Source organism: Macaca mulatta, chromosome 5 (assembly GCF_049350105.2).
Source record: "Macaca mulatta isolate MMU2019108-1 chromosome 5, T2T-MMU8v2.0, whole genome shotgun sequence".
In the NCBI taxonomy this organism is placed as follows: domain Eukaryota; kingdom Metazoa; phylum Chordata; class Mammalia; order Primates; family Cercopithecidae; genus Macaca; species Macaca mulatta.
In genome coordinates this window covers 125,459,940-125,532,028 of record NC_133410.1, presented here as the reverse complement: position 1 = coordinate 125,532,028, position 72,089 = coordinate 125,459,940, and positions in this window count along the sequence as shown.

Here is a 72,089-nt window from a genome sequence, read left to right as displayed (position 1 = left end):
TCATATGGTACATCTAGTTCTAGATCCTTGAGGAATCGCCATACTGTTTTCCATAATGGTTGAACTAGTTTACAATCCCACCAACAGTGTAAAAGTGTTCCTATTTCTCCACATCCTCTCCAGCACCTGTTGTTTCCTGACTTTTTAATGATCGCCATTCTAACTGGTGTGAGATGGTATCTCATTGTGGTTTTGATTTGCATTTCTCTGATGGCCAGTGATGATGAGCATTTTTTCATGTGTCTGTTGGCTGTATGAATGTCTTCTTTTGAGAAATGTCTGTTCATATCCTTTGCCCACTTTTGGATGGGGTTGTTTGTTTTTTTCTTGTAAATTTGTTTGAGTTCTTTTTAGGTTCTGGATATTAGCCCTTTGTCAGATGAGTAGATTGCAAAACTTTTCTCCCATTCTGTAGGTTGCCTGTTCACTCTGATGGTAGTTTCTTTTGCTGTGCAGAAGCTCTTTAGTTTAATGAGATCCCATTTGTCAATTTTGGCTTTTGCTGCCGTTGCTTTTGGTGTTTTAGACATGAAGTCTTTGCCCATGCCTATGTCCTGAATGGTACTACCTAGGTTTTCCTCTAGGATTTTTATGGTATTAGGTCTAACATTTAAGTCTCTAATCCATCTTGAATTAATTTTCGTATAAGGAGTAAGGAAAGGATCCAGTTTCAGCTTTCTACTTATGGCTAGTCAATTTTCCCAGCACCATTTATTAAATAGGGAATCCTTTCCCCATTTCTTGTTTCTCTCAGGTTTGTCAAAGATCAGATGGCTGTAGATGTGTGGCATTATTTCTGAGGACTCTGTTCTGTTCCATTGGTCTATATCTCTGTTTTGGTACCAGTACCATGCTGTTTTGGTTACTGTAGCCTTGTAGTATAGTTTGAAGTCAGGTAGCGTGATGCCTCCAGCTTTGTTCTTTTGACTTAGGATTGTGTTGGAGATGCGGGCTCTTTTTTGGTTCCATATGAACTTTAAAGCAGTTTTTTCCAATTCTGTGAAGAAACTCATTGGTAGCTTGATGGGGATGGCATTGAATCTATAAATAACCTTGGGCAGTATGGCCATTTTCACGATATTGATTCTTCCTATCCATGAGCATGGTATGTTCTTCCATTTGTTTGTGTCCTCTTTGATTTCACTGAGCAGTTGTTTGTAGTTCTCCTTGAAGAGGTCCTTTACATCCCTTGTAAGTTGGATTCCTAGGTATTTGATTCTCTTTGAAGCAATTGTGAATGGAAGTTCATTCCTGATTTGGCTCTCTGTTTGTCTGTTACTGGTGTATAAGAATGCTTGTGATTTTTGCACATTAATTTTGTATCCTGAGACTTTGCTGAAGTTGCTTATCAGCTTAAGGAGATTTTGGGCTGAGACAATGGGGTTTTCTAAATATACAATCATGTCATTTTGGACTATATTTCAAGACTCTCATTGCATGATTGACTAACTACTCTCCTTAAATTAGATCTGTGGTTGTCTGTTTCAGCACTTGTTTACCAACTTATTCTGCTAGGATGGTAAAATTTAACAAGGAGAAGACATGGCAAATGTTTTACATCTGTCACCTATAATAATATTCTACTCAATAGAAGGTAACCAAGAACAGGGAAAAAAATCTAGTAATCTTTTACACCTGTTTAAATCCATAACTTCCCTTGTGGCACTTCTTTTTCTAAGTGTGTAAAACATTCATTTGTTATAGTAAGACTTCAGTAACCAGGTATCACAAGGAACCACTTAATATCATTCAAACTGATTACTGCTGACAGCACCTCTTTTAATGTTACCACACAAAGCAAGTTTAGCACTAATAAAAAAAAAATAGTTAAGGATACTTTCTGGAATGTTAAATATTTAATTAGATTTAACAACTAAGTGGAAGAGTAATCACACTTTGAAAAATTGTTTTGGGTAATGTATTTTGAAATGATATTTGGAAAATATTTGTGTTGAGGCTGCTATAACAAGATACCATAGACTGGATAAATTTAAACAACCAAAATTTATTTCTCATAAATCTGAAGACTGGGATGTCCAAGATCAAGGTGCCAGTAGGTTCTGAGTTTGGTGAGGGCCTGCTTTCTGATTGTGCTCTCCTATGATGGTGTGAGACAGAGGGAGAGAAAGCAAGGTCTATGGCCTGTCTCTTAGAAGGGTACTAATCTAATTATGAGTTACACCCTCATGACCTAACTACCTCCCAAAACCCCATGTTACTATCCCACTGGGGGTTAGTGTTTTAACACATGAATGTACCGCAATTCATATGTTAAAACACAAATAAGCAGTTCATTATGGTCCTACTCAGTTTGGAATGCTCTAACAAGGTACCATAAACTCGGTTGCTTATACACAACAGCAACTTATTTCTCAGAGTTCTGGTGGCTGGAAATCTAAGATCAGGGTGCTAGCATGCTTGGTTTTTGGTGATGACCCCCCTCCAGGTTGCAGACTGCCTCCTTCTTGTTGTACCTTCATATATCAGAAAACGGGTGAGAGAGCTCTGTAGGGTTTCTTTTAAAAGGGCACTAATCCCATGCATGAGGGCTCCACTCTCATGACCTAATTTTTTCCCAAAAGCCCCACCTTCTAATAATATTATATTCGGAGTTGGGATTTCAACATATGAATTTGGGGGAGGGGGAGACAAAAATATTCACTTCATTGCAAGGACAAAGTGATAATATAAAATATTTGAAATGTGAAAATTTTGTCATATAGTTTACTCAAATTCAGCAAAGGTAACAAATCAGTGTCAGTGTTATATATTAGATATAAAACGACCAAAATTCTACAGTAAACATAGTACAACTTACTTTATATCTGAAAGTACACTTTAAATTTGGAGATAAATAGGGAAAGTTTTAATTGTTAAATAATGATGTAAATTTTTCATTACTTAACGCAAAACCAGGTATGATGATGAATAATTTATCTACTCAGCTGTTATATTAAGTACTGTAAATATTGACAGGAAAATAAAATATAAAATGTAACAATGTTAGCCTAACTCAGACTATTATTTAATAAAATTATCCCAAAATATGTTGTAAATTGAGATACCTTTTCCAAATTATTTATATCAGAGGTTTTTTCTTTTTGCGTTCTTTTAACTATTAAATATCTCCTTTATTACTTTTAAACTGGGTCCTGTCACACTGGCCAAGAATGAGCAGCTGAACAGTGTTATGTATTAAATACAAAATTGCATTTGCACATATGAAAAATTAAATGTAAATATTCTGGAGACTTAAGAATAAGTTTTATTTATATAGTTCAGATAATTGCTTTATGTGGTCATTAAACTAAAATTAAAAATTAAGATGCTCAATATGGTTGGTTTTGAATGGTTGGAAGCAATTTTTATAACTACAAGAGTATGTTTTGTGTTTTTCATTTTTGAAAGCCTGATGATAATTATTTTATTCATAGAGAAGTTTTATACACTTCAGCATATAATTTATAAATATATTTGCTTATTCTTCACAATTTATTAATTTATTCTAATTTATTTTGGTTTCCTGTTTAATCCTTTGATCCCCTCTCCATATCTCTTCTTCCACTCCTCTGGAGAAAACCAACACTCTGAACACCTTTGGGTTTTTTATTATCCAAATTTTAATGTACAAAATATTTAAATTGCAGCTTCTCATCTGAAACCACAGACATTTTTCTTTCTATCTCAGCTACTCAAATCCATTAACCACCATTTTTTGTCTTTTTCAAGTCTCCTGTCCATTGAATACTCAAGTTTCTATTTGTATCTTCTATTATTTATTTTCCAATTAGACAGAGTCATTGACCATAAGGAAAACCAGTCCTTTGGAAACACTTTAAACTTTGCTCATTTCCTCCGTTTCTTTACCTGGCAACATCTGATGGACAGAAACTGGGGTATAATAATTTCTGCTCCTTGAGCTAACTCTGAGTCATGTCCTGTACTATCTGCCCGAGATCCCTAACAAAACACCCCATTTCTCTTAGTGCTAACATGCTCATTAAAATACATTGAATTTCTCTTAATTTCCCTTTTTCATTTCTCCATCCCCTCTCTGGTGATTCTTTTAGTTAACTCTCAAATAGATTATTTGCATTTGAATCTTTAGCCTTAGAGTATGTGTTTGGGGAAACTAAGACTAATGCACTTGGTACTTAAAATGCTCCTAAGAAGAGACCTTTAGAATGGGAACAGGCAATGGGTCACTTGCAGGCCAGATGTCAGCAACTTTATTGAGACTAAGTGGAGAATGTCACTGCCTAGCCTGGCATATTGTAGCACCAAAATTATTAAATGATGGATTGGTATTGACTAGAGATGGAAGAGGTTATACTGGCCTAAGTAGTAGCTTATGTGCTTGAAAAATATGAAAGCAATGATAATTTTCATGCTTGTGGATTTAGTTGACTGTTATTAACTGCCAGAGAAGTGCCAAAGTATGAAAATATCAGACTCAATTCAGTTGGCTAACAATTTAGTATACAAAGTGAATGCCACAAATATTTTAAAGCATTATTTAAAATAACTTATCTCATGCAGTGAGAGAGCTGACTCTATTGTAAATTAAATGGACCAAGAAATGATTATGAGTATGACAGTGTTATAATTGAAACCAAGTCCACAGTCCCTGCAAGTTTCCTACACTAAAGTAAGTCGAATAGAAGTAGATTCTGAAGCAATGCATCGAGACATTTTTCTGTATGAATTTGAGAACTTTCATCCCCCAGATGCCCTTGAACCTTTGGGTTGAAAGGCGCCGACCCCTGATAACCTCCAGAAGAGAACATCCTCCCAATATCTAGAGAACATCCATTATTTTACTTGAGGAAGTCACTTTGCAGGATAATAACTTTCTACTGGCTCCTCTCCATTTCCCCACTTATTGCCTCTAGAACAATAACTAGTTCAAATTTCAGAATAATTTCAGTGACCATAATCCAACTAGAAGAAAAAATGTGACATTTATCAAAAAATTTATAAGATCTAGCTAACATTCCAGGAAGAACCATGAGGACACGCTTGTGAATAAAATACTACGTCACTGAATGTGGACAATAAGGCTGGGTAAGTGAAATTTTGTTGATACCAGGATATTTTTGATTCAAGGAATATGCTTTTATATAATTTTTATTTGCCGTTATCATGACTGTTTAAAACTTGGAAATAATAATGGCCTTTATTAAAAGAAATTAAGAGAGAACTGTTAGCAGAATGTAACCATCAAAAACAAGGCAAGCAGAATTACTGCGCGGATCAGTAAACTGGCATTGCAATTAGAGATCCTTGACTCACAAGGATTTATAGTGATGGCTGATAGACTATGGTGTTCCTAGGGATGAGAGAGATGTGCAACCGTTTTGGTTTTTTTGTGTGCATATGTTTGTTTTCACTTATTACAGCCATAACATACCAATAGTGGGTGAGTCAATGTCTAATATTTATTGCTATAATAGAAAACTCATAATATCAAACTCAATCTCCTCATCTGAGCCAAATCTCAGATCCAGAGTCAGTTGATTGAATAAAAGACTTACCCACATATCTTTTTGAACAAAGAACCTGAAATTCTGCAGAGTGTATTTGGTGGCTTTTCCCCCAAAGGAGTAATGTATATTGGGGACAGCAGATGAAACAGAAATGTCTATGAGTAACCAAGCTGAATGTAATACCAGATGAACCAAAATGAAATCAGTGTCTCCCATTAGAACAGGAGTATATGGATACAAGGTGATAAACGCACACCTGGCCCAGGTCTATCTAAAATGTCCAAAGATTCTGGAAACCCATCTTGCAGTTATTTCTTCAGTTTCTATGTGAATAATTTGCATGCATTTACTTAACAGATGGTCGAATATTGCATTGGTTCTCTTTCATGTGCAGCAATGAAAGATTATGTTAGGAGAAGTCAAGTGGAAGCCTTTGAAACTTGTTTTACAGCCAACATAGTAAATCAGAAACAGTGCCACATCCCAAGTAGAATGGCATAGATTAATGCCACACCTAAAAGCTTAAGGAATGCAGAGAACCACACTTAATTCAATGACTTTGATCATATAAATGAGAGGAGATCATGAGAGATGATTGTATAGTCCCAACTGCAGCTGCTTCTCATTTTTCTACTTATCTCCACCACAGATTCTTGCAAGTTGAGGATTTCTATTTGCTTTTTGAACTTTGCTGATAATCCCAGAAATTCTGCTTGCCTTATTTCTGGTGAATAGGTGTTGCCAACAGTTCTTTCTTCTTTTATTGCAGACCATCATTGTTCTACAGTTTCAAGGACATAATGTAGAATCTTTTATACATATTCTGACATGGTTTTCTTTGATCTAGTGAATATATTTCTTTTAAGTTTCATCAAAATTGAAGATAAAGTAGTTTGCAGTCACCCAAGGCCTTTCCCCAGGGCAAAGTAAGCCCTTTTGTTCTCTATCAACATATAAAAGAAAGGGGATTTAACCATCTTGACATAATAATGAAAAATGCACTGGTCTATTCTGATGATGGAATTCAGTTAATTGGGCTTGAGAGTAAGAAGCAAATACTTTGGATGTCCTTTCCTGATGAGATGCATATAAACAAGACAGTGAGAGATCATCTGTACAAATTTTCATAGATCTGCCACATCGAAAGTTTTAAGGGGTCAATTTTTCTTGCATATGCTTGGACATGTCTGCCCTCCAGTTTGAATTGAAAGTTAATATATACTGTACTTCTTATCAAAACAAAGGAGCATAGAACTTGATACGCAGCTTTAGAATGTGGAAACACCATATGTCACATTTAAAGTACTGCCTGGATTTTGGAAGGTCGGGAGTTTTAAGTGGAACCAATAGAAAGAGAAGATAATGCTCTAGGTTTGGCCTGAAGTTCAATTAGCTCTAACTTGTGGGTCATGTGACCTGGTCGAAGCCACATGGTATTATCTATGTCATAAGGATGATGCATGGAGTCTCCGACAATCCTCAATAAAGAAGTCATAGCATAAAACTCTAGGTTATGCTATATTCAATAGAAAACTTTATAATCTAAAAAGCGGCTTCCAGAATGCTGCTGATACCTCATGGAGATTGAATGCCTGACTGTAAGATGTCAGGTGACTTATTCTGTTGAAGCTGCTTAACATGAGTTGAGTGTTGTCAGATCCACCAAACCCAAATGTTGGATGAGTATAGTTCAAATACTTTTTTTACATGATGGAGATGACATATTCAGAGTTGGTTCTGAGCAGGCCCAAAAAGAGCAAGTAAAAGAAGTAGCAGGAGATGGTGGTGTGGAATTGGCATCCCTCGTGTCAATAGGGACAGACAGTATTGTTGAGTTAATTGTCATTTACCTTCCTTGCTTCAGTTCCTCTCTTCCTGTTTGTATCAGTGGAATCTGAGTGATTTTCTCTGATGAGCTGATAGTGAAGGATGTGCTAGATGTACTGCTGCCTGTAATTATTAATATTTTGTCAACTTGACAATACAATAGTACCCAGATATCTCGTCAAACATTATTCTGATGCTTCTATGAAGGTGTTTTCTGGTTGAGATTAACACTTAAATTGGTGGACTTTGAGTAAAGTTGATTACCCTCTATAATGAGGGTGAGCCGCATCTGATCAGTTGAAAGTCTTAATAGAACAGACTGGCCTCCCCTGTGAAAAAGGAAATTCTCCCAGCAGATTATTTTCAGACTTGAACTGCAACTCTTCCCAGGATCTCCAGCCTGCCAGCCTACCTTGAAAATTTTGGATTTACCAAGCCTCCACAATCGTGTTGCTAGTTTCTGAAATAATAATCTCTCTCTCTCTCTCTCTTTCTCTCTCTGTCTCTCTTTTTTTCCTTTCTCCCTCTTTCTGTTCTGTTGCTCTGGAGAACTCTGATCAATATAGTACCTTGCTACAGCTCCTTCTAGGGTAGTCCTAAAAGGCAGTGATGAAGAGATATATTACCATGACCTGAACTTAAAACGGTCAACCTGTGCCATAAATTTAGATATAGAAAGAGTTTTTTCTTATAATAGCACATAATTTGGACTGATGATGAGGGGCATGGAAAATGCAAGACTGGATAACTGGAAACAAAAAATCTGGAGGAAAGGTAGGCAGATGGATAGATGGACTCTGGGGAACACTATGCGTTCACAGCTCTCTCTCTCTCTCCTTTTTTTTTTTTTTTTTTTTTTTTAAGACAAAGTCTCACTCTGTCACCCAGGCTGGAGTGCAGTGGCATGATCTTGCCTCCCTGCAGCCTCCGCCTCCCAGGCACAAGTGATTCTCTTGCTTCAGCCTCCTAGTAGCTGGGATTACAGGTGCCTACAATCACGTGCAGCTAATTTTTGTATTTTTAGTAGAGATGGGGTCTCACCATGTTGGCCAGGCAACCTCTGCCTCCTGGATTCAAGCAATTCTACTGCCTCAGCATCCTGAGTAGCTGGGATTACAGGTGCCCACCACAATGCCCAGCAAGTTTTTGTATTTTTAGTAGAGATGGGGTTTCACTATGTCTGCCAGGCTGGTCTTGAACTCCTGACCTCAGGTGATCTGCGTCGGCCTCCCAAAGTGCTGAGATTACAGGCATGAGCCACCAGGCCCACAGCTTTATTTCCTACATCACTGTCCACCAAGCAGCATCTATTGCAGAGGAAGCACTGAACCAATAATCACAGACAGAGCCCAGTCGAGTAATCAGTTGTTTAAACATCTTAATTGTATACATATAGCTTGAGACACCAGACAAGCAAACTAGATGAACACAAATCCTGGCCAAATGTAAAGCAAATCTAGAATAAGTGTTGAGGAAGGTGATGATAAATACCGATTTTGGTTTGGAGGTGAGCTATTTCAGTGAGAACCGTAGCTTATCTAACTATTCTTCATTATTTTTTTCCCTTTATAAGGTTATTTTAGAAATTATAACCAGCCATCACCTGCAAGCATCAGTGTACTTAAAGTCAACATGAAGTATCACCAGTAGATCTTAGTGGTTCAAGGGGTAGATTGTAGCAGACATTATCAGTGCCTTATCTACACTACTTTGTACCTATTTTTTTCAACCGTATTATGGGCTTCTTACTGCAAACACCAGTGACTATTAGCCGGTGGGTTTTGCTCAGCCCATGTATGAGATAGGTCTGGAGTATCAGAGTATTAATATCCTCAGAAGAAGCCCTCAATAATGAACCCCAGCCTCTTCATGCTTAAGGTGGGGAAACTCACAGGGTTTGTCTAATCAGTCCCAGATGTCCCTGGCATGAGTAAACCTTACTTGACATAATGGTAACCTGCTCTTCCATGCTTCCTGTCTTAGCATTCCTCCCTGCCCTATCTTACTTCTAGACTCTACTTGTAGATCTTCAAAAGATCACTTTCAAAGTAAACTACTTTTATTTAAATATGATTTTAGGACATGTTTCTGGGAGACCTCCTCTAATAATGGAAATTTTTTGATATCTATCTAAGAGAATGGGGTAAATTTTGAAAGACAGCTTACACTTTCAGTACTCCATATGTTAATATAAAATTTAAATTTTAAAATGTATCTGTATTTAAATAGCAAAATTTCCACTGATTACATTGCAGTGGTACAGGTTATTTATACAATTAATTATATTCAATGTAAGAAAATGCACTTTGAAAAATATAACCAGTAGATTCATGTCATTTTCTGTCTAAAGATTATCTATAATTTTTTTCCAGTTTAGTTGAAATCCCACTACCTGGGATTTTCTTATAAATCTACAACATTTTATGTGTATTCTATAGAGTATGCATCACCACCTCAATTGTAGCTATGAGTATCATAAAAAATCATAACTAACGCATAATACTAAAAGTATAACTGTTGATCAGTGAAATTGATAAGCCTTGAGCCCTGCTAACCAAAAAAAAAAAAAAAAAAAAGGGTAAAGACCCAAATTACTGGTATCAGAATTGAAGAAAGGGCTAACAAAACTGATTCTTATGGACATTAAAGGGTAATAAAGAAATATTATAAACAACTCTATGCCTTATAATTTGATAGCTTGGGTGAGATAAGTTTTTGAAAGACAAAATCTACCAAAACTCACACAGTGACATTGAGATTCTCTGAATAAACAAACCTATATATATATATTTTAAAGAAACTGAATCATTAATTGATAACCTTTTAAAACAGAAAGTACCAGTCCTAGGATTGTTCACTTGGGAGTTCTATCAATCATTAATAAAAGAAATGATAATAATTTTCTACAATCTTCTCCATAGAATAAAAGCAGAGACAACACTTCTTAATTATTTCTATAAGGCCAGTATTACTATAATTTCAAACCCAGACAAAGACATTACAAGAATAGAAAACTACGCAACATATTTCTCAAGAACGTAAGTGCAAAAATCTTCAGAAATTTATTAGCAAATCAAAGTTATTAATGTATAAAAGATTATACCCTAAGACCAAATGAGATTTATCCCAGAGATGCAAAACTTGTTCAACATTTGAAAATCAATTAATGTAATCCATCATATCAACAGGCTAAGAGGAAAAAATCATATGATTGTACCAATAGATGCAGAAAAATCATTTCACTCATCCATGGTAAGTGCTATCAGTAAAATAGGATTAGAGGAAGTATTCCTCAAATTGATGAATAATATCATCTACCAAAGAAGTAGAGCTAACAGCATACAGCTGTTCAGCATTGTACTGAAGTTCTGCCTAATGCAATAAGAAAAGAGTTAAAAAGTTTAGTATTTTATACAGCTTAGGAAAGAAAAATAAAGCTGGCTTTGCTTGCAGATGACATGACAGTCTATGTAAAAATTCCCAAGGAATACACAACAACAAAACTGCTTGAACTAATAAGAAATTATAGCAAGGTTATAAGATCCAAGGTTAATATACAAAGTCAGTTGCCTTCTTACATTTTAGTAATGATCAATTAAAATTTTCTTAAGACATTTTTTTTTTCCAAGTGGTGTTAGACTTACAGAAAAAATGAGAAGGAAGTGCAGAGATTTCCCATATAGCCCTGTCTCTACACATGCGTAGCTTAGTCTGTTGTCATTATCCCACCAGAATGGTACCTCTTCTACAAGTGATGTACCTACATTGGCACATCATAATCACCCCATGTCCATTGTTGAATTTAGAGTTTACTCTTGGTTTTATACATTCTATAGGTGTGGATACCAGCATTTGGTGGTGTTAGTGTTCTAGGTTTTGGCACCTACCATTCTAATGGATGTGTAGTGTTATCTCAAAGTTGTTTAAATTTTCATTTTCTGATGACATAGGGTATAAAGCATGTTTTTATAAGCTTACGAATCATCTGTATGTCTTTTTGGGTGAGGTGTCTCTTAAGATCTTTGGACCAGTTTTAATCAGGTAGCTTTTCTTATTTTTGAGTTAAGAGTTCATTGTATGTGAATATCTTACCAGATATGTGTTTTGCAAATATTTTCTTCCAGTCTGTGACTTGTCTTCTTATTCTCATGACATGGTCATTCACAGAGCATACATTTCAGATGTTTAAAGTAAAGTACAGCTTATAAATTATTTTTTTCATAGATTGTGCTTCTGGTGTTGTATCTAGAAATTTATCACCATACTAAGGGTCATCTAAATTTTCTCTTACGTTAGCTTCTAGGATTTTTATACTTTTGCATTTTGCATTTAGTTTGTAATCCATTTTGAGTTAATTTTGTAACGCGTATAATGTCTATGTCTAGATTAATTTTGTGTAGCATATGGATATCCAGTTGCTCCAGCATTATTTGTTGAAAATATTATATTTGTTTTATTGTACTGCCTTTGCTCTTTTGTTATAGATCAGTTAGTCTATTTCTGCGCTTTCTATTCTGTTTTGAGAATCTATCTATTAATTTGTCAATATCACACTGTCTTCATGACTGCAGATTTATAATAAGTTTGATGCTGAGTAATGTCAATCTTCCAACTTTGTTCTTCTCCTTCAATGTTGTGTTGTCTATTCTGAGTATTTTGCCCCTCAATAAACTTTAGAATTAATTTATCGACATCCACAAAATAACATTTTGGGGTGTTGATTGAGATTACATTGAATCTATAGATGAAGATGGGAAGAACTGATGTCTTGACAATTTGAGTCTTTTTATCCAGGAACGTAGTATATATTTTTAAATATTTAGTTTGTGTTTGATTACACTCATCAGAGTTAGTAGTTATCTTCATATATATTTTATACATATTTTGTTAGATTTATACCTAAGTATTTTATTTTGGGGGCTGCTAATTTTAAATAGTATTGTGTGTGTAATTCAAATTCTACTTATATATTGCCAGTATATATAAAAGTGATTGACTTTTTAATTTTAACCTTTTATCCTGAAATCATACTATAATTATTATTTCTAGGAGAATTTTTTGTTGATTCTTTAGGATTTTGTACATAGACAGCTATGTTATCTGTGGACAAAGATGTTTTACTTCTTCCTTTCTACTCTGTACACCATATGTTTTTCTTTTCCTGTCTTATTGTAATAGTTAGAAATTTCAATGATCTTTTAAAAAAGTGGCTAGGGGGACTTTTTTTTCGTATCTAATCTTAGTGAGAAAACATTTAGTTTCTTATTATCTTGGTCCATTCAGGCTTCTAGAACAAAATGCCATAAAATTCTATAACAAAATGCCATAACAGGTAGCTAATGAACAACAGAAATTTATTTCCCACAGTTCTGGAAGTGGTAAGTCTAAGATCAAAACATCAGCAGATTTTCTGTTTGGTGATGGTACACTTCCTAATTCAAAGATGGTACCTTCTCACTGTGTCCTCACATGGTAGAAGGAGCGAGAGGACTCCCTTGGACTTCTTTTATAAGGGAACTAATCCGATTTATGAAAACTCAACCCTCATGACCTAATCACTTTCCAAAGGCCCTACCTCCCAATATCGTTATCTTGGGAATTAGGATTCCAACATACAAATTTTTGGAGGTCACAAGCATTTGGTCCATCATACTCAGCATAAAGTACGATGTTAGTTGTAGAATTATTTTTGGAGATATTCTTTGTCAAGTTTTCAAACTTCCCCTCTATTTCTAGTTTCCTGAGTGTTTTCACCATAAATGATTGTCATATTTTGTGAAATACTTTTTCTGTATCTATTGACATGGTCAGATTAATGGAAATTTGAAATTTAAACATAACACCACTTACATTAGCACCGACACATAGTATAATAGGTATAAGTCTAACAAAATGTGTACCAGTTTTCTATGAGGAAAACTACAAAACTCTGATGAAAAAATCAAAGAATACCTAAATTAATAAAAAGATATTGCATGCATATAGATAGTAAGATTCAGTATTGTTAATGAGTTAGTTACTTCCAACCTCACCCACAAATTCCAGGAATCCCTACTCACAATTCCAGCACATTACTTTGTAGATATTGATAAACTGATCCTACAGTTTATATGGAAGCAAAAGTCTAAAAGTAGCCAAGATGATAGTGAAGAAGAACAAAGTTTGAGGACTAAAACTACTGTACTTCAGTTTTGGTATAAAACTGTTGTAATTAAGACTGTGTTGTATTGGCAAAAATAATAATAATAATAATAAGTAAACAAATAGATCAATAGAATAGAAGAGAGTCACAAAACAAACCCAAATAAATATAGTCAACCAATCTTTGACAAAGAAGCAAAAGCAATCAATAACGAAAAACTAATCTTTTCATCAAATGATGCTGAAACAACTGGACATCCCCATGCAAAACAACAACAACAACAAAAAAAAAAAAACAAAAAAAACCAAATGAATCTAAACGCTGACCTTACAACTTTCATTACAATTAACTCAAAGTAGGCTGGGCGTGGTGGCTCACGCCTGTAATCCCAGCACTTTGGGAGGCTGAGGTGGGAGGATCGCCTGAGGTCAGGAGTTCGAGACCAGCCTGGCCAACATGGTGAAACCCCGTCTCTACTAAAAGTTCAAAAATGTGCTGGGCATTGTGGTGTGCACCTGTAATCCCAGCTACTCAGGAGCTGAGGCAGTAGAATTGCTTGAATCCAGGAGGCAGAGGTTGCAGTGAACTGAGACTGTGCCATTGCACTCCAGCCTGAGCGATAAGAGCGAAACTCCATCTCAAATAATAATAATAATAATAATAATAATAATAATGTATCTAATTTGACTCAATAATTGTAACAAATACACAATACTCAAACTTCTCAAAAATGGTATATTAATTTAAAAATATGATAAAAAACTTTTTGGGACTGATGACTATGCCAGTTTTCATGATTGTGTTAATGGTTTCGCAGGTCTATACCTCTATCAAAATTTAGTGGCAAAAAGAAATGAGCCATCAAGCCACAAAAATACACAAAGTAACCATAAGTTCATATTAATAAGTGAAAGAAGCCAGTCTGAGAAGGTACTTAGTGTTCCACTCCAAGGCTACCTAATGTGTGACATTCTGGGAAAGGTGAAGTTATAGACAATAAAAATATCCATAGTTGCCAGGGTTTGAGAGGGTGAGAGAGAAGGATGAATAGATTAAGTCAGGGAGTTTTAAGAGCAATAACACTCTATGTACTGTGTATAACACTGTAATAAAAATTTGAATTTTTAATGATTCTGTTATGGTAGCTATGTGATATTATGCATTTGGCAAAACCCATAGATGTGTTACAACACAAAAACTGAACCATAATGGAGACTATAAATATTAGTTATAATATCTATAGTGTCCTTTTTTTTTTTTTTTTTTTTGAGCCGCAGTCTGGCTCTGTCGCCCAGGCTGGAGTGCAGTGACATGATCTCGGCTCACTGCAACTTCTGCCTCCCGGTTGAAGCAATTCTCCTGCCTCAGCCTCCCAAGTAGTTGGGACTACAGGTATGCACCACCACACCCAGCTAATTTTTGTATTTTTAGTAGAGACAGGATTTCACAATGTTGGTCAGGCTTGTCTTGAACTCCTGACCTCAGGTGATCCGCCCACCTCGGCCTCCCAAAGAGCTGAGATTACAGGCGTGAGCTACCGCGCCCGTCCACTATTATTTCAATTGTAACAAATGTGTCATACCAATGCAGGATATCAATGATAGGGAAAACTAAGGACAGTAGGAGAGAAAGTATACGGAACTCTTTCTACTTTCTGCTCAGTTTTTCTGTAAACCTGAAACTGATCTGAAAAAAAAAAAAAAAAAGTTTATTGATTTTTGTTTAAGAAAAGTAGAAATGAAAGAGTAATCAAGTCGGGCGCGGTGGCTCACGCCTGTAATCCCAGCACTTTGGGAGGCCGAGGCGGGCGGATCACAAGGTCAGGAGATCGAGACCACGGTGAAACCCCGTTTCTACTAAAAATACAAAAAATTAGCCGGGCGCGGTGGCGGGCGCCTGTAGTCCCAGCTACTCAGGAGGCTGAGGCAGGAGAATGGCGTGAACCCGGGAGGCGGAGCTTGCAGTGAGCCGAGATTGCGCCACTGCACTCCAGCCTGGGCGACAGAGCGAGACTCTGTCTCAAAAAAAAAAAAAAAAAAGAGTAATCAAAACTAACCTTAGTTTTTTTTGTTTTTTTTGTTTGTTTGTTTGTTTTTCCTTGTTCTTTTTTGAAGGGGTCAAAAACAGGCATTTTGTTTTTTCATTATAAACCACAAAATTTATTATTTCCATAACTTATTTTGTCAAGCTGGCCATAGAACCCTTCATTTCAAACACTGAGGAAAAAAATAAACTTTGTTCAGAAATACTGTTTATTATTTCATTTTTAAGTTAGTAAAATGAAATAATATGTTAGGGTGTGCTCTTGGCAAATTACTGCAATGGACAGATGGTTTTTCATTATCTATTACACAGAACTACAAAGACAGTGACAGTGTGTTTTGTGGGGATGCTTATTCATCTGTGATAGAGTAATTTTTGAGCTCCTTGGCCAGAGCACATCCTAAATCTTCCTCTCTTCCCCTGCCTCTGCAAAAATACCTGCCTAAAACAACGTGTGTGTGTGTGTGTGTGTGTGTGTGTGTGTGTGTGTGTGTGTAGCTAGGAAGATACTTTCCATCTTGTATCTTCCCAAAGGCAAAATCATATGAGTGTAAAATGGGCTATTTAAAATGACTTTGAGGGTTATTTTTAAAGCATATTCCTCTTTTTGCTTAAAATGTAATATCTCATTTGGCACTTATTTTGCTTTGCTAGCATATGTTTCTAACGATTTACTTAGAAAAAGTAATTTCTCTTTGAAATAGATTCTAAGTGGTAACAGTTAGTGTACTAGCATGGTTATTTATCTAAATAGTATATTTTATAGACAGAAGAAACCTTCAGTAAATAATACAATTTCATACTACATACTTTAAAAAGATACACTTATCTTGTGCTTATTCTAAAGTAAAACATAATTTTTATGTTTAATAAATGCTATTTTTGAAAAATATTAATTTGCACAATTTTAGCATCTCAGTAAATTAATTTCTTTTAAAAAGTAAATTGAGAATCTTATTTTGTTATGCAAAAGTGTGCTCCTTTAAGTTGAATATTATTTGTACCTTCAATTTGTTCTGTTTTAATTTTCTTTCTACATAAATCTTTCTTAAGTAGTAATTATTGACGCAGTAGACATATACATATAATCTAGCATTTGAAATACATGTAATAGCTTCATAAGTGACAACTGCAAGAGTTATTTACACTGTTTTTTCTCTTTTCCTCATGAATCTAGGTTTATTTTTCTTTTATCTGGTGCTTTCCCTGACAGTTTTTCAAGGTTACAAAATTGGCTGCCTGAAGTCAGATGTATAGCAAAGGCCATTTGTCCTGTTCACTTTCACATTAATAGACCCTATTAAAGAAGAAAATCTACTCAAACCTCTTAGAAAATTTCAGATGAATTCTTTTTGTAAGAATTGCTGGAAATCAGATTAAGCATGGGAAATTACCCTACAAAAAGTTCTGACTCAAGTTGTTTAAATTGTTTTTCTAATCTCCTAACTTGCCTACCTTTGTTTTTTTGCATACAATCTGATTATATTCAAATAATATAATTACATGAACATCAAAGAGAGCCAAACATGCTAGCAGAATGATGTTTTAATTAATTTTTTATCAGAGAAGAGTCAAGTGCTTTCCAACAGTGGCATCCTTAGGTTATCAGATAATTTCCCAAATTCCTTTCCATGAAATTAATGACAGTGGATAAGTTTAATGCTCTCTAACTATCTAAACATGCCTAGATGATAATTTTTAAAATATTGGAAGTTAATTTCACTAGAATATTATATTTTTGAGTCATCAAAAAGAGTAACCTACAGCACCTAGGGATGTTTGTCTTGGATCAAGGGAAATCAGGAGTTGATTCAAACAGCTACCAGATGTAGGAAACCTCTCCTGGTAATGAATATCAAGGCAATTTTTAATTCATATTTAAATTTAGTACTTAAGGTAGTTTGTATCTTGAGCCATAATGAAATTAATTTAATTCTCTAGAACTTACCATAAGAATGGTGGAGAGTGAAAATAAAAATCCAAAGAGTGAGAAAAAATAATCTCTGTTAATCACATATGATCAGATTATATTGTCAGATAATATATTATGATATATTATCTGTATGAAGTTTATTTTACTTCTTTCTATTAAAAATGCAAATCTGGACTAATAGGGAAATGACTTCTTTCAAATTTTAGTGCTCTTATTTATTCTGGTAGACATTGATAACAAGTCGAATTCCAAGATTTTCGTTTCACTTTTACATCAATGGTATCAATTTTTGTATTAATGCAAGAATATGTATCTTTAAAAGGCAGATACTTGTGTCTTAATAGGATTGCACTGAACATGAGTTTCTATGGTTAATGCACACTTAAAACTTTAAAAATTAGGTTTTTGTCATCATTTTGAACTAGTAAAATTCAAATCTTGAATTTTCCACTAAATCTTTTCTTCTACTTTATTTCTTATCTCTGTTGTGCCGTTATCCTCCATTCTGTATACAACCATAACATTTCAAGTTATCATTCTTTGCAGTCAATTATGAAGTCCTATACATTTAAGTTTTTCTATTTCTCAAGCTTATTTTTTATTTCCAAGCCAACATTTGTCTTCCTTCAAGTGTTCAAAATCCCTTGTCAAATGTTGTGAAAACTTAGAGAAACTTTTGATATTGAACTGTGTGCTTAAAATATTAATATTCAAGATAAATATATTTGATAATACTAAGTAAATACTATGTAATAAATAATAACGTTGGTATTTTCCGTAAGTTTTGGTGTATTTTATGTGTATAAAATAAAAATGCACTTATTGATGCTAAATATGTATTATTTTCATAAAACGATCTCAATGCTTTCTACAAATTAACTTACATTAAATCCTATAAAATTTAAATGATTATTCTCACAACTTTATAAAGAACCTGAAATATAAATAAACATAATATTAAATTTCTAGATCCTATATAAAATATTCTGTATTTTCATAAACAAATATATTGCTGTAGTTAACATTGTTTCCATTACTCATAGCCACACATCATCAAGTAAAGTCTTCAATCTCTGGCAGCATGTAATAGCATTCATATTTTTGCTGTGATGAACAATATAGTTTCTCATAGATACAATTATAGCATATAGCCACCAATGTGGCTGAATAATTTTATGATCAGTATATATGTACGTGTGTGTAAAAAAATGTATAATGAACAGAATATATGTAACTTTAGTAAAGTCTATAAATATATTTGAGATTATACTAAAATCTCTTAAGTCCAAGTGCATATTCTTTTGTTATATGAATTGCAGAATAATAGATTGATACATTAAATATTTCAGGCACAATTAAATTAACTCAATCTCATTATTAAATATTTCAGGAAGAATTATATTGAACTATGCTTTTCTTTGAAATAGGGTAAATAATTCCTCATAACATATGTAAAGCATTTGGACCATCATGTGGAAACAGTAAATATTAAAGGTATAACAGTTCCTGTTTATTTACTCATTCTTTTCTCAGAAAGATTGACCTTCCTTTCTGTTGTCCTGTGATACAACCTTCTCCAGTGGGAAGAGTATGCCTCCTTCCAGATTTAGTGCTGGACTTCACCATGTAACTTAATTTAGCCAACTGGGTAAGAGCAGAAGTGATAACTACAACAGCTTTTAGAGCCATGGCTGGTTTTTGCCTGCTCTCTTGCTTTTTCATCTTGTTACACTTGTTACCACTGATCCTTCAGTTAGGGCCTAAGAATGAAGAAGACACATATATAAGCTAAATAAACACAGAAGCAAAGAACTGCAGCTTACTCTTAGCTGCCAAAAAGTGACGTAAGTGAAAAATATCATTATTATTGTAAAGTCACAAATTTTGTAAGTTTTGTTATTCACTCTTGCCTAGGGAAGATTATAAATGCTCTTAGCTATTTTATGTATTGTCTCAAAATTGCTGGAGCATTCTCATGTGGCAGCATGCTGTAATCCATTAAGAGTGAGATAATACTGTAAATTTGATTATTTAAATAATTAAACTAATATCATAGCAATATGCAATCTGGAAAAGAGGCCATGCTATAAGGAAACTTTGGCCAAGCGCCAAAGGTATGGCTACTTAGAAAGGGGTAACATAGAAGGCCTGAGGTTGCTGTCCTTATAAAACCTGCTGGCGAGGTTGCCTTTTGTCTGGCATCTGGGAACCTGGATTTTGGGAAAGTTCCCACTATTCTCAGAACTAAAAAGAGTGGCTCACCCTGCCTGAAATATTTATAAAAAACAATATAGTTTCTGCTGAATATCTAATTTCTTTCTGCAAGTCTGATATTTCGTATGTGCTAGGCATAGGGTGCTTACATGACTAGACCCTAATAAAACTATGGATACTGAGTCTCTAAAACACATGGTGTCACAACATTTGTTGGAGGAATTAAGCATGCATAGTGTAACTCCAATAGGAGAAAACTCTTTGTAAGCTGCACCTGTTTTCTTCCAGACTCTATGCTGCATCTATTCATTTTGCTGATTTTGCTTTGTATCTTTTCACCATAATTAGTAATAGCCATGAGTATAACTATATTCTAAGTCCTGTGAATCCTCTTTGTGAATTATCAAACCTGGGTGTGGTCTTAACAATCCCCACCACAACAATCATATTAATAATTATATTGAAATACATTAATTAAATATAACAAAGAGCTGAGAGACTGGATAAATTTTAAAAAAACAAAATACACCAAAAAAGAGCCCACATCTCCAAGACAATCCTAAGTCAAAAGAACAAAGCTGGAGGCATCACGCTACCTGACTTCAAACTATACTACAAGGCTACAGTAACCAAAACAGCATGGTACTGGTACCAAAACAGAGATATAGACCAATGGAACAGAACAGAGTCCTCAGAAATAATACCACACATCTACAGCCATCTGATCTTTGACAAACCTGAGAGAAACAAGAAATGGGGAAAGGATTCCCTATTTAATAAATAGTGCTGGGAAAATTGGCTAGCCATAAGTAGAAAGCTGAAACTGGGTCCTTTCCTTACTCCTTATACGAAAATTAATTCAAGATGGATTAGAGACTTAAATGTTAGACCTAATACCATAAAAACCCTAGAGGAGGCCGGGCGCGGTGGCTCAAGCCTGTAATCCCAGCACTTTGGGAGGCCGAGATGGGCGGATCACGAGGTCAGGAGATCGAGACCATCCTGGCTAACACGGTGAAACCCCGTCTCTACTAAAAATACAAGAAAATTAGCCGGGCGAGGTGGCAGGCGCCTGTAGTCCCAGCTACTCGGGAGGCTGAGGCAGGAGAATGGCATGAACCCGGGGAGGCGGAGCTTGCAGTGAGCTGAGATCCGGCCACTGCACTCCAGCCTGGGGCACAGAGCAAGACTCCGTCTCAAAAAAAAAAAAAAAAAAAAAAACCCTAGAGGAAAACCTAGGTAGTACCATTCAGAACATAGGCATGGGCAAAGACTTCATGTCTAAAACACCAAAAGCAACGGCACCAAAAGCCAAAATTGACAAATGGGATCTCATTAAACTAAAGAGCTTCTGCACAGCAAAAGAAACTACCATCAGAGTGAACAGGCAACCTACAGAATGGGAGAAAAGTTTTGCAATCTACTCATCTGACAAAGGGCTAATATCCAGAACCTACAAAGAACTCAAACAAATTTACAAGAAAAAAACAAACAACCCCATCAAAAAATGGGCAAAGGATATGAACAGACATATCTCAAAAGAAGACATTCAGACAGCCAACAGACACATGAAAAAATGCTCATCATCACTGGCCATCAGAGAAATGCAAATCAAAACCACAATGAGATACCATCTCACACCAGTTAGAATGGCGATCATTAAAAAGTCAGGAAACAACAGGTGCTGGAGAGGATGTGGAGAAATAGGAACACTTTTACACTGTTGGTGGGATTGTAAACTAGTTCAACCATTATGGAAAACAGTATGGCGATTCCTCAAGGATCTAGTACTAGATGTACCATATGACCCAGCCATCCCATTACTGGGTATATACCCAAAGGATTATAAATCATGCTGCTATAAAGACACATGCACATGTATATTTATTGCGGCACTATTCACAATAGCAAAGACTTGGAATCAACCCAAATGTCCATCAGTGACAGACTGGATTAAGAAAATGTGGCACATATACACCATGGAATACTATGCAGCCATAAAAAAGGATGAGTTTGTGTCCTTTGTAGGGACATGGATGCAGCTGGAAACCATCATTCTTAGCAAACTATCACAAGAACAGAAAACCAAACACCGCATGTTCTCACTCATAGGTGGGAACTGAACAATGAGATCACTTGGACTCGGGAAGGGGAACATCATACACCGGGGCCTATCATGGGGAGGGGGGAAGGGGGAGGGATTGCATTGGGAGTTATACCTGACGTAAATGACGAGTTGATGGGTGCTGACGAGTTGATGGGTGCAGCACAGCAACATGGCACAAGTATACATATGTAACAAACCTGCACGCTATGCACATGTACCCTAGAACTTAAAGTATAAAAATAATAAAAAATCAATAAAATTAAAAAAAATACACGTTTCCTACATAAGACACACTTAACATTTAAAAATAAATTAAGAACTAATTAATTTTATCAAGATGGAGCGACACTCCATCTTAATAAAAATGTGTTTTAAAAATTATTTAAGAAAATAATTAAAAACCAAGTGAATAAAATAAGCATGTAACTCAGAAAATAGGAGAGTTTTCAAAAATAAAGAGGTTTTTATTTACATAAAAGAGGCATAACTTACCTAAAAGAAATGTATTACCTACACTAAAGATACTAATAAATTAAGACAGATAAAAATAAATGCTTTGAGAAATAAATGCTACAGTATATTCTTTAGAAATAAAGGAAAGTCTAAATTTTTCATCTATTATTGAACAAGAAAACAATATGTAATTCATCAAATACAAATTGAAAGTATAAAGCACACAAACATGTCATATACACTTTACAAAATGCAACATATTTTATGTGTGTATCTTCTTAAGAGAGAGCTATTTTATTTTTCCATGTATATCATTTATTCAATTATTCTACTCTTAATAGATATGAAGCTTATAATAGCAAAATAAACTATTATATAAACTTTATAAATTTATATATTAAATTTATATAATAGTTTATTTTATTATTATTTTTAAAATTATGTGCAAATGTATCTACAAAATCCGTTCCCAGAAGTGAGATTGCTGAGTCATAGGCTGTGAACATTTAAAGAACTGGTTGCTGGTGACTAGTTAACCCGTTATCATCAATGGGTATATGGGTATATCTCCAAGTAAACTGTATGGAGTACCTACTTATCTCATCCTTCTTTTCATCACTTTCTATGTCTTTGCTTGTCTCACTGGGAAAATGTGTTACTTCATTGAATATTTATTTTACAGCAATTCAAATATCCTTTTTACTTATTCTTTCTTAATTGGTGAGGTAATCCTCCATTCTACACTGTAATAATTCACTAAGCTGCATACTTATGACTTGTATACATTTCCATGTGAACATTTGTGAAATTTATCCATGTTGTGAAAATAGCTATCGTTCATTTATTGCTATGCCCCCTGGTATTACACAATCTACTTCTCCATTCTGGTATTTAATAACAGTTTTAATCTTCACTAAAATGCATTACTATGGTTGTATTCTTCTCATATTTCTTCTAAAATATTTCAAATAGTACAATTAAATGTCTAAAGAAAAAATTATGTTAACTGCAATGGCCTGAATAATTGTGTCACCTTCGAATTTATATATTGAAATCCGAATCCCCAATGTGATCGTTTTAAAAGATGGAGTCTTTGGAAATAAATTACTTGGTATGTTGGAGCCCTCATGAATGGGACTAGTGTCTCTATTAAAAAAAAAATCTAGAAAATTCTTGAGCCCTCTTTCTGCCACAAAAGGATACGATAAATATACAATGAGAAGTCTGCAATCTATAGTCCAGAAGAGGACCCTCAGCAGAACCTGTCCATGCTGATGCTCTGATCTCAGACTTCTAGCCTCTAGAATTCAGAAATAAATTTCTGTTGTTTATAAGCCATGTAGTCTACGATGCTTTCTTATGGCAGCCAAAATTAAATAAGACAATAAGTGTTATTAAAATAACACACTTTTATTTATTACATATTTATTCTCTCAATTATTGACACAATTTTGAGTATCTCTTTTTATATTGGGAGTTTGCCATGATCACTATGTTAGTATTTTATGGATATGGGACAGGAGAAAGAGTAGTGACCAGTGGATATATAGTCTTCTCCTAGTTTTTACAAAGGTGACTAACTTCAGGCTACACAGTAATGACAACTGAAGAACTTTTCCTGACTCCAAATGGAAGATTTCAACAAACATTCTGTAGACATGGAATAAGGATTATAATAAATAAGAATAATAGCACAATTTTGGTTATAGATTCAGTATAATGCTTCCCATGTTTCACTTCCAAAATTGTTTAAAACATTTAGCTACTGATTGCATTCGTCTATTTTTCAAGATTACTTCCTCCAGTATTCTTTTTTTTTTTTTTTTTTTTTTTTTTTGAGACGGAGTCTCGGTCTGTCGCCCAAGCTGGAGTGCAGTGGCCGGATCTCAGCTCACTGCAAGCTCCGCCGCCCAAGTTTACGCCATTCTCCTGCCTCAGCCTCCCGAGTAGCTGGGACTACAGGCGCCTGCCACCTCACCCGGCTAGTTTTTTGTATTTTTTAGTAGAGACGGGTTTTCACCGTGTTAGCCAGGATGGTCTTGATCTCCTGACCTCGTGATCCGCCCGTCTCGGCCTCCCAAAGTGCTGGGATTACAGGCTTGAGCCACCGCGCCCGGCCTCCTCCAGTATTCTCACTCCAGATATTATTCCAACACTTTGCATCATCTAATTTACTGACATTGCCGGTTTTTAAACTTCACCACACCTATCATTTTCTTCCTTTCTTCTTTACCCAACATAAAAACAGGGCTTCCGTTAAGACTTATTCTGTAGATTAATAGAGACATCACCAGTCTCCAGGGTTAGCAAGTCAACAATTTCATGAAAATTAAATTTACATAAGACTGTGGGGAAAACGAATAACATTTCTTTTTTTTTTAATTTTTATTTTTTTATTATTATTATACTTTAAGTTCTAGGGTACATGTGCATAACGTGCAGGTTTGTTACATATGTATACTTGTGCCATGTTGGCGTGCTGCACCCATCAACTCGTCAGCACCCATCAACTCGTCATTTACGTCAGGTATAACTCCCCATGCAATCCCTCTCCCCTCCCAGCTCCCCATGATAGGCCCCGGTGTATGATGTTCCCCTTCCTGAGTCCAAGTGATCTCATTGTTCAGTTCCCACCTATGAGAGAACATGCGGTGTTTGGTTTTCTGTTCTTGCGATAGTTTGCTGAGAATGATGGTTTCCAGCTACATCCATGTCCCTACAAAGGACACAAACTCATCCTTTTTTATGGCTGCATAGTATTCCATGGTGTATATGTGCCACATTTTCTTAATCCAGTCTGTCACTGATGGACATTTGGGTTGATTCCAAGTCTTTGCTATTGTGAATAGTGCCGCAATAAACATATGTGTGCATGTGTCTTTATAGCAACATGATTTATAATCCTTTGGGTATATACCCAGTAATGGGATGGCTGGGTCATATGGTACTTCTAGTTCTAGATCCTTAATGAGTCTTAATGGTAAACTCTTCAAATAAGCTCTTTTTCATTCTCTTAACACCTGTTTCCATGTAAAATACCATTTTGTGCCCCTCGTGAACTGTATTTACTGGTAGAAACTGGAGATAAATATGAATGTTTCATAGTTGCTCCGTTACTCTCGAAGGAATGAAGGAATGATCCTTGAAAGTCACATAATTACTCCCAGAACATGTGATGAAAACAACAGCAAATCTAAATGTCTATTTTCTTCTCAAAAAACAAGGACAAAGAAACTACCCAATGTATGTAGAGATTGGCAGGAAACAAAGAATCAAAAGTGATTGAAAGAGTTATAATGTAAGAATGTCTTGAGCTTGGCTTGGTTATTTTTCACTTCTACAAAATTGGATATTACATTTTTAAAATGTTTTTTGAGTTTTTAAAATGTCATGGAATAAGGCAGTAACTGCTCTTAGTTCTTATTAAACTTTCTTCAATTCACAAAAAACAAAACAAACAAACAAACAAACAAAAAACAGGGCTTCATCATTTTCTTTCCCTGCTCTACATTTCTTATACTTGCTGGGAAAATCTCTCATCTCTAATTTTAATGATTAAAACCAATTAATTTCCTCTTCAGCGATTGTATGCAAGAAGACGTATACAACTGAGAAAAATTGAAACAGCTATGCTCACTCTTTTCATTTTACGTGAATGGAGATACTTACCTATCTCATGCAATTTATAATTTCTAGTGAGCCCTATTTTTCCCTTAGGATATGAACTCTCAAATACTTCCAATATGAACATTTTCTCTCATCAAACCTCTAACATCTTGCCTCTTGCATCAAGCTGATACTCTGCCATCTATTTTACAGAAAAGGGAGTAACAGAAGAAAAAAATCACCTTTCTTCAAGAAGTATTCCAACTGCTCTGCATCTGTGAACATGCTCTGCCTTCACTCCTGTCACTGAAGATCCTTCACTGCACAGCTCTTTACCTCTACTCAACGTCAGTCTTAATGTCTCTTCAGTTAATTGTATAATGGCCATAATCCTCCCAGAAATTTATGTTGCTTCTTCTTCACAATGTAAAAATAAATCATGTATCTTGGTCATAACTTCAAGATAGCACTTGCCCAAATTACTTATTAATTAAAAATGGAACGATAGTAATATCAAAGGGCAGAAGTCACACACTACCTAAACTCAGCAAAGCAAGTTAACCTCATCAGGGACAAATAGAAATCATGTGCATAACATTATGCTCAGAGAAGGATGAAATTTCATCTGGTAATCCTGCCAAAAATGTCTATTTTGAATTTAATCATGAAGAAACATCATACAAATATGTAAATAGAGGAACATCCCACAAATATCAAGGACATCAAAGACAACAAAAATCCAAGTAATTATTCCAGTTTATGGGAGATTAAAGAAATTTAACAATTCAATGCAAGTTTAAATCCTGCCTTGGATTCAGGACCAGATTTTTGTGACTTATAGCAATGGAACAATAGGAAAAAATTAAGTAAAGTCATTAAATAAGATACTAGTACTGTATCAATGCTGGTACTATAGTTTTTATACTTGCACTATAGTTAAATATAATCTTAATTTTTCATCTTTTTTCTTTACTTAAGAGAAAATATTGAACATAACAGGATAGACTTAAAACACTGTAAGATGGTAACAGAAAATTCAACAGGTTTTTGACTTGTTTGCTACAGTATGTGGAGGTACTGACCTGAAAAATACAGAAATTCACCATTCTGAATTATCTTATGTTTTATTTCAAATCCATTTAATTAACCTTTCAACCATATGGTTTTAAATATCCATGTCTTATATAGAAAACTACTTGAAACATTTCTGTGTTACTTGAATAACCATTATGTGTATATGCATAAACCAGGAAAGGTCTAATTGCTATTTGCATGGATTATTTACAGCTAAGTGGCCCATGAAAAAAATGAGAGTCCATAAAAATGCTATTGTGTGCTAAAACCAATCTGTCTTGCTGCTTTTAATTGTGAACGAGAATATCAGTTTATAGATTTTAGAAGCATAGGCTTATAAATGTTTCTCACAAACAAGAACAAAGGTTATAGAAGCAATCTGTCAACTAAATGCTTTAATAAACTTTCATACAGAATGTTTTATTTCCCCCGGAAAACTAGGTTTTCTGTTTCCAGAAGGCAGATCACAAAGATGCCTCTTTTATTCTGTGTAACTAACTTATTTTAACTAATACAGTTGTGTGTGTGTGTGTGTGTGTGTGTGTGTGTGTGTGTATGTGTGTATGTATGTATTGAGACAGAGTCTTGCTCTGTCGCCCAGGCTGGAGTGCAGTGGCACGATTTCAGCTGACTGCAACTTCCACCCCCTGGGTTTAAAGGATTCTCCTGCCTCAGCCTCCTGAGTAACTGGGATTACAGGCGTACACCATCATGCCCTGCTAATTTTTGTATTTTTAGTGGAGACGGGGTTTCATGATGTTTTACAGGCTGATCTGGAACACCTGACCTCAGATGATCCTCCCGTCTCGGCCTCCCAAAGTGCTGGGATTACAGGCCTGAGCCACTGTGCCTGGCCTGTTGTAGCATTTAAATAGATCTAACATGGTGACCCCCATGGAGTTGATTTTTTTGTTGTTGTTTTCATTTATTTGTAAGGCATATATATTCAGGGCATTTAAAAATAGAGAGAAGTCTCTGGGTTGGTGAGCACATAAAAGTTCTGGAAGGGTGGCATGCCCTGAGAGGGCATGAAAGCTTTGTACCTCTTCCCGCATACCTTGCCCTGTGCATCTCTCCCATTTCACTGTTCCTGAGTTGTGTCCTTTATAATAAATCATGACAAATCAAGTGTCTTAACTCGTTTCCATAATGCTTTGGAATTTGCAATAGGTCAGAGAGAAATTCAGCATGTCTGTCTGTATGAAATTGGTTGGTGCCAAATGATAAAGCTGAATTGCAAGGATACATTTGATTCCTTAGAGAGGCTGAAAAAATAAAGGGTTCAGACGGTCCCGGTGCTATCTGCCTGTTTAACTACAGTTTGTCAGGAATCCACTGGTGGTGTGGGAGGCATAGTTTGTCTTTAAAGAAGTTCACAAACTCTTCAAAAGGAAAAACAACCAAATTGAACAGTTTTCTGTGAAAAAGTCAGAGGGAGTTTGGAAACGAATCTTAACCAAACTGCCCTATGTGCTGGCATCTACCAAAGTGTTATAGAAAGCCCTTCCAAACTGTTCTGTTCCCAACCTACAGAAGAATTAGTCAAATTTCACCAGTGAGTGGATAATTAATCTGTTGGATTAAAGTATTTGCTTCTTGGTGTCATACACAGATCTCTAGGAAACTCAGAAGATATTGTTCAGTTATTTCAGCAAGCAATTAAAGATGAGTTGTGTCATCAGTATATCTTATATGTTCAACTGTATGCTTGCTGTGAACTCAGCCATTTTCTATTAGTGAAAGCAGAGACTAGGAAGAAGCAGAACTCTACTTCTTAAGAAAAGTAGGATTGTTCTGGCTGCAACTTTGAAAACGGATTGCATTGTTACATCTATTCCGGTCTTTCTGAGAAAATTAGTTCCTCAGTGATGATCTGAGATTTCTGCTCTGTCACTCTCCACCCAGGTTCTGTTTTTTAAGATCAAAGCAGAGGACAAAGCTCTTGTAAAGATGACCTTTGTTCTGAAATTCACCTATGCCAAAGACACATTTTTCCAGTTAGGCTGACATATTCAGTATCTCCTCTTTTAAACATATAACTAAAATGTAATAATAATAATAATGACCTGGGAAGACAGTTAAATGAACTTGTTCAAACATTTTAGTTTTGTGATTTATTAATTTAAAACAAAATTAAACTAAATATTCAAAAATAAAATACAGAAGTGACTAATCTCAGTCATTATTGATCTCAGCGTATTCACACTTGAAGAGAACAGGGGGCAAGATAGCTATACGTTCTTCCTTTTTATTTTTTTGTTTGTTTCAATATTAAAAAGAGATGAGTTTATTCTTCCATATACCAGAAATTGTCATAGCACCACAAACTATAAGTTATTAAAGTTATTAATTAATTGAACAGCTTTTACCTGTAACACACTCTAGTTGAGTCTCATTTTAATTATTTTATACTATCTTTCATTTGAAATAGAAAGTAAATAATGTTCTCTGGGCAACTATTTTCCCTTATTAACTAATTCTGATTGTATTTATCCAATATTTATTGGGCTTTTACGACACATAAAGTACGTGGTAGGCTTTGACAATACAATGGTAAATGAGATATGTCCCCATCTCCATAAATAAATATATGGATTTCTAGAAATGGTAACTAAGTAAGCAGGATATCAGAATAAGAGACAAACAGAGGATAAAGTGAAAATATAATTCTGAGAATACTTTTGAACTCTGCATTGTAGTTTTGTCCTTGTTTCATACAATATCCAGAAATCCATGTTTATTTACTATTAAATGATGAAAAGAATAAAAAATATGTGACTTATGTGAAGACAGACGCTAAGGGCAAAAAACCAACCAAACCAAAACCTGGATTTTTTATTTTATTGTTGTTTTTTTAAATTGCTGCTTTCACTGAAATTTTAATATAATTACAATGAAGATAATCTTTGCTTATACAGGGAAGAATATTCAAGAGAAAAAAGATGAGAAATTTGAAATCAAGAGCCAACTTATTAGAAAGTTCAGTGCATCTGTCTTGATATTAAATGAAATTTGATTTGAATTTTTAAAAAAGCATGCCCATTATTGAAAGCTCAATCGAAATTAGCCAAATTCTTTAGAATCTTTAGAGATGCTTAATATAATATAATGTTCCTATACTCAATGAGGATATTTCATAATTTTTGGCTTAAAATTGAGCATAATCAATAGTCTAAAAATGTAATGAAATGTAAGTAGGTAGAAGCTCCCCACATTTGCAGTCTTGGCTGTGTCCTCGGCTCCTCTTGATGGGCATTGCTCATATCTGTAGCATACAAATACTTTTACAACAGGTAGATGCACTTCAGTAAGAATGTTATAATTTACATAGTTATTTTCTTCTCTGAGAAGATTAATTTAAGCTTTTTTTATTTGCAGAGGTCCAACCTCATGTAGTACATTTTTCTTTTCACAATATTTCGCCAGCTATCCGTTTTTTTTTCATTATCATCAGATACATAGCTTTTCACCTAATCTAATTCAGGAATTGCAGTGTGTGGTCATTTCATATTTTCTGTCTTTCTTCTCTAATCCATGAAAACCAGCATCCAATTTAAATTCTTAAAACTTAAACCTGACACAAACTCTTTCATGATTTGAAATTATATAAAAGCAAACAGAAATCTCAAATTACCCCTATTCCTTCCATAATTAAATGCATTTTTCTCACATTGACAATTCAATGCTTCACCCACCAATTCTTATTTTGCATTCACAGTCTGCTCCCAATACTTTTTCTCATATCAAAAATGTTTCACTGAACACCCATAGTATTATTTAGCTTCAGTAATGGTATCAATAATGGCTAACATTTTCTCTGGGAGCGTTCTATATACCAGGCATCTTCCAGAGTATAAAGTAAAATGAGGGTAACTTTCATAACATAAGGTTCTACAGATAATAAGAGAGTGCCTGGCTTTCAATCATTCTTCTTCATTACTGTATCTTACCTTATTTTATAATTATTTATTCAGGTGAATTAATTTAGCTGTTCCTGCTCCCCCATCTGATATTAGCTGTAACAAGTAGAGACTGGCTAACCATCTTCAAATCCCATGTCATCAATATTTGAATATTTATTGACTCAGTAAGACTAACGCAGCTGTATAAATACATAGAACACAGATGAAATAAATCCATATGTGTAAATGTTTACACCAATACTAATAATTATAATTAAATATGTTAATTAAACACTTCTTTGTGATGCAAAAGAGTAATTCTACCAGTGTCACTCAATTATCTTGATATTATTCTTTACAGTAAATTAATTTTCAAAATCTGAATTTCCTAAATGTGTTTATTTATAATACAACAGATATGAATTAGTCTAATCAACCATAATTATAGTGAAAATTTGAGCATGCCGAAGAATATATGCAATAGCGTATTGAATGATTATCACAATAATGAGCAAACTAATTAAACTCTATTCAACCAATTTTAAAAGTCACATTAGAACCTTAACAAATAATGCTTCTCGGTGAGAATTATGAGGAATAATGCTTTCATTTATTTAAACTAGTCATTTTTGAGGGAAGTATTAAAAATAGCTATTTCCTGTGGGCTTACAATGATTATAATGTACAATTCTGAGTCCAAGAAATCAGACTAATGTATTATATTTTCTCAGAAGTTGTGAGTTAAATAAATTGTGTGAAAGAGCTCAGAGAGTGATGAGGTTATAACACTGGGGCTAATACCAAAGAGTATTCCAGACAATTTTTAAAAAAATTATTATATTAAATTCTGGGTACATGTGCAGGATGTGTAGGTTTGTTACATAGGTAAACCTGTGCCATGGTGGTTTGCTGCACCTATCAACCCATCACCTAGATGTTAACCCCAGCATGCATAAGCTATTTTCCCTAATGCTCCCCTTGCCATCACCCAGCCTCCCTCAACAGGCCCCAGTGTGTTGTTCCCCTCCCTGTGTCCATGTGTTCTCATTGTTCAGTTCCCACTTATAAGTGAGAACATACAGTGTTTGGTTTTCTGTTCCTGCTTTAGTTTGCTGAGAATAATGGCTTCCAGCTTCATCCATGTCCCTGCAACATTCTAAGAAAAAATTTGAGGTAATCTTTTACATTTTCTTTTCAAATGCTTTAAGAATTCCAGTACAAAGGATCCAACAAGAAGTCTTTGATCTACTATCAGTTACAAAACCCGAATTTCCAAGATTTTTTTTCAAATTTATCTTGACAAAAATACCATCCCTGGCATTCAACAAGGATGGTAGACGGTTAAATATACATTCAGTATTTTATCGGAACAACATAAACACCTTATTGCCTATAGTTCTTTACTATTGTTCATTTTGATCTCTTACACTACCTGAGCTCTACCCTGCTCAAATTTTATCACTTTTTTTTGTGCATTTAAAATGAGATTTCTCCAATTACTAGGGATTTCTAATCTTTTTGCATTATAAAATAGTACTTATCTATTGACTTCAGTAGGAAATATAAAGTTTGTCAATCTTAAGTGACTCTATCTCACCAATAACACATTTTTAGGGGAGTCATTATATGTATCAATTTCCTTTTGGAAAATTAAGTTAGCATATGACACATGATGGTAACTTATACAGTAAGCAAAGTATTTAGTTTTGAATAAACCAATATTTAAGGCATTGACTATGCAACAACTTTTATCTTGCAGTATATATAACATCTTATAAACCACTGCTTTATTAAATAAAATCTTGGAGAGGCAGAGACAGAAGGTTATTCCCAATACTATTCTCTACTTGTTTTAAAAAACTGGTATTTTCTTTTTGTCCATACTTCTCAGCGCGGTGGCTCACGCCTGTAATCCCAGCACTTTGGGAGGCCGAGGCGGGCGGATCACAAGGTCAGGAGATCGAGACCACGGTGAAACCCCGTCTCTACTAAAAATACAAAAAATTAGCCGGGCGCGGTGGCGGGCGCCTGTAGTCCCAGCTACTCGGGAGGCTGAGGCAGGAGAATGGCGTAAACCCAGGAGGCGGAGCTTGCAGTGAGCCGAGATCGTGCCACTGCACTCCAGCCTGGGCGACAGAGCGAGACTCCGTCTCAAAAAAAAAAAAAAAAAAAAAAAAAGAGTATAATTCCAAGCTTCAATTACGTGTGATTGTGGCTATGCTCTAATATCTGTCTGCTGCTGGTAAAAAAGAAGTGGCTAAAATTGATTTGTATATTTGTGTGATTAGTTTATAATAAGACAAATTTGCTAAATTATTATAAACATTAATAAAATCTTAAAAGACATAATGGTATGTTTAATTCTTTGTTCTTTACAAAATATTTTTGGAAATTTGATTCTACTCATTATCTAATATTTATTATCATTGTAAAGTTTTCAATGCATAGGGAAGGTCTGCATCATTTATGGAAGTAAGTTTTGTGTTTTTCTGCATTTTAACCATTAAATATAATATGGAAATTTTTATTTTTTTGATATGAACATTTTTTCCAGTGATATCTTTTATTAAACTTCATTTTTCCTCAAATCTTAATTTTGAAATGCCAACTGGCCATATTTCCCAGAGTGCTAATAATCTGAATAGTGAGCTCTTATTATTTGAAAAAATTGTGGTCTTTCAACCTCTAACTTTATCTTTATTTTATTTCATTTCACTTCATTTATTTTTAAACTTTTATTTTAGGTTCACAGGTACATATGCTGAATTTTATATAGGTAAAATTGTGTCCTGGGAGTTTGTTGTACAGATCATTTAATTACCCGGATACCAAGCCTGGTACTCAATAGCTACTCTTTCTGCTTCTCTCCCCATCCCACCCTCCAACCTGGGTAGGCCCCAGTGTTTGTTGTTGCCCTCTTTATGTCGATATGTTTCATCATTTAGCTCCCACTTACAAATAAGAATATGCAGTATTTGGTTTCCTGTTCCTGTGTTACTTTGCTAAGGATAATGTCCTCTAGCTCTATGCATGTTCTTGCAAAAGACATGATCTTGTTTTTTGTTATGACTTCATAGTATTCAATGGTGTATATGTACCACATTTTCTTTGACCAGTCTGCCATTTATGGGCATTTATGCTGATTCTCTGTCTTTGCTATTGTGAACAGTGATGCAGTGAACACACACATGCATGTTTCTCTATGATAGAATAATTGATATTCTATGAGAGAATAATTGATATTCCTTACTGGGTATTACCCAATAACTGGATAGTTGGCTTAAAAGGTAGTTCTGTTTTTAGCTCTTTGAGGAATCACCACATTGCCTTCCACAATGGTTGAGCTAATTTATACTCCCATCAACATTGTATAAGCGTTCCCTTTCTCTGCAATCTCACTAACATCTGTTTTTTTTTTTTTTTACTTTTCAGTAATAACCATTCTAACTGGTGTGAGAGGGCATCTTACTGTGGTTTAGATTTGCATTCCTCTGCAATTAGTAATATTGAGCTTTTCTTCATATGCCTGTTGGCCACATGTATGTCTTCTTTTGAAAAGTGTTCTTTTCATTTGCCCACTTTTTAATGTTTTTTTTTTTTTTTTTTTTTTCTTGTAAATCGGTTTAAATTCCTTATGGATGCTGGATATTGAACCTTTGTGAAATGTATAGTTTGAAAATATTTTCTCCCATCCTGTATGTTGTCTGTTTACTTCGTTGATAGTTTCTTTTGCTGTGTAGAAGGGCTTTAGTGTAATTAGATACCATTTGTCAATTTTTGTTTTGTTCAGTCTTCTTCAAGTCTTTTCCCTCTATTATTTTCTTGAAATAAAATCATACAAAACGTTATATTTTGTATGTTGTTTGTTATGTTTATTTTGCATTTTATTTTTATTGTACAGGCAATATCAGAACTCTTAAAAAATGTATAGTATTTTTTCCTTACACACCAGATACTCACAAAGCCAATACCCAGATCAAGAAAAAGAATATTCACAGAATTCTAGATATCCCTTTGTTTCCCTCCTTCTAGACACTAATCCCCTACAAAAGTAAACACTAGCCAACTCAATGCACCATAAATTAGATTTTCCTCTTTCTGACATTTATATAAACCGAACCACAAATTTAATTTTGTTGAGTGGTTTCATCCGTTCAACATTATGTTTGTGCAGTTTAACCTGATGATTGAAAGTAACCATGATGCACTTGTTTTCACTGCAATTTATCCATTCTGTTTTTCACAGACCTTCAGGCTCTTTCCCCTTCTGGGTTATTATGACTAATACTGCTATTGGTGGCTTATGTAGGGATTGTCATTGAATAAATACATAGAAATAGAAGAGCAGAGTCTGCAGGTTGTAGTGAAATGTATCCAGTATACATTTAATAGTATTCAAATCTATCATTAACAAATAACTAGAACATATATATGAAACAAAAAAGAAACAAAACATAAGACGGATGAATCTAAGTATACAGACAAGTAGCTTGTGAGATACGTTACACATAAATTATGAAATAAATTTTAGTTGTCAACATAAAAAAGAAGGATAGAAGGACTAAGAAGGCACAGGGATATTCATTAAGTATATGAGGAACTTTGACACCCCAAATTATGCACATAAAACATTAAATATTCATGATACAGTAAATATGCAAGCCACATGAGTCATTCAATGTTCATGGAGTTTCTAACCAGCCACCTATTAGTGATGCCCATCGTCATTCACGTGTCCTCTAACATATAATACCCGTAACTGTTTATCTGTACAATTGGTAAGGCTCAGCTACAGGCATGCACCTTCCTGAGTGTCTTGAAAAGAATGAGTGTTATGGTTACAGGCATCTCTATCTGCTGGCTTCCTTTTCTTATACCTTAACTCTGGTTCTTGTATCCCTGTCATCAGTAGGAAAAACTGATGAAGCAGAAATAAATAGGATACATGTACATTGCATAAAACAAGGCTCTGGTAGCTTGGTCATTCTACTCTGCTTGCATGCTCTCCTAAGTGTATAACCCTACCTTCTTCTCTTTCCCCTTGATTCTTATGGTGTGTTTGAAATAAATTCAACAAACCATGAGATTCATTTACTTCAATTTTCTTAGTGAGTCTGTTCTGTGACTTTAGTAATAATACACTTGTATCAATTTTTCACACTTCCACAAAGACAGAATGCAATTATATAGGCATTCCAATTAAATTAGTAAGAGGATGAATTTGTGCTCTAAAAAATATTCTCTAAAATGAAAGCAATATCCAAGATGAAGAAATCTAATTTAGAAGGACTATCAAACAAGGCACTCACATTTTATATTAAGAAGTTAAACTTTGAGACCTGAACTCAATTTAGATTTAGTAAGCCTCCCAAAAAAGGTCTTGAAATCTAAAAGAAAAAGCCCAAGCCTGAAGAAGATAACTTTGATATTGTTGGAAACTTTAACAAATGACAAATGACAGAATATAACAGAAAGAAAGATAAAATATCAAATGCCTAACTATGAGGAAATGACTGCAGAAATTGTTTTCAATAAAAATAAACTCAAAGCCAAAACAGATAGTTTAGATATTATATAATGATGTCTTATGAAAGGATAGGGCAAAAAATTAAGATACAATAGCCCAGCTCTGGAAAACAGGATAAATAAATTTGTATTTGCTTCTCCCATCTCAGTCTCTACCCAGAGGATAACAAAGTGAACATTATGATCTGCTGATGTTTATTTACAAATTCTAAGAAATTGATGGTGAACATTGCTCTTTAAATTCAGGAACTAGGAACTACACCATGTCAAAATTTCTATAAATGAATTAGTGTGTAACTACAACTTAGGAAAAAGTAATGAATGAATAGAGCAAATTAGAAAACACTCTATTCAAAGCCACTCTTCTACAGGCTGCAGGCAGTAAACAACTAGTGCCATCTCCACTAGTGCACAGAGTGCACAGCTGTGAGTGCATGGCTGCCTCCATTTAGATTTCAAAAAATGTCCCAGACAGCCTCAGGACCCAGGCAGAGAGCTGCCACAGGGGCAGGGCCACTTTAGAGAACTCCCACTAGGAAAATGTCTAGTGGAGGTTTGGGAACAGGTCTACCCTCAAGACTCCCACCTATGTTAAACTCCAGCAAAGGAGAACCATAGACTTTGTGTCACCACTGTGCCTGGGACCACTGGAACCACACCTGGGACGGTTGAATATTGCTGTGCCAGAAAGCAAGGAGCAGAGATCTGTGATGTTACAGGAAAGGGAGGAGAGTGTGGAGGCCAGTAGCGGCCTCAGGTCTCTCTTGATATTTTTCTGTCCCCCAGGCGTTGGTACTCTAGACCTATGATAGAAGTGACAGACCTGATGATCTCCAAAATGAGTTTGAGGTCGTTCCTCCATTGTCTTCATCAATAGCACCTAGCTCTCCCCATCCATAGGAAGGACTGCTTGTCCATGCCCTTGGTCTAACCTTGCAAACAGAGTTTTTCATTCTTTGCAACATGGGGAGACTGTGGTTTTTCCAAATCTTTCAGTTCTGCTTCCTTTTTATCAATTTCATATTTATATTTTTTCTCTCTTCTGGTATTTTATTATAAGTAGTCAAGTGAAGCCAAGCTGCTCCTTCAGCATTTTGCTTAGAAATTCTTTTGTCAAATATCCCATTTCATCTCTCACAAGCTTCACCTTCCACAAAACACTAGGATGTGAACACAATTCAGCCTAGTTCTTTGCCACTTTATAACAAGGATTACCTTTTCTCCAGTTTTCAATAACTTGCCCCTTATTTTTTATCTGAACTTCATCAGAATGGAAACACTGTCCATATTTCTACCAACATTGGCTTCACAATATCTTAGGAAACATCTAAGAAGACTGAGGCTATCTCTCTAGTTTTTCTCTTCTTCTGAGCCCTCACCAGAATTACTCTTAATGCTCCCCCATTTATGGCAATGTGGGCTTTTTCCTAGGATGTACTTCCAAAGTCTATCCATTACACAGTTTCAAAGTCCCTTCCATATTTTTCGGTATTTGTTCCAGCATCAGCCTCACTTCTGGTAGCGATTTCTTTCTTAGATTATTCAGGCTGCTTTAACAAAATACCTTGGATTGGATAATTTATAAACTACAGAGATTAATTGTTCATAGTTCTGGAGGCTGGAAAGGCAAAGAACAAAGTGCCAACAGATTCAATGCCTGGTGAAGGCTCACTCTCTTCCTCACAAATGGTACCTTCTTGCTGTATCTTCACATGGCAGAAGGGTCAAACAAGTTCCCTTGGGTGGGCCTCTTTTACAAGGCACTTATCCCATCTGCCTCATGACTTGATCACCTCCCAAATACCTCACCTCTTAAAACTATTCCACTGAGGATTAGATATCAACTACGAATTTTTGGAGAACCAAAACATTCAGAGCACAACAAATAGTGTATCAAATTAGTATTCCCAAAAACTGAATCAAATATTACATAAAAGAGGTAGCAGTGAAATAGGTACTTTAATAAAATGTGGCTAAACATTTAAAATATATAACCCTAATATCCTTTCCATAATATACAAATAATTTTAATCACTCTAAGTTCTAATTTCACAATGCATATAATCTTAAGAGCTAATTCCTTTAAAAACCAAGTGAATTATTTTAGATTAATGCATAAATAAAGCTTAGATCCACATAATCATTGGCAAATAATAAAACATCTTAAGACATTTTAATAGGCCAATTACCAGACTTTACAATACTGCATATATACTCTCAAGTAGCATTTAAGCTATAATATTTTTTTCTGGTTTTGGTTAATATTTTTCATTTATATTGTTCTAACTTTATAATACGTATTTTAAAATGTTAAGTAGAGTGAAAAATAATGTCAATGATAATTATAGTGTCTAGTACTTTTCATAACTTGGCTATAAAAGCATTTTCATATGTATCATCTCACTGGATTATCACCAAAAATGAAGATTATTATAAATATACAAAGAAGTGAGGCAAATATAATTTTATGATTATATGAAAGTAATAAAGCCATCAAATTGCAGAGCTGGAATTTTCTTCAAGATATTTTAACTTCAATTGAAAAGCTATTTTCCACAGTTCACCTACTTCATTGGGAAAAATGAGAAGAATCCCGCTCATAGTAATATTTGTCACTGTAGTGATATAAAATTTATTATATAATTAAAAGTTGTTAGAACTTTTATATTATTTCTTTCTGAAATATTTTCATTCATATGCCATGTTTACTTATTCCTTCTAAAAGTTATAATAGTTTATAATCCTTTTCAAAATTACTTTCTATTTATAGAATTCCCTGTTTCTTCAAGTACATTATCTTTTCAAAACTAAATCATGTAACTAATATTATAATAACTAATCCATACAATAAATTATTAATGTTATTATTTTTGTTAATTTACTTTTATACTTATGCTTCATTCCTTGTAGGCTTTCTTCCTTCATTTTTTGATTATATGTAGTGAAAAATTTCTGCTTATTGTCCCAATAATTTAATTCTTCCTTCCTTCCTTCCCTCCCTCCCTCCCTCCCTTCCTTCCTTCCTTCCTTCTTTCCTTCCTTCCTTCTTTCCTTCCTTCCTTCCTTCCTTCTTTCCTTCCTTCCTTTTCTTTTCTTTTATAACTTATTTCCCTAACAGATGCATACCTGGCTGGTATTTTTTTCATTCTCTTTTCCTTATAAATCATTCTCCAGTTTCTTACTTACTAAAATTCTAAAGCCCTCACTTCATCTTAGAACTTGTGTAACTACTTGTAAAAACTTTCCCTAGACTGACATTCAGAATATGCAAAACTCTGAAAGAGCCTTTACTATTTAATCTTACCTGCACACCATCATACTTCTGTTTAAATCTTAAGGCACCATATGCTCACTTAACCCTGCATGTGTTATGCTTAAGCTCCACAGCAGGTGTTTATACATTACTGTCCTCTTAACTAAGCACATCACATCCATATTTCGGATAAAGTTGGTGAAACTTTCAATAATGGTCCCAGCCATCTTTTATTTTGCCTACTCTCAACCCCTGAAACAATTATTTTGAAACATAAATCGCCTGATCCCTTCATGGTTACCTAGATCTGTGTGTGGATTTTATATAATTCAAAATTGCATTAGGACAATAGTAATATGTCTTATGAGTCTTGTTTACATGAGATGTGTTGTTTAATTTAAAAAGAGATCATCTGCATCAGTCAACTAGGATTTATTTTAAAAATAAATATGCCTAGCTTTTTCCTGCCTTCAATCTACTGATTTAGAGTTTTTGGATTATCTTGACGAGAAATGTACATTTTTAACATGTATTCTCAGGTGATTTTTACACACATTAAATTGTGAGGACTACTGGTATTATGGAGAATGATGTTGGAATTAATGGCTGTGAAGACTTTACTTCTCTGTAAGCTTGAGTTTTTTCTGCTGTGTAAAACATAAATAATAGCTTTTACACTGGGTGCGTGTGGTAAGTGTGTGTAGTACTAACATAAAGTTCCTGCACATAACAAGTTCTCAAAAAGTATTTAGTCTTTTTTTTTTTTTTTTTTTTTTTTTTTGAGACGGAGTCTCGCTCTGTCGCCAGGCTGGAGTGCAGTGGTGGGATCTCGCTCCGTGCAACCTCCGCCTGCTGGGTTCAAGCAATTCTCATGCCTTAGCCTCCCGAGTAGCTGGGATTACAGGCATGCGCCACCACACCCAGCTAATTTTTGTATTTTTAGTAGAGGCAGGGTTTCACCATATTGGGCAGGATGGGCTTGATCTCCTGACCTTGATCTCCTCGATCCGCCCATCTCAGCCTCACAAAGTGCTGGGATTACAGGCGTGAGTCACCGTGCCCAGCCGGCATTTGATCTTTTGTATATTTATTTTAATTAGGAAAATACTGCCAAAATTCATCTCTACTTATATAAACTTTTCATACAAAAAGACCAAAAATTTTATTTGAAAAGTCTTGATAGAAATACATCATTTTTATTACATTTATATCCAAGTGCTATAGATTGATCTATGCCCTGCAAAATGATACATTGAAGTCAGGACTCACTGTAACAGAGAACATGACCTTGATTAAAAATTTTGTAATTATAGGTATAGCTAGTTAAGATGAAGTCATTTTGAACTAGGTTGGACCTTTAAATTAGTATATCTGATGTCTCTATAAGAGAGGAGAAAGTCCAGGGAAAAGCCAGATACAAGAGAGATATGAGGGCACACAGTGAGAAAATAGTTATTTGTGGCAGAGGTTGGAACATTGCTGCCATAGCCAAGGAATGCCTGAGGATCGCAGAAGCTGGATAAGATAAAAAAGAATCTTCCTTTACAGGTTTTTGAGGGAAAAAAACTTGGTTCTTCTAGAATCAAGACTTCTAACATCTAGAACTGTAGAGAACTAATCTTGGTAGTTTTAGTCCACCCAGTTTATAGTAATTTGTTCTGGAAGCCCAAGGAAAATAATACACTAGGAATAGGGAGATAGCTTTTATTCAAGTGATTTTTTTCATTCTTTCTTATTTTTTGTAGTTAATTTTTTAAAATTTATGTCAACATATTAAATACTTAACATTTTAAATTTTAATTTTTATTACTGTACATTATTTTCATAATCATTCTAATTTTATGCTTCAAAATTTTATCAATGAGATATATTTGGATCATGTGTTAGAACATATTATCATTCATCTATGACACAACAGAATGTGAAGTCAAGAGAAAATTTGGTGTTACAATTGAAAAAAAAAATCGTCATTTTCCAGTTCTAAATTCAATAGAAAAAATCATGTTTCTGTTATAAAAGATTCTCCAATTTACTCTCTTAGAAACTTTATTTTCGCCTTTTAAGCTATGTCCTGCGATTTTCCTTTGAATTATCATGAAGCACATAATGTAATATTGATTTGTTCTTTGTCACTTTAAAAGAATATGTTTGTGTTAAATGAGTTTTATTGGCAGTGATAGATGGGAGGGTTTTGATCAGTAAAATATCATTGAGAAAGCAACATTTTCTGAACCATTTTTTATTTTTTGTAGAAAACATTACTCTTTAACACTGGCTTAATTCAATATATGTTGAATGAAAGCATGCAACAATTAATTAACAGATTAATTAACTGATTGGTTAACGTGTGAAAGGGAATAGGAAGGGAAATGAATCAAGGACAAGGTTGGTTTAGGGGTTTAGAATGATAGGAAAGAGGATGCATATTTTGAAAGCCATGAGGATACCATTTTAATTATAGACACTATATTGAGGGTAAGAATGATTACACAAATTCAAGTATTAAGAGAAAGTTGTCATCATCTGGACATGAATAAAAAATGATTTAAAACTATAAGCAGCATGTTTAATTTATTAAGCCTTACTGGGTGCAAATGTTATATTGCATTTCCATTGGCCTTACAAAAACAATTGTAAGATAATGCCTCCAAATCAGTTATGATTTCAAGAATAACGTGGCCAACTGAAAAAATAAGCAAATGAAGGAAGTAATATAATCCCTGCAATACTGCACAGTAAAATAGAAAAGGTGAACTGTCTGCCAGAGTCAAATTGGGGAGCTAAAATAACAGAGGAATGTTCTACAGAAAAGGCACAGGATTTGGTAAAAGATTGTTTAAGGACTGTTTTAAGCCATGAGCTATCTATCTCCAGAATCCTGGTAACAGCAGATACTTGACTGTAGAATGTAAACAGTTTACTGTTTGGAGAATGAGAAGAGCAAATGACTGTAGCTCTTTGGGAAGAAGGAGACGGGGGAAGCAAGCAATCATATCTATTTATATTCCTAGGCAGTCTTGCTGTTTCTGAAATACTGAAAAAAATGTAGAAGGGGTACAAAATGTTCATAAAATATATCTTTATTAATTATATCATCACAAAAGAGAAAGTAGTGGTGCCTCTTTTACCCCAATCATGAAAAAACAAAACAAAAAACAAGAATATCTGTTGCAAGGGCACCATCTGCTGGAAGATCAGTAAACAAATATAAACCAGCTCAGAGGACAGTGATCTGTTCACAAAATTATAATGTCAATGTCCTCTATCTAATCGAAACTGCAGCCTATTAAAATATGTATGTAAATGTTTAATGATCCTCTGAGGAGGAAATAATAACAAGACAGTTAATTGCATGATGAAAAAGTATAATAAAATCTACGAAGTAATTAAATTGAGTCTCTTGTTAGATACTTAAGTTGCACTTTGCTTTCTGAATAATATTTTTACACAAAAATAAACATACATACATACTAATACTGCCGATTATAATATCGTATCTAATTGTATCTCAACAAATATGTTTGACAGTCTATACAAACTTTGGTAATTAAACTTCTATTTTGTGGTACAAAATGGGATGTATATTCTTTTATAACAGGTTTTACACATATTTTCTTTGATTATATATATACACATATATAGAGATAGAAGAGCAATTTTTATAAAACAAATGTAATCAGACACAGGATTATATTTCTAGATTTTCATAATTTTATCTCATAAGGTTTTGCAAACTCTCATTTTTTATTTCTTTCACAGCCTTGCTGACACCCATACATCTACATTTTGTTTCCTCCTTATATCAAGAATTGAACTATTCAAGGATAATTTTTCCCATAATATTGGGTTTTTAGCGTTTAGTTATGCTTCTCCCACCTGTATTTAAAATAATGGTGGCCGGGCGCGGTGGCTCAAGCCTGTAATCCCAGCACTTTGGGAGGCCGAGACGGGCGGATCACGAGGTCAGGAGATCTAGACCATCCTGGCTAACACGGTGAAACCCCGTCTCTACTAAAAATACAAAAAAAAAAAAAAAAAAAAAACTAGCCGGGCGAGACGGCGGGCGCCTGTAGTCCCAGCTACTCGGGAGGCTGAGGCAGGAGAATGGCGTGAACCCGGGAGGCGGAGCTTGCAGTGAGCTGAGATCCGGCCACTGCACTCCAGCCTGGGCGACAGAGTGAGACTCCGTCTCAAAAAAAAATAAATAAATAAATAAAAATAAAATAAATAAAATAAAATAATGGTTCCACTTCCTGTTTTCAACCCTCTGAAATCTTCACTTTTTATTTCCAGATCTGGGTAGTCTTTCCTCCCATGCAAGCCCCTATGTGTTCCTCGTATCACACTGTCTTTCATCTACCACACACTTTACATTCTGACCTACAAAAAAGGAAAGAAATATTTCATCAGAATTTTCCTTGAGTATAAGAAATATTGTATTCATTTATTTGTTTAATTTATTTGTTTTTGAGACAGGATTTTGCTCTCTTATCCAGGCTGTGCAATCCGGGTTGTGCAGTGACATAATCACAGTTCACTGCAGCCTCAGCACAGCTCATTGCAGCCTCGGCCTCATGGGATCAAACGATCTTCCACCTCAGCCTCCCAAGTGGCTGGGACCAAATGCATGTGCCACATACTCAGATGATTATTTATTTATTTATTTATTTTAGAGACAAAAATCTCCCTGTGTTGCCCAGGTTGCTTTTGAATTGCTGAGCTCAAAGAATCCTCCTGCCTCAGCCTCCTAAATTGCTGGGATTACAGGTGTGAGCCACCACAACCAGCCATTTTGTATTTAGAACAAATATTCAATAAGTTCAGTATTTTGGACGTGAAGACACAGAGAATACACACCACTAAACATTATTAAAAATGTGCTTTCTAAAATAAGTGGACACCGTTGTTTATATGATTATTTGCTTTTGCTGACCAACGATATGAGCCTTTGCATATACATTATAAGAAACAAGAACAGAGTTAAACTTATTTTAAAAAATTATTTATTTTTAGAGCTAGGATCTCACTCTGTTGCCCAGGTTGGAGTGCAGTGGCATAATCACAGCTCACTGCAGCTTCAAATGCCTGGGCTCAAGCAGTCCTCCCACTTCAGCCTCCCAAGTGGCCGTGGCTGTGACTACAGGCGTGTGCCACAATGCCCAGCTGAGTTCAACTTATTTTTAAGGTACAGCAGAGCAAAGCCTGTCCCAGACACTATATGACCATGAAGGAATTTTGGAAAAGATAAATACCTACTACTCATTTTGGAATTTATCTCCTGTAGAGAGGACTATATTAAAAAAAAACAAAACAAAACAAAAAAAAAACCCTCCTTTGTCTTTGCTATGTAATCTTATGATGAAAAGTCTAAATTGCTCAGTAAACATTTTATATGATGATAGTATATGGAAGACTCAAAAAAGTGCTATTTCTGCACCAAGGTTAGTATAGGTCATAAAGATAGAAAATAATATGCCCTAACAGGCCTTGTTCTGTTTGCTTAAGAGCAAACACTTGGCAAGTTCACAATATAAAGTGAAAGTCTCAAAGACCACATTCCTTAACCTACATCAAAGGGTTTAATTTTATTTAATCCTCTTATCTGAATACAGCCTTTTCTGAAGTTGATGAATTAATTGGTTTTACTTCACGAAAATAGAATTGTGTAACCAACCCCTTGTTGGAAATGTAAAAATTTGCTTATCATCCACACACACATACAAAAGCACACATTTTATGCTTAATTATTAATTTTCATTATTTTCAAAAATGTTCAGTTTTTGTTCCACTAAAGATTGACATGCCTCACCCATTGGTACAATTCAATCATTCATTCATTTAAAAAAATATTGAGCATTGCCAGCTCAGTAAACACTGAGTTGACTTGATTATACCAGATAAGCATTAATACAAACACAAATTCTAAAAAAATTTGCTGATAAATATAATTAATTCCAGAAAAGAAAATAATAAAAGGTTCTCTGAGAGTAGAAAGTCACACAAAACTTATGGATGGGATGAGTAGGTTCTTCCTAAACTTCATTTTAAAGAAGAGAAACTTGAAGGGAGGCTAAAAGATTGATGTGGAAGATCATTTGCAAAAAAGGCTGCAATGACTCCTTTAATCCCTTGGTGTATATCTTTTTTGTGCTATGACATTGCCACTACTTCTATTGATGAGTGGGGTTGATTTTCAAATTTTCCAAGTCTGGATTGGCGTATGACTTGCTTTTGCCAATGGAGCAATAACAAAAATGGCCACAAGCAGAGATTTGAAAAGTGCTTGCAGGATAAATGCCAGATGCTTATAAAACCATCTCATGAAAACTCACTCACTATCATGAGAACAACGTGTGGAAAAAAGCTCCCAGGCTGCAGGCACCTCCCTCCCTTGACACATGGGGATTACAATTCGAAATGAGATTTGGGTGGGGTCACAGAGCCAAACCATACCACCCAGATATGTAAGTGAGTTCGTGGGAGATCATTCAGGCCCAGCCAAGACAATGCAAAACAAAACAACCTCTTAGCCCCTCCACAGAATCACAGAAACATGAGAAATAATAGTTTGTAGTTTTGTATTACTATGTTTGGGGCCATTTATTTAATAGTAACAGCTAAGTGAAAAAAATGTGCAGAAGCAAGAAAAACAACACTAAATATTCTGAGCTGAAGGACTAGAATGCAGCAACTCTGAAGTCTAACTGGGGGTTTTCAATAACATAAAAGGTGCTGCATATAGCAATGGGGAGAGGATTCCCTATTTGATAAATGGTGCTGAGAGACCTGGCTAGCCATATGCAGAAAATTGAAATTGGACCCCTTCCTTACACTTTATATAAAAATTAACTCAAGATCAATTAAAGACTTAAATGTAAAACCCAAAACTATAAAAACCCTAGAAGAAAATCTAGGCAGGACCAATAAGGTTTGAGAGTTAAACAGAATTCTAGGTAATATTACTCCCAACTAGCCATTTATATATATAAAAAAATAAGCTTATAGAAACTGGAATGAGAAATTTTTGCAGTCTTAAATTGGGATGTGATAAGATTTGTTAGCTTTGCAGAGTCAATTGACATGGAGAGGTCAAGATTAAAATAAAGGACAAAGGATGCTCTTGTTTCCGTACAGGTGAAGCATAATTGCAGTTTGAAGGATGATAGCAGTGGCATGAGTATATATACACTTTAAATCTCTTTCTTCCTTTCCCTTTGCTGAAAATATGAATATTTTTTAATTATCTTCAGGGTTGAAGAACATAACTAATCTGTTGTCACTGAAATCCTATGGTATTTTCTATTGAACTAATGGTGTTAAATTTTAGAATGATAACATTCTGCCTTATTCCAGAAGTTATAGAGTTGTTTGCAAGTAACCTGACAGTTTTGAATTATTTTACTTTAATGTACCTATTTGTCAAAACTCTCCTCTGTAATCGATCTACTTCCCTCTGCACAAGGTGTGAAATTGATCAGTATCTACAGAAAAATAACAAATGTAGGAAGCTAGATATGAAAGCAATATCTCCTTAAGCATAACGTATTAAGTGCTTTTATTAGCATGCATGAGGTTAGGTAATATAAAAATACAGCCTTACCTTGACTTGGAATATAATTAAAATGATGAGTATTTGATTCTTTTTTATGAGACATAGTACTTAAAGAAAACAAACTAAAGCTAATTTCATCAAAAATATTATTTTTAAAATAAATTCATATTGATATTTTTGAGGTGCATAAAATTATTTAATTGATTCACTAAAGAAAGAATATAAATTGAGCATATATTAAAGTCTTCTTAAAATACATTTTCCAAGAAAACTAAAAAAAAAAATCCTCTCAAATTAGTTTGACATATCAGTTCTCTCTATATATATCTATGGATATAACTTGAATTGAATTGAATTGAATTGAAATTGGACCCCTTCATTACATTTTACATAAAAATTAACTCAAGATCAATTAAAGACTTAAATGTAAAACCCAAAACTATAAAAACCCTGGAAGAAAATCTAGGCAATACCATTCAGGACATAGGCCTGATATATCTACATATATATAGATAGAAATATATATACATATATAGATATATAGATATACAGATAAAAATAGACATATCTATATATAGAGAGATATATCAGTTCTCTCTATATACAGATATCTCTCTATATATTTTTATAAATTTATATATAGATATCTATTATATGTGCATATAAAATTATTTTCTGAACTCTATATATAAATTTTCTGAATTTCCATTTGCTGACAACACATTTAAAATAAAATCAACTTTGAGAAACTTCATGTTGTAATCAATAATAATAAAGAGAGTATTATAAAAACAATAGCATAATGAATTTAAAATAAATCAGAAAATATTACAAATATATGTAAATGTAATTTCATACCAAATGCATAAGTATAATATGTCATATAAATAAATGAGCAAGGGGCTTTTCAGATAAATATTAGAATAAAGAAAGTGAAACTTGGAAAGTTAAGTGAGAAGCTGAAAGAAGAGTCATAAAGCAAGACAGAACAAATCCTCACAGGAAAGTAGAAGACAAGTAAAGAACTGAGTCAACCTCAGAGCCTATTCTGAACTAATAGAACCTTTTGGCAGAAGGCCAGACTCACAGGCCAGATGGCAGGCAATGCTGGCACTGATGGAGAGAGCTGGAGAGCAAAGGTGCCATCAGAAAATGGCTGACTCAAGGTGTTAGATGACTTTTCTCAGAAAGGAAAACAAAGTTACAGGTGAATGATCATGGCGTAAGTGAAATACTAAGGAAACTGACCGAACCAATTGAGGAACTTACAGGAAGAAGCTGGAACATAGAGCAAGAATGCAGCAAGAGTTTGGCAGAGATTGACTCCGGAGGAAGCTGGAGTCCCATGGAAAAGATAGGTGGAGGTATTTCTTTGCTCGCCTCACCCCAGAGCAGACTGCTGATCGCCAAACTGTCGAGGGCCCCTCTGCCCTTGTGAGTCCAGGCACCACTGTTGGCAGCTATTTGGGAACTTGAAGGCAAAGCATTGAATAGCCAGCTCCCACAAGTTCTCTCGATCTCACCTCCAAACCAAACTGAGGCAGTGGGAGCCATGCTGGCTGTGCATCCATTGTGGGCCACTATCTTGCTCAGGGAATCTCAGCCCTTGTATCTGTGTATCACTAGACCTCCTTCAAACATTCCCCAGAACCCACTCATACCATGGCAGCCATGGGAGAGCACTGGCACCCCAGGGAGTGCAGGATTACCAGAGGTCTAGCCCTCAGCATGGGCTGTCCCTAGGGGAAAAAGCCATGCAGCACCCCATAGCACCCCTTGGTCTCGTCTCTGCCCGAGAGCCCTCCGTTTATGAGCAGGTGACTGTGGTGGCTCCAGTGAAGATGCAGGCACAATGCTGGGCTCTGAAGGGGATGAGTGGGGTTCTTCCCAAGCAGACAGGCAGCGCCAGTGGCAGGAAACAAATGTAGAGAGAGAGTCTTCTCCTGCCCCTGTGTCCACTGCTACAAATGCAGCCATGGCAGTTTCCACAAGGGGGTTTTTCATGGGTGCACTTAGAAGCAGCGTTTACAGATATGTTGGGGTCAGCTGTACCCCCACTGAAGGTGTGCTGGCCTAAGCTTCCATGAGGGGGCAGGGCCCATGCCCCCCTCCCTATGTGGAGTAGTAGTAGTCCTAGAGCAGAGCCTGCTGTCTGCTCTGGCCTGAGGGAACAGGTTTCTACCCTGAGGCCGTTTCATCAATAGCCACAGGACAGATGTTTTCTGTGGATAGACTGTTTCTATCTTAACTGAAAGTCACAAGTTCTGGAACAGGGGTGTGATAGGGAAGCTAATAGCCTTCCTGGCTGCCCAGGACATGCAGTTGATGCAGCCTCCTCCCACCACCATGGAGAACTTGATACATCTTTCTGTGAGCTCCCACCACCACCCCTCTCAGGGTGGGTGCCACCTACTGGTCTGGAGATCAGAATGTACAACCAAGTAAAAAGCTTGCTGACAGAACAATATAGTGCTAGGGAATGAGATAAACGTTTTGAGATCTCTGAATCTTAGGCTAACAGAAAAAGAGTGAACCTACTCCACCCAATACATTGCTGCTACAATCAGCATTTGAGAAAGCTATTGCACAAAAGCCATCTATAATCAAGGAACTCATACAGACTCACAGCCCCCTGAAAGGATCTAGAATCAAAGCCAAGCAATAATACACAACGTACATTACAGTCACGCCCTGAAAAGGAAAAAAATATATATAGTCCTATTGAAATGAGAGTAAAATCAAAAATAAGAAGTGACAGCTACTCCAGATGAGAAGGAATCAACACAAGAACTATATCAGCACTCACATACACACACACAAAAAAGTGTTTTGACATCCTACAGGATCATACTAGCTCCTTAGCAATGGATCCTAACCAAAGTGAAAATTCAGAAATGACAGGTAAAGAATTCAAAATACAGATTGTAAGTAAATTCAACGAGATCCAAGAGAAAGTTGAAAACAAGCAAACAAAACAAAACAAAAAAACTCATAATATGAACACAGTATTTACTAAATAAATAGATATTTTTTAAAGAAACACAACTTCTGGGAATGAAAAATTCATTGAGTAAATTAATAAAAAATAGTTGCAAACTTTAACAATACCCTAGACCAAAAGAAGAAAGAATACCAGAGCTTGAAGACTGATCCTTTTCTATATATATATGTTTATATTCATATTTATATTTATATAAAGAATAATTAAGAGATGAACACAAACTTAAAGAGGTATAGAATTGTGTAAAGTGACCAAACCTGAAAGTTATAATCACTTCTAAGAGGGAAAAAGAAAAGTTAAAAAGCTTTGAAAATGTATTCGATGGAACAATTCAGGAAAATATTCCAGGTCTAGATAGAGAATTAGACAGAGAGAGAAAAGCAGCACAGAGAATGCCTGACAGATACTCTGCAAGAGAAAACTCAGCAAGGCGTATAGTTAGACTATCCAAAGTAAACATAAAGTAAAAAAAAAAAAAAAAAAAATCTTTAAGCAGCAAAAGGGAACCATCTAATTACTTATAAAGGAAATCTCCTCAGACTAAAAGTGGACTTCTCAGCAGAAACCTTACAAGCCATTAGAAAATGAGGGCCTATTTTCAGCCTACTTAAAGAAAAAATAAATTCCAACTAAGAATTTTATGTCTTGCCAAACTAAGCCTAATAAATAAAGGAGAAATAAAGTATCTCCCAGACAAGCAAAAATTAAGGGAATTCACCACCAAGAAATGATCAAAGGAGTTCTAAACATGAAAATGAAAGGAAGATACTTGCCATCATAAAAGCGCATGAAAACACAAAGCTCCTATAAATTAATTACACAATTAAGACTGCAAAGCAACAGGTAACAATTGACATTATGACAGAAACAAAACTTCACATATCAATATTAACCTTGAACACAAATAGCCTAAGTAGTCCACTTAAATGATATAAATTGCCAAATTGGATTTAAAAAACAAGATCCAACAATTTGTGGCCTACAAGAAACTTTACTAATCAGTAAAGATTTTCAAAGACTTAAAGTGGTAGAAAAAGGTATACCACACAATTTTTTACAAAAGCAGGATTAGCTATACATATATTAGATAAAACATACTTTAAATCACCAGTGAAAAATGACAAAGAAGGTTGCTATAAAATGATGAAGGGTTCAATTCAAGAAGATATAATAACCATAAGTATATATGTAACCAAGACTAGCACACAAAGATTCATAAAATAATACTACTACATCTAAGAAAAGAAACAGACAACAGTAAAATAATATTGGGGAACTTCAACACCCCACTGACAGTACTAGAAAGATCATCAACACTGAAAATCAACAAAGAAACCCTGGACTTAAATTAGACTCTAAAACAAATGGACCTAAGAGGCATTTACATCATAGAATGTATGTTCTGTGATTGTTTTTCTACCCAGCAACCACAGAATATACATTTTTCTCATCTATGCATGGACCATTTTTTGAAATGGACCATATTCTTGGTGATAAAGCATGCCTCTTTATATTTAAAACAATTGAAATCATATCAAGTATCTTCTCTAACCACAGTGGTATAAAATTAGAAATTAATACCCCAAGGAACTCTCAAACAAATATATGGAAATCGAAAAACTTACTCTTGAATGATCTCTGGGTAAATAACAAAATTAAGGCAGAAATAATTTTTTAAAAAAAAGGCAAATGAGAATAGAGCACAACATAAAAAGAAACCTCTGGCATACAGCAAAAGTAATGTTAATAGAAAAGTTTGTAATATTAAATGCCTATATCAGAGAGCTAGAAAAAGCTATAATTAACAACCTAATGTTGCACCACAAGGAACTGGAAAAACAAGAATAAACCAAACCATTAAAAACTAAAAACTTAAGACCAAGTCAATAAATGCAGAAAAAGCATTTTAAAAATCTATCATGCTTTCATTACCAAAACCATCAACAAATTAAGCATCAAGGAACATCCCTCAAAATAATAAGAGCCATATAAAACATACCCACAGCCAACATTATCCTGAATGGGGAAAAGTTGAAAGCATTTCTCGTAAGAACTTGAACAAGACAAGAATGCCCACTCTTACCCCTCCTATGCAACACAGTACTGGAAGTCCTAGCCAGAGTAATCAAGCAGGAAAAAGAAATAAAAGGCATCCAAATTGGAAAAGAGGAAGTCAAATTAAATCTGCTCATTGATGATACGATTTTGTACCTAGAAAACCCTAAAGACTCTTCCAAAAGACCCTTAGACTTGATAACTTACTTAAGTAAAGTTTCAGATTATAAAATCAATGTAAAAGATTAATAGCATTTCTTTTTTTTTTTTTTTTTTTTTTTTTTTTTTTTTTTGAGACGGAGTCTCGCTCTGTCGCCCAGGCTGGAGTGCAGTGACGCGATCTCGGCTCACTGCAAGCTCCGCCTCCCGGGTTCACGCCATTCTCCTGCCTCAGCCTCCCGAGTAGCTAGGACTACAGGCGCCCACAACCACGCCCGGCTAATTTTTTGTATTTTTAGTAGAGACGGGGTTTACACCGTGGTCTCGATCTCCTGACCTTGTGATCCGCCCGCCTCGGCCTCCCAAAGTGCTGGGATTACAGGCGTGAGCCACCGCGCCCGGCCGATTAATAGCATTTCTATATACCAATAATGTTCAAGCTGAAAACCAAATCAAGAACTCAATCCTATTTACAAGAGCCACAGAAAATAAAATACTTATGAATACATGTAACCAAGAACATGAAAAATCTCTACAAGGATAACTACAAAACATGATTAAGAAATCATAGATGACACAAACAGATCATAGATGGATACACTAGAAAACCATTCCATGCTCTTAAATTGGAAAAATCAAGAACAATGACAATATTACCCAAAGCAATATAGAAATTTAACACAATTTCTTTAAAATTATTGTCATTTTTCATAGAATTAGAAATAAGAAATCTAAAATTTACATTATTTTTTTTTAGAAAGCCCCTATAGCCAAAGCAATCTTAAGCAAAAAGAACAAAGTTAGAGGCATTCCATTACCTGACTTCAAATTATACTACAAGGCAATGGTAACCAAAGCAGGCTGTTACTGTTACCAAAATAGACAGATTAATCAAAGGAAACAAATACAAAACCCAGGTATAAAGACATATTCTTATAAGCAATTGACCTTTGACAAAGTCAACAAAAATATACAATGGAGAAATGTTATTTTATTCAGTAAAGGTGTTGAGAAAACTGGACAGCTACACACGAAAAAATGAGTCTGGATCCATATCTTCCACCATATACAAAAATTAACCGAAGGTACATTGGAGACTTAAATGTAAGACCTGAAACTACAAAAATACTAGAAGCAAGTCTAGGAAAAACTTATCTGGATATTGGCCTCAGAAAAGAATTTATGACTAAAATCTTGAAACCAAATGCAACAAAAGCTAAAATAGACAAATAGGACTTATTAAACTAAAAAGCTTTTGCACAACAAAAGAAATAATCAATAAACTGATAATTTACAGAATGAGAGAAAATACTTGCAATCTATTCATCTAATAAAGAACTAATATCTCAAATGTACAAGGAACTCAACTTAATGACAATGTAAGAAGCCAAAATAACCCTATTAAAAAGTGGGCAGCTGGGCGTGGTGGCTCATGCGTGTAAACCCAGAACTTTGGGAGGCTGAGGTGGGTGGATCACCTGAGGTCAGGAGTTCGAGACCAGCCTGGCCAACAGGGTGAAACCTCATCTCTACTGAAAATACAAAAATTAGCCTGGCATGGTGGTGGGCGCCTGTAATCCCAGCTACTCAGGAGGCAGAGGCAGGAGAATCTCTTGAACCTGGGAGGCAGAGGTTGTGGAGCACCAAGATTGCACCGTGGCACTCCAGCCTGAGTGACAAAGACTCCATCAAAAAAAATAAAAAAGTGGGCCAAGGACATGAACAGATATTTCTCAAAGAAGACATACATATGGCCAATAATCATAAGAGAAAATGCTCAACATCACTAACAATTAGAGAAATGCAAATTACAACCTAAAGTAGATAACATCTCATACCAGTCAGAATGGCTACTATTAAAAAGACAAAAAATAATAGATGTTGGGGGAGGATGTAGAGAAAAGAGAACACCTATACACTCTTAGTGGGACTGTAAATTAATACAACCTCTATGAAAAAATGTATGGAGATTTCTCAAAGAACTTAAAATAGAACTACTATTTGATCTGACAGCCTCACTACTGTGTATGTATCCAAAGGAAAATAAATCATCACATCAAAAAGACACCTGCACTGGTATGTTTATTGCAGCAGTATTCATAAGAGCAAAGTCATGCAATCAACCTAAGTGTTCACCAACAGATGATTTGATAAAGAAAATGTGGTATATATACACCACAGAATACTATGCAACCATAAAAAGTAATGAAATAGTCTTTTTTTGCAGCAACATGGATGAGGCTGGAGGTCATTATCCTAAGTAAAATGACTCATAAAAAGGGGAAAATCAAATGCTTCATGTTCTCACTTATATGTGAGAGTTAAACAATGGGTAAATATCAATATATAGAGGGGAGTAATAGACACTGGGGACAATAAACTGTGTGAGGGTATAAGGATGATGAGGGTTGAAAAATTATCTATTGGGTACAATGTTTACTATTCAGAAAGTTGGTACACTAGAAGCCCAAATCTCACCACTACACAATATGTCCATTTAACAAACATGCACATGTATCCCCTGACTCTCTAAACATATTAATAAATAATAAATGAATAAATAAGTTCATTGACTATCAAATATTTCACTCCATTTGTCAATCTCTAAAATAAGAAAAAAAGGTAGCTGTTAAAAACTTATCGGATACTTTTGTTTCTGTTCCAATGCATAAAAAGCTTGAAAGTTATCACTTTTGATCTCAAAACAAAACAGCAACAACTAAACCTAAATAAACTAAAAGTCATTGACTTTTCCTAGGTCCATCAGAAAGTTGAGGTCACAGAGGAAAGTCCACTCTGAAAAATGGATAGACAGGCAAATACATATAATCACAGCTGAGATCAGTTTATCTTGAGCAGAAGGCACTGGAGACAGTACCTGGTAGAAACACTGAAATTTAAAATGTGCTAATGAATTGCTGGAGACTGTGGACTACTTTAGAGTTAAAAGCTTCTGGGGTCCCAGTCTTAAGGGAATCCCCACATTTTCATGAGTTTTACCTTCAGGAGCTTCACAAGATTCTTGTGGTTTGAAGCAGAAAAATTCCCTTGTGATTCAAGCAGGGGAAGCACGAAAGTAAGTTGTCATTTAAAAATATAACAAGATCTTTCTCCAACAAAATCCTGCCCCTAAGAGAAACTACCTTACCAGAGCCTTATTTGACCTGGAAAATGTGCAATTAGACAACTCTAGCCCCCTCCAGCCTTCCAGCCGTCCTTACAAAAATTAATAAGCTAAGAAATGCATCAGAATGCACAGGGACAACCCCACTAAGCAAAAATAAGAAGAAGATTTAATTACAAAATCACAAGTTTTAAAGTATTTCTCCTCTCTCTGAAAGGAAAATAAATCTCAGGACCACAGAATCACTAAGCCAAGGGGAAAAGTCAAACTGGGAACTGCATTAGGCAAACCTGCCTCTCCTTTTATTCCTAAATAAGATAGCTACAAAAATAAAAATAAATAAATAAATAAATAAAAGCTACATACCTCCCTCAAAATTCGCCCACAAGGAAATTCTTTCTGGGCCTCAAGATCTTTACCATAAAAAAATTTTGTTGAATTTCACCCTGGTGATGTAAATTGATAGCTTATTGTCATAGGTGTGAAACAAAGGACAGAACTCAGTCACCCTTCTGCTTGCCTGAGACAAATACATATCTGATTGCTTCATCTGCCCTATTGTTTATGTAAAAATGCAGATTCACTGGCAGATTCACTGAGTCAGAGTAGGGCATAAGCGTCTATTCCTCCAGCCCCCCACCCCAGACGTGTAAATTGTGCCTTCAGTGAAAGACTGATCAAAGATGCAAAAGAATGCCATCTTTTGTCACTTCTCTGTCTGTGACTCAGAGATTGACAAATGGAGTGAAATATTTGATAGTCAATGAAATTATTTATTAATTTATTATTTATTAATATATTTAGAGAGTCAGGGGATACATGTGTATGTTTGTTAAATGGACATATTGTGTAGTGGTGAGATTTGGGCTTCTAGTGTACCTATTTTCTGAATAGTAAACAATGTACCCAGAAGCTCCCTCTTTGAGTTGTCCTGCTTTTCTGGACCAAATTATTGTACATCTTATACATATTGATTGATATATAATGTCTCCCTAAAATGTATAAACCAAGCTGTACTCTGACCACCTTGGGCATATGTCATCAGGACCTCCTGAGGCTGTGTCATTGTCATGTCCTTAACCTTGGGCAAAATAAACTTTCTAAATTGATTGAGAACTGTCTCAGATAAGTTTGGGTTCACGCTTCTAACATTTGAACACTATCATAAGAGGGCTTCAAATAGTAGATTATAACAGAGGGTTTATAATGCAGAGACTGTATTTGAGAAGCAGTTCTTTGAGACATTAAAATAAAAAATAATGAAACAAGAAAAAACGTAATGCTTTGGCAGCTACCGCTGCAGCAAATATTAACTATAGTCCCATTCCTAGCCAGATCAGAATAAAACTTCAAATAAAACTATAGCCCTAATTACTTCAGTTTCTATTACCAGATAAATTAGTTTGTGTTTTTTTAAATAATTTCAACTTTTATTTTAGATTCAAGGAGAATATGGGCAGGTTTGTAATATGTGCAATGCTGAGATTTGTGATATCAATGATTCTGTCACCCATGTAGTGATCTAGGACCCAACAGTTTCTAGGTATGTTGAAAAACAAGAATAAAGTTTGGAGAAACAAAGCATACATCAGACCTGATTCAGATACAACAGTAATTTGAAATTACTCGATAAGGGCTTTCAAATGAAAATTATTATTATGCTAAGGTCTCTAATAGAAAAAGTAAATAACACGTAAGCATATTTGGGTAATGTGAGCAGATAGATGGAAAATCTAAGATAAATCAAAAGAAAACACTAGAGATAAAAAACACTGATAGAAATAAAGAACACCTTTGGTGGGATCTTCAGATGACCAGACATACTTCAAGAAGGAGTCAACGAGCCTGACAGTATAACGATTATCATTTTCAAAAAAAAAAAAAGAAGAAAAACGTAATAATTGGAAAAAATGAAAGAGAATGGTGAAAAACTACAGGACAATCACCAAAAGTGTGACATATGCATAATAGAAATAACCGTAGGAGAAGAAAGAGAAAGAAATGGAAGAAATACATGAAGTAATAATGCCAGAAGAGTTTCCAAAATTAAAATTGATGACAGACACCAAACCGCAGATCCAGGAAGCCCAGAAAACCCCAAGCAGGATAAATAACATCAAAAAAAGTAACAAAAATCTACATCTGTGAACATCATACTCAAACTATAAAACACACTCAAACAGAAAACATTGGCAGAAGCTTAGGATGGGAAGACCTTACTTATGGAGGAGCAAGGATAAACTTACATTGCCTTTCTGTTCCAAAACCAGGAAAGCAAGAAGAGAGTCAGTGAAATATTTAAAGTGTTGACTGAAAACAAAACAAAACAAAAACCAAAAAAAAGTGACTAATCTAAAATTCCACTTCCAGTGAAATTCTCCTTAACTGTGAAAACTATTAAGGCTTACTTAGACAAATTAAAAAATAATATTTTTCCAAAATAGAATCTTTGTAAGAAATGTTAAATGACATAGGTCAGAAACTCTAGCATACATGCAGAAAAGGGCAGATGAGAAGGAAGAAATGAAGGTGATATGGTTTGGCTTTATATCCTCACCCCAATTTCATGTGGAATTTTAATTCCCCCATGTCAAGTGTAGGACCTGGTGGGAGGTGACTTTATTATAAGGGTAGATTTCTCCCATGCTGTTCTCATGACAGTGTGTGAGCTCTCACAATATCTGATGGTTTAAAAGTGTGGCACTTCCTCGTTCACTCACTCTCTCCTGCTGCTATGAGAAGAAATGCCTTGCCTCTCGTTTGCCTTCTGCCATAATTTTAAGTTTCCTTAGACCTGCAAGTCATGCTTTCTGTTAAGCCTGCAGAACTATGAGTCAGTTAAACCTCTTTTCTTTATAAATTACCCAGTCTCAGGTAGTTATTTTTAGCAGTGTGAGAATGGACTAACATACAAGGTAAAATAAAATCATGCATTATTTTTAATCTTCATTGAACTAGTAAGTGGCTCTGTGTTCAAAGAGATAACAGCAATAATATATTTGGTGATTCTAGCTTATAGATAAGTTAAGTGAGTGACAGCATTATTATGAAGGATAAGAGGGAAGAATTGGGACTATTCTATTTTAAAGTACCTGTGTTATCTATGAAGTGGTATAATGTTATTTGAAAGTTAAATTACAGAATTTTTAATTGTATGCTGCAAACTCTAGGGTAACTACTAATACATATTTTAAGATATGTATAATAAATCCTCACTTAATGCCATCAATAAGTTCTTAGAAATAGTGACTTTAAGTAAAATGGGATACAACAGTTTCTGGAATAATATCATCTTGTTCACTTTTTTTCTTATAACATTGATGAGAAAAAGAACTCCTTCAATTAAAGTCACAAGTTTCCAATAGCATATCAGTGATATTAAGTGAGAACTTAATATGCTGAGAGGAAGAGACTATGAAATTGCATAAAATACTCAATTAAAAACAGAGAAGACAGAAAAAGAAGATATGTTTAAAAAAAGAAGAAAAGGAACAAGTATTATAACTAGAAAAGTTATGGACACTTAGATATTAATACAGCTATACTAGTAATCACTTTACATGTGAATGATCAAAATATGCTAATTAAAACAGATTTTCAGATAATTTTTTTTTTAAATCCAACTGTTTATTGTTTTAGAAACCTATTGTAAATATCAAGATACCGGTTAAAAGTAAAGCAATGGTAAAGATTATATCATGCTAACACAAATCAACAGAAAGCTAGCACAGGTGTATTAATTTTAGACAAAGCAGACTTCACAGCAAGGAAAATTATCAGGAATGAAAGAGGGCATTACATAATTATTAAGAAATCAATTATCCACAAAGATATAACAATTGTTAATGTATAGGTATCTAAGAACAAAGCATCAAAACATTTGAATCAAAAGTGATTGAAAGGCAAGAAGAGAGAGGCAAATGCATGATCACAGCTGAAGACTTTAACACCCCTCTATTAGTAATTAATAGATCCATTAAGCACACATTAGCAAAAGTATAGTTGAACTGAACACCACCATCAATCAATTGGATGTAATTGACATTTATAGGATACTCCATCCCAAAACAGCAGAATTCACATTCTTCTTAAGCTCACATGGAACACTGCCCAAAATAGAGTACATTCTGGGTCATAAAATAAACTTTAATTGGTTTAAAAGAATAGAGCTTACATAGGGATTCAGGCCAAGGTGGCTGACTAGAAGCAACTATGGTGTGTGGCTCTCACAGAGAGGAATGAAAGGGGCAAATAAATACATCACCTTCAACTGAAACATCCAGGTACTCGCACTGAGACTAATCAAGGAAACAACTCGACCCATGAAGAACAAAGAAAAGCAAGACAGGGCAAAAGCTCACCCAGGAGCAACACAGAGCCAGGTGAACCTCCCCCACCCAGGGAAACAGTAAGCGAATGTGCAACTCAGAGAAACCAAGCCTCTCCCACGGATGTTATCAACCCTCTGGTAAGGAGATTCCATCATGAACCCACTCCATCAGGGCCTTCAGTCTGACACACACAGCTGCCTGGAGTCTTGGCAGAGTAGCCACGCAGGCACATGCAGAGACCCAGGAGCTTAACATATTCCAGCACCTGACTTCCAGGCGAAAGTGACTGCAACTTTGGCAAGGTGGAAGGTTGGAACTTTGTACGTACCCCTAGGAAGGGGGTTGAATCCAAAGGACTGATCAGCGACAGTCTACAAGCCCCATTTCCACAGTGCCTCAGAGGATTAGAACCACTGGTGTGAAATTCCAGCCAAACACCAGCAACAGTGTCACTCTTACCTGGGACAGAGTTCCTGTGGGGAGGGGCAGGCCACATCTTTGTTATGTGGATGACATTTCAACCTGTGGGCTTTGGAGAGTCCAAGCTGAAATGGGGCAGATGGGATCCCCCACCACAGCTCTACCAAAATGTGGTCAGACTGCTTCCTTAAGCAGGTCCCTGATCCATTTCTCCTCACTGGGTGGGACCTCCCAACTGGAACCTCCAGAGGATTGAAAACTTCCTAGAACAGAGCTCCCAGAGGGAGGGGAATAGGCTCAAAATAAAGGGATGGGGGAAAAAAAGGAATCCCCTCATAAACCAAAAACAAGTTCTGAAATTGAGGCAGTAATACATAGCCTATCAACCAAACAAAGCCCAAGACCAGACAGATTCACACCTGAATTCTACCAGATGTAAAAAGAGGTGGTGCTATTCCTGCTGAACTATTCCAAACAATTGAAAAGGAGGGACTCTTCCCTAACTCATTCTATGAGACCAGCATCATCCTGATACCAAAACCTGGCAGAGACACAACAAAAAAAAGAAAACTTCGGGCCAATATCCTTGATGAACATGGATGCAAAAATCCTCCACAAAATACTGGCAAACTGAATCCAGTGGCACGTCAAAAAGCTTAGTCACCATGATCAAGAAAGCATCATCCCCAGGATGCAAGGTTGGTCAACATCTGCAAATCAATAAATGTGATTCATCACATAAACAAAACTAGAGGCAAAAACCACATCAATATTTCAATAGATGCAGAAAAAGCTTTCAATAAAATTCAACATCCGTTCATGTTAAAAACTCTCAATAAACTAGATATTGAAGGAACAAAGCTCAAAATAATAAAAGCCATTTATGACAAACCCACAGCCAACATCATACTGAAGAGGCAAAAGCTGGAAACATTCCCCTTGAAAATCAACACAAGGCAAGAATACCCTCTCTCACCACTCCTGTTTAACATAGGACTGGAAGTCCTGGCCAAGACATTCAGGCAAGAGAGAAATAAAGGGCATTTAAATTGGGAGAGAGAAATGAAGTTATTGTTGTTTGCAGACAACATGATCCTATATCTAAAAACCCCACTGTCTCAGCCCAAAAGCTTCTTAAGCTGATAGACAACTTCAGCAAACAGGATACAAAATTAATGTATAAAAATTCTAGCATTCCTGCACACAAACAGCCGTCAAGCTAGAGGCAAATCATGAACAAACTCCAATTCACAATTGCCACAAAAATAATGAAATACCTGGGAATACAGCTAACTAGTAAGGTAAAATATTTATAGAGGAAATTACAAACCATTGCTCACAGAAATCAGAGATGACACAAATGGAAAAACATTGTGTGACCATGGATAGGAAGAATCAATATCATTAAAGCGGCCATACTGCTCAAAGCAATTTATAAATTCAATGTTATTCTCATTAAAATACCGTTGACATTCTTCACAGAGCTAGAAAAACACTATTTTAAAATTCATATGGAACCAAAAACGAGTCCAAATAGTCAAGACAATCCTAAGCAAAAAGAACAAAGCTGGAGGCAGCATGCTACCTAACTTCAAACTACAGGGTTACATTAACCAAAACAGCCTAGTATTGGTACAAGAGCAGACACGTAGACCAATGGAACAGAATAGAGAACCCGCACACCTACAACCATCTGATCTTTGATAAACCTGACAAAAACAAGCAATGGGGAAAACATTCTTCTCTAATAATAGCGCTGGAATAACTGGCTCTTCTATAAATGGTGCTAGAATAACTGGTTAGACATATGCAGGAAATTGAAACTGCCCCTCTTCCTTACACCTTATACAAAAATTAGCTCAAGATCAATTAAAGACTTAAATGTAAAACCCTAAATTATCAAAACCCTGGAAGACAACCTAGGCAATACAATTCAGGACATGGGCACAGGAGAAGGATTCATGACAAACACACCAAAAACAATTGCAACAAAAGCAGAAATTGATAAATGAGATTTGATTAAATAAGAGCTTCTGCACAGCAAAATAAACTATTAACAATGTAAACAGACAACCTACAGAATGGGAGAAAATTTTTGCAAACTATGCATCTGAAAAAAAATCTGATATCCAGTATCTAGGAGGAAATTAAACTAAAGTACAAGAAGAAAACAAACAAAAACATTTTAAAGTGGGCAAAAGACATGAACAGACACTTCTCAAAAGAAGACATACATGTGGCCAACAGGCATATGAAAAAAAGAGCTCAACATCACTGATTTTTAGAGAAATGCAAATAAAAATCACAATTACATATCATCTCACACCAGTCAGACTGACTGCTATTAAAAACTCAAAAAATAACAGATGCTGGTAATGTTGTGGAGAAAAAAAATGCTAATACACTGTTGGTGGGTGTGTAAATTAGTTCATCTATTGTAGAAGACAGTGTGGTAATTCCTCAAAGACATAAAAACAGAAATACCATTCAAGTCAGCAATCCCATTACTGGCTGTATCCCCAAATAAATATAAATTGTTCTATTATTAAGTTGCATGCACATGTATGTACATTGCAGCACTATTCACAATAGCAAAGACATGAAATTAACCTAAATGTTCATTAATGATAGGCTGAATAGAGAAAAATGTGGTTCATATATACTATGGAATTCCATGCAGTCATAAAAAAGGAGTAAAATACTTGAAGGAACATGGGTAGAGCTAGAGGCCATTATCTTTAGCAAACTAATGCAGGAACAGAAAACCAAATACTGGAATTTCTCACTTATAAGTGGTAGCTAAATGATGAGAACACATGGACACGATGGGGAACAATACCCATTGGGGCATATCAGAGGGTGGAGAGTAGAAGGAGGGAGAAGATTAGGAAGAATAACTAATAGGTACTAAGCTTAATGCCTGGGTGATAAAATAATCTGCACAACAAACCTCCATGACATATGTTTACCTGTTTAACAAAACTGAACATATATCTATGAACTTAAAAGATTTTTAAAAATGAACTTACATAATATATGCCCTCAGACTACAATGCAATTAAACTAGAAATCAGTAACAGAAAGATAGCTGGGAAATACTAAATATTTGGAGATTAAATGACAGTTTTCTAAATGATACATTGGACAAACAAGTCTCGAGATAAATTGTAAATATTTTGAACTGAATGAAAATGAATATACAACTGATCACATTTCTGGGATGCAGAAAAACCAGTAGTTAGAGGCAAATGTATATAGTATTGCATGCATGTAAAACAAAACAAAACAAAACAAAACAAAACCTTAAAATCAATAATGTTAAAAAAAAGGAAAAAGCAAGTTCAATGCAAATAAAATAGAAGAAAATATGAATATTAAAGCAAAATTTGTCAAATTGAAAAAAGTCATTAGAAAGAAATTCAACAAAACCAAAGCTGATTATTTGAAAATACCAATAAATGTAGTGGACCTCTGGCCATTCAAACCAATAAAAAAGGAGAAGAAGCACATTTTGTAATACTAGAAGCAAAAAGGAGACTTCACTATTGATCTCGTGTATATTAAAAGGATAATGAAGGAATGCTGAAGAGGAAAAATCATAGGAAAATATCAACATACACAGATAAAAGTATTTTAAATGGAAATTCCTCAACTCAAAACATAACATCTCTAAAGACAAAAAGACAGAAATACACAGCTAACCTCAAAATTAATGGGGAGAAACTAGAAGACTTCTTCTTGTGATTTAGAACAAAGAAAGATCTGTACTCACTACTCTTATTCAACATGATACCAGCAGTCCTAGCTGAGGCAATAAGACAAGAAAATAAAATGAAAGGTATATAGAAGGGAGAAAATAGAACTATTGTCCTTCTCAGATGTGTCTATAATTCCAGAAAATCAACAAAAATATTCCCTTATTAGTTCTCCTAATCTCTTATTATTTCTCCTGGAACTAATAAGGAATTATAACAAACTTGCAAAATATAAGGTTAATATACAAATCAAAATTCCTTTTTTATAATCTAGAAATGAACAATTGGAACTTGAAGTTAAAACGCAATGCCATTTACAAATGAAATATTTATGTATAGAGCTAACAGTATCTTTATGAGGACAACTGCAAAACTGATAATGTTTTAAATAAACATCTAAATAAATGAGACATTCTATGTTCCTAGACAGGAAGACTCAGTAGTTTTAAAATGTCATTTTTTGCCCAAATTGATGAATAGATTGAACTCAATATGATTTGGAATTTCAGGAAATTGTTTTGTGGATTATGACACACTGATTATGACTTATAAATGAAACAACACGAGACACACAATACTCAAAACAAAACTAAATAAGAACAAAGTCAGATGACTGGTACTATCTCATATCAAGACTTAATATAAATATCATGATGGTGTGATGTTGACAAAAGGATAGACAAGCGGATTACTAGCACAGAAAAATGAGCCTAGAAAGAAGCCCACACAAATGTAGTCAACTGATCTTTGACAAATGAGTAAAGGTAACTCCATGGAGAAAGAACCTTCTCAATAAAAGGTGTTTGAACAATTTGACATGTATATGCAAAACAAAAGAATCCAGATATATATCTTATATTTTTCACAAAAAAATACTTCAAAATGTGTCATCAACCTATATGTAAAATATAAAATTATGAAGCTTCTAAAAGACATCATAGAAAAAAATCTAAATAACCAGAGATTTGTTGAGAAGTTGTCAGTATTAATATCAAAAATGAGATCCATTAAAAAAAATTGATAAGTTGAACTTTATTAATAAAGATTAAAGAATTCTGCTCTGAGAAGTACACTATTGGAAGAAGGAAAATAATACCCATAATGTGGAATAACATATTTTCAATATATACATCTGATACAAGTGTGATGTCTAAAATATACAAAAATAACTTGTTAACCTCAATTTTCAATAAGAAAACAAACAATCCAACCAAAAAATAAGCAAAGGATCTGAATAAACACTTCATCAAAAAGGTATACAGGTTGCATGCATATGAAATGATGCTTAATATCATATGTTATTATGACACACAGTTTAAAACAATAACGTGATATCAGTATACACACTCTAGAACTGGTAAAATCTAAAACACTGCTAATTCCAAATGCTAAGGAGGATGTGGAGCAAAAGAAATTCTCATTCATTGTTGGTAGTAATGCAAAATGTTGTAGCCACTTTGGAAGATGGTTTGACAGTGTTTTACAAAGCTAAATATACACTTCTCCTGTTATCCAGCAATCACATTTTTAGGAACTTGCCCCAAAAGTTAAAAATTTATTTTATAAAATTGCCTGCACACAAATGTTTATAGCAGCTTTATTCATAAGTCCTCCAAACTTGAAGCAACCAGATGTCCAATAGGTTGTTTCAATAGGAGAATGGTTAAGCAATGTGTTAGAGTTTTGTTTCAATATACAATCAAATATTGTTCAGTGATAAAAAGAAATGAGCTCTCAAGGCATGAAATACACAATACAAAATGCATATTACTAAGAGAAAGAAGATCACCTGAAATGACTGTATCCTGTTTGATTCCAACTATATGACATTCTGGATAAAGCAAAACTATTGAGACAGTAATCTGTGTAGACCTACAGTTTTACAGGGTTTGGGACAGGGGAAAGATAAATGTGTAAAGCACAGAGGATATTTATAGTGGTGGAACCATTCTGTGTGATACCATAGTGGCGTACATATGACACTATGCATTTCTCAAAACACACAGTACGGAACTGTATAACACAAAGAGTTAACTTTTATGTAAACAATGGAATTTCATTAATAATTTATCAATAGTGATTAATTAATAGTAACAGATGCAACATGCTAATATAAGATATTAATAGGGAAAACTCTGTGGGAGAGAGGGATATGTGGGTAAACTCTACAGTATTTGCTTAATTTCTTTATAAATCTAAAATTTTTCCAGGAAAATTTTTAATTACAGAATAGCAGTAAGCATTAACAAGATTTTCATTTTTTCTCTATTTAGTTGATAATTTATTTTCCTAGAAGCTAGAAATAATCTGGAAATTATACTCATTATTGTTTAATATTTTACCATTCAGACTAAAACTGAGCAAAAGTTTGACAACTATGTCTACATATAGTTTGTTCTCTCTTGTGCACTCGTACATGTGCGCACACACACACACACACACACACACCTTTGAGAATCTAAGTTGCTATAAGATTCCTTTGGAAGAGTTTTTATTTTCCAGCTCAGAACTCCTTCAAATGCTCAAATGGTTGTGAAATTTATACTCTATTAGGCCACTTAGTATGTATTTTTCCCCTTTTATTCTAAATTCTTTAGAAAATTTTTACTTTTTATACTGAAAGAATATAAACAAGTTATTACTGTTGCCTGGGAAGATCAGAAAAAAAATAACAATTTATACAGCTGTAGAACTAGGATGGCAGTTCATCAATACAGGTCTATTAAATAGTAGAAATATTTACTGTTTGTATTCTAAAAAACTATTAAACATTTTTCAGTTTCTATTAAAGGGGTAATATTAAAATATTCATAAAAATACTTTGATTCTGAAATATGTGTATATACAGATCTCTAATAATATCATTTGTAACAGTTTAGTAGTGATAACTAGCTTTTTCTAATTTAATTTTTATTTCATGTATGGGATCCTTATTCAATACAATCAGATGCCTAACACAGTGAATTGTTTTCTTTATACTGTAGCGATGATGACCCTGAACTGTTATGACACTCGGTCTGATGTACTGAGTTCAGCCTCACATTGATTTTAGAATTCCCACTGGGCTTTTCAAATTTAGGTTCTTCCAATCTCCGGATACATAGATTTAGTTGGATGCCACCTGTGAATGTTATCCATCTGTTTTTTCATGGTTCTGAGATGTAATGCCATCTGTGATAGAAGGATAATATTTGGTGGTTATATTACACTTGATACTAGCAAAAGTGACCCTAGGGTCATCTGATTGAATGCTCAGCTACAAAATAGAAGCCTGTAGGCTTAAGTGGTTTGGTGAGTATGTATTTCAGTAGCAATAATAGTTTCTTTGTGACATGCAAAAATCTCTGTAGGAGAGGCAGAACTGTAAAATTGGATGGGGAGGACTTCTTATATATCACCACACTTATAAAAAAATTATATAAGTATCAATTTCTGTATTCACTTGAACAAATTTGTCTAGACTCTAGGAAGAGTAACAACTGACAGGACTTCATGGGTAATTCAGTAAATGAACAGTTTTTTATGACAACCAAGCAAAATTTCAGATAGCCCAGAAAAACACAAAAGAGAATCTCCAAAAATTAAATATTTTCTAAGATTATATTTAATTATTTTATCATGTAAACAAGAAAAGCCAATGTGACTGAAACATTTGAAAAAATTCCCATCTCAACTTGGTAAATCTGATTGCATGTAAGTAAATAAACATTCAAGAAAAATCGAGTCATTAATTTTACTGTTAAAATAATATTATTAAAAATGCTGTATGCCCTAGTGCATAAACTTTAAGCATTATTTGGGCTTACTATTTAGAATTTTCTCTCAGCATATTAATAGAAAGACATTTTTTGCTTAGTGTTCAGGGAATTTACAATCTACCATTTTCTCCTGGTATAAAACACAGTGTGTTTTTTTTTTTTTTTCCCCATATTGAAAACAAATCTGAATATATCTGCTTCTTTAGAGCCCACGATAAAGTCATAAGCATGTAAGATCATAAGAGGATATATGGCATGAATTCACTGCCTGGATATCCTTTCAAGAACTAACATGTCTTTCAACTTTAAGAGGTGTGTATTTCACAGACAGCTTTCAGCTATGGTGGCCTTTGGATCTATCTCTGATTTTGAGTTGAGCTCATGAGCTTCCCAGTCATTTGCTCCCAGCAAATTACTGTGCCCAGTGGGCTAAATATGGTCTGGTTATTGTTTTTACTCCAGAACTCCCCGTTGGGTTGTTCGGACATTGTCAGAAGTACATTGTAGGCCGATGCTCTCTTGTCTCAGTTCTGCTTCCTCTTCCAATTTTTCTTTTTTTTTTTTTTCTTTTTTTTTGAGACGGAGTCTCGCTCTGTTGCCCAGACTGGAGGGCAGTGGTGCGATCTCGGCTCACCGCAGCCTCCACCTTCCAGGTCCGAGCAATTCTCCTACCTTATCCTCCTGAGCAGCTGGGATTACAGGCACCCTCCACCAGGTCTAACTTTTTTTATATTCTTAGTAGAGATGGGGTTTCACCATGTTGGCCAGGGTGGTCTCAAACTCCTGACCTCAAGTTATCTGCCCGCCTTGGTCTCCCAAAGTGCTGGGATTACAAGACTGAGCCACTGCACCTGGCCCTTGAATTTTCTTCCACTTACGTCACACTCGCTTCACAATCAGAATTTTTTTCCCACCTTGGCCTGCTTCATCTGCCCTTTTCATTTCACAGCATTCTCCCCCCAGTAAAATTCTCACACTCAAACTCCATATCAACATCTGCCTCCAATAAGTCCTGAATTGGCATAGTTGGAGAGTTTGTAAAAGCAGGTGGTTAGTGGAGATTTGGGGACTAAATCATCCTTATCTCATTGGCAGTAGGACTCCATCTCAGGCAGTAGGTGAGACATTCATCTCTACACAATGTAAAAGCTCTATTGTTAAAATATTCACTGGGCAATTTGGAATATTGTCACAGTGGAGGGAATGTTCTGCATTTTGCAATAAATAAGGCTTTGAAAACTAGGAGAGTGCATTGAAGGACAACAGAACTGGCTGGTTGTTATTGAGTTGCATTGATGTCCTCGGAGGTATAATAAAAAACTGAAAGCAGTTAATGAACAATGAAAATTAAGTGTGAAGGGCAAAGGAATGTTGTGATTGATAACAAGAGGTGGGAGAATAGAAAAACTGAAGGCGAAACTCAGGATTGAATAGATTTATCAAGCTTCAAGAAGAATATCTGCTGAGATCTGTCATACCACTGTGATGAAAATATCTGGGTAAATAACTCCCCAAATTGACTCTCCAAGACTCCCCTCTATGCTTAGAAGTTGCAGAAGTGGCCATTGCCTCCTTATTAAGAGTAAAGAATCTCCAGTGTGAGAAAATGCTAAGGAAGTCTCATTCCTACAAGGCAAGGAGATCCTTCCTCAGGATCTCTGTCTTCCTTTTCTTTCCTGGATTCCTGGGTCATAACTCTGGTTAAATGGCAAATATCACAGGTGAAGATAATGAAAGAAAGGTACTATATCCCAAAGGAGGTCCAATAATTTAGTCACCGTGTACCGGCAGTAGCCAGGGGAGTATGCATGGGACTGGATTCTGAGGTTGCTTGGTTAAGGAAAATAGAACATAATATTTGATTGGGGGTAACACTTTCAGACTGTGATTTAATACACTAACAAAGAATCCAGTTTTTAAGGGCAGATTAATAGAGCCTTAAGTACACGATATGTGGCCATTGATTTGTAAGGTCTGAAGTCAATAAACTCACTAGGATAGCAGTTCTTGGAGCGAAGACCTATACTGTGTGAAATGGAAATACCTGAACCATTGTGGCAGACAGTGGAGGACAAGATAAAAATACAGTTGGTATACTAGAATGGATATATGGTGCAAAGCCTGAAAATCCTCTAGAATACTATGTTTCAAGGGAAGTCCCAGAATATACACTCTTCATTAAGCTCACCAGAAATGCACTGGTTAGTGGGATACCAGAATTGCAAAGTTTTGTGGTAACAATCCTCTGCAGGTCAGGAGTGATAGTAGAAGAAGTGGTCACAAAGCTGGGCTTGTTAATATCTTTGGTAATGATAGGAGCTGGAATGGTAGAGGCCAGCTGTTAATGCTGTCAGAGGTGTTGGAACCAGAGCAACTCCATCTTGAATAAGAGCTGGGTAAAATAAGGCTGAGACCTACTGGGCTGCATTCCCAAGAAGTCAGGCATTCTAAGTCACAGGATGAGATAGCAGCTGGCCAGCGCAAGGTACAGGTCACAAAGACCTTGCTGATAAAACAACATGCAATAAAAAAACTGACCAACACTCACCAAAACCAAGATGGCAACAAAAGTGATGTCTGGTTGTCCCCACTGCTCACTAGATGCTAATTATAATACATTAACATGCTACAAGACACTCCCACAGTGCCATGACAGTCTACAGATGCCATGGTGATTTCTGGAAGGTTACCCCTTATGGTCTAAAAACAGGAGGAACCTTCAGTTTCAGGAATGGCCCACTCCTTTCCTGGAAAACTCATGAATAATCCACCCCTTATTTAGCATGTGATCAAGAAATAACCATAAAAACAGCCAACCAGCAGCCCTCGGGGCTTCTCTGCCTATGGAATAGACATTCTTTATTCTTTTACTTTCTTAATAAACTTGCTTTCACTTTCTGGATTCATCTTAAATTCTTTCTTGCTCAAAATACAAGAACCTCAATTGAGGTCTGGTTCGAGATCCCTTTCCAATAACAGTACCTAACCACCACCAACAGCCTGCCAGGGGGTTGCAATTATGACACACCATTTGACTTTGACCTACACAAATTTGTAGATAATTCATTACTAAAAGCAAAATAGGCAGTGATGGTGACAATGGTGTAAGTGTGCGTGTGTGTGTGTGTGTGTGTGCGTGTGCGTAAACTTAGGACATATCAGAATTACTTGGATAGTTCATTAAAATAAAGACATAGAAACTGCTAGGCTGCACTCTAGAATTTCTAATGTAGTAGGTCTTGAGTGGAGGCATACACATTACAGACACACCACAATACCTAAATAATAGGTTTACTTGGCATGGTTTCAATATGCTGAAATCCCAGCTAGTAGAGTTGAGTAAAAGAATCCTGGTATCTCTACATCACCATTTAAAACACAGAGCAGCAAGCATTTAATCATCAGATAAATAGAAAAGCAAAGGTGCAGCACTAAACTGAACATATCAGGGTCAAGTGAAATTTACGTAACGGTGGGCACATTTTTTGAATAAATATATTTAATAATACAATAAGATATAGTGGAATACATTTCCAGAAATTATTAAGGATCACTATCAAAATACTAATAATAATAATGCATAATATTTTGTAATGCAGTTCTACTAATAAGAAGAATAACATTATTCTGGAGGAAGGGAGTTATGGATTCAATTGCATCCCTTCAAAACTCATGTGTTGAAGTACTAATTCTCAATACCTCCCAACGTAACCTTATTTGAAGATAGGGGATTTACAGAAGAAATTAAGTTAAAATGGGGTCATTAGAAAGGGCCCTAATCCAGTATTGTTGGTGTGTTTATGAAAAGTGAAAACTGAAGACAAACATGCATCAGGGAGAAAGACTTATGGTCATAAGTCATGAAGGGAGGGTCCTCATGCACAAGTGCCTGAAAAGAGAACTATCGCAAAAGTCTCTACAAACATCACAGCCTTGCACAAAGATCATCACAACTTCATACAAAAAATACTTCTGAGAGGACATCTGCTCAGCAGTTGCCTAGCCAGCCTCAGACTGGTGCCTCTCTTATTATTGATCCTCATAGCAAAGAATAATTATCTCAAAGCATTTATGTAATTCTCTTCATTTTTCCTTTAAAAACATTTATCTTCATTTACCTCCCTAAATATGCATATAGTTTACTATGGCTTGTGTATTTGCATTACAATGCCTACTTCTGAATAAACATCGTTTTTTTTTTACAGAGTCTTCCTCTCTGTCTGTTATTTAGGTTGACACAAAAAACAGATTCTTTCTCAGAGTCCACAGAAGTAATTAATTCTACAACCCCCTGTTCTCTAACTTCTGTCCTGCAGCTCTATGAGATAATAAATCTCTGTTGTTTAAGCCACCCAATTAGAGTAACTT